The sequence below is a fragment of the Cibotium barometz genome, chromosome 7 (genome assembly GCF_041138505.1).
Source record: "Cibotium barometz isolate CiBa-2024 chromosome 7, ASM4113850v1, whole genome shotgun sequence".
NCBI lineage: Eukaryota > Viridiplantae > Streptophyta > Polypodiopsida > Cyatheales > Cibotiaceae > Cibotium > Cibotium barometz.
The window spans coordinates 14,841,101-14,913,189 of record NC_141052.1 but is presented as its reverse complement, the minus strand read 5'-3'; the positions used below and the strand labels follow the sequence as shown (position 1 = coordinate 14,913,189).

General features: G+C 41.6%; 2 protein-coding genes across 3 annotated transcripts; one reads left to right on the top strand and one right to left on the bottom strand.

Moving 5' to 3' along the window:
- The first annotated feature begins 17,354 nt into the window (after nucleotides 1–17,354).
- Nucleotides 17,355–20,300, top strand: LOC147636724 (reticulon-like protein B2). Of its 2 annotated transcripts, none has more exons than XM_086800206.1 (6): nucleotides 17,355–17,494; nucleotides 18,148–18,366; nucleotides 19,178–19,358; nucleotides 19,436–19,577; nucleotides 19,659–19,728; nucleotides 19,989–20,300. In XM_086800206.1, exons 2-6 carry the CDS (start codon nucleotides 18,183–18,185, stop codon nucleotides 20,156–20,158), a joined length of 747 nt encoding a protein of 248 aa, XP_086656332.1. In that variant the 5' UTR covers nucleotides 17,355–17,494; nucleotides 18,148–18,182; the 3' UTR covers nucleotides 20,159–20,300. The 2 variants fall into 2 exon arrangements, with proteins under 2 accessions (XP_086656332.1, XP_086656333.1); XM_086800207.1 differs by lacking the exon at nucleotides 17,355–17,494 and adding an exon at nucleotides 17,926–18,057.
- A 23,516-nt stretch (nucleotides 20,301–43,816) lies between these two features.
- LOC147636723 (uncharacterized) lies at nucleotides 43,817–65,485 on the bottom strand. Its single transcript, XM_086800205.1, has 8 exons — nucleotides 62,798–65,485; nucleotides 45,876–45,950; nucleotides 45,702–45,773; nucleotides 45,531–45,611; nucleotides 44,929–45,026; nucleotides 44,679–44,804; nucleotides 44,476–44,524; nucleotides 43,817–44,389 (listed from the first exon to the last, which is right to left on the bottom strand). The coding sequence occupies exons 1-8, from the start codon at nucleotides 65,363–65,365 to the stop codon at nucleotides 44,216–44,218; spliced, it is 3,243 nt and encodes a 1,080-aa protein (XP_086656331.1). The 5' UTR covers nucleotides 65,366–65,485; the 3' UTR covers nucleotides 43,817–44,215.
- Between the last annotated feature and the right edge of the window lie 6,604 nt (nucleotides 65,486–72,089).

Below are 72,089 nucleotides of genomic sequence, written 5' to 3'. Positions count from 1 at the left end.
GTGGTGCACCACGTGGACTGTGTAGTCCACGTGGCGTGGCCATGTGTAATGCCCGAGGTCGGGCATTACACATGGCCACGCCACGTGGACTTAAAAGTCCATATGGCCTTGTGGACTAAACAGTACACGTGGCCACATCGCGTGTAATGCCTGCGCAGGCATTACATGTGGCGATCGCGTAGCCTTTGCCACGTGTGTGGCAGGTAGCAAAGGCCACAGGCCATGCGACTGGCCTGCTTGGCCAGCCACACGACCACAACGACTAGCTTGCGTGGCCATGCATGCAGTGTGGCTTTGGCTATGTAATGGCTTTTAAGGCTGTTGCACAACCAACGTTGAGGGCTCACAAAGAGCCCTTAATAGTCGCCCTCTCTCTCTCTCTGAACCCCTCAACAATGACCCTCTCTCTCTCTGAACCCCTCAACAAATGACCCTCTCTCTCTCCCATAAAGAGTCGCACTCTCTGTCTTTCCAACAAAGAGCGCCACCCTCTCTCTCTCTCTCTCTCTCCAGCTCTCTCAACACTCGCGACCTTAATGGTTGGAAGTGGCCTCAACGGTTTCAACGCCCTCAAGCGGCGGTAGCACTCCTCACTTACCCTCAATGTCGAAGAGTTCTCAATCATCCAAAATCTCTAGGTAAACTTGTTTTGATTAATATAAATGACATAATAATTTTTAAAATTTTAGAGATAGTGCATCACATGTAATTGGAATAAAAAATAAATAAAGGCTAATGTAAAATAATTGCATCACATCTTAATGACAATACTAATTTAAGAACTATTCTTAAATATGGATGCATATTCAAGACAAAATGCCTCCATGCACTCTTTTGCAATCAAAGGGGTTCATCGGATCGCAAGAGGAGATCGCTCTCTCGCAAGATGTGGGTATATCACAAGTGGCCACATCAAGCAAGGTAACAAACAACTCATAATTACATTTGACTATGGAAGCTGGTTCTTTAATGCCCGCCGACAATTGTGTTGCCAACAGTAGTGCCATAATTGTAAAAGAAGAGGAGTCTATGAAAGAGAGTTTCAACCAAGTGGTTGATCGACACATCTCTACGAATTGGGTGGAGGACCACTTGGTCGACAACCAAAACTGCCTTCCTAGAGTGCCACTTTGTTGCCTCCTTATAAACCCAATAATCCACACGAACGAGGATTTTATCGAGGGGTTGGTCAGAAGCATTGAGGAGAGCAAATATCAATCAACAATGGCTGCATTCATTGTCTTAGAGGGATTCCCAAGCAAAGCACCCATTCCATTCGACCGCGTCGAAGTGCAGCACGACCTATCATTGTCAAGTGAATCTGACACGATATTAGAGGAAACCAAAGGATGGCAACACATGGTTGGGAAGATGCTTATTGTTTGGGATGGAAACCATTGACTCAAAGCTTGGCAAGAATGGGTGAATACCAATCGAGTCGAAAAAGAGAGGATTCCCAAGGTGAATTACAGAGTGGTATGGTACCTTGAGGAAGAGAAGGCAGAGTTCTTGTTGGTGTTGTGCATGATCAACAAGTAAGTGCATTGTACAATGTTTTTTTTTTTGTTTATGAAATGAACAAACATTGTGTATGTCATCATTTGCCTTGTTTAAAATACATGCAAATTTTTTGGGGTCACTACCACTCATGTGCCAAACACAATGGCACATGATATATTTATGATGCAACGTGTGGGTCTTGCTAATCCGCAATCGTTGTTGTCAAAGTTTAGTGATGCTAATCGTGTATGGGCCTAGAAAGTGCTTACTCATCGGGGACCCAACAGATCCAAATGGTTGAAGCTTCCCATGGCACTCTTGTCACAATTAGTTTTCAAGGTGTGTGCGCATTGCAGTATGTTTTGATTTCAAATTATGTTTCTTAATGTTATGATTTCGAAGTATGTTTCTTAAATAAATAAAAACGCATTGCAGTCGGACTCAATGCCACGTTCCAGGCCAAGATCAGTGTGGCTTGCATGAGCGAGGGAATAGAGAATACATGATGAATATAGAAATGTTCAACAAGAACTATAGGGACTTTTCACTGAAAGGGGACATGAGTTGGCACAAATTGCCAACCCTAATTGTGGGAAAGAGTTCTTTAAAAAAATTGATCTCGTACCAAGGCTAGGGTGAAAAGGCTAGCAAATTCACTACTTCGAAGCTAGCACAGATTGCTCGGGCACATGTTTCAAATGAAGAGTAAGATCTCCAGCTCTCTTGATGCATTTCATTTTTTTTAAAGTAATTAGAAACCTAATGCTTGTTTACAATGCAGGAAATGTAGGAAATGTAGGCTACTTGACATATTGGCTACTAGTAGCGAGTTTGCTACGAGGGATGCGTAGATTCCGCCATTCGACAAAGCCTTCTTCATATGAATCCATCGTCATCATGTGTACTGGTTCCAATTGACCGAGTACACACTAAAACTGTATGCGAAGCTGGAGGCGGGCTCACTTGTAGTAGCCGGCATGCACGAAAGAGCCATTGTAGACTCTAGAGTAGGTGTCACGGGGCTTTTGTGCTTGTCGCGCAGAGTTCCTACAAGCCGCCGATGGCACTATGGTGTGCACTTTACGTGTGGAGCACTTGGGGATTGCTATTGGGGATTGCTATGTGGGAGGCCAGAACTTGGAACTTCACATTGCGAAGGACTTTGTTCTTGTGATTCCTACGATATCTGTATGTCATGTCACAAGATTGCCAAGAAGAGGTGAGTGCAAGATTCTTTGGTTTTTATCAAAGTGAAGCTCAATGATTTCCCTCCCTAACGTACTTATTAGTGTGTGCACGTAGGTATCTACTTTGGTCATCTGTATCTTCATGCACCCCTGTGAGAGTATGTCAAGTCATCCAAAGTATGATAGGCGAGGAGGCAAGGTAGCTGCAGATTGTGGAGGTTTGAAGTGGGTGACGATATCTTCTTGGAGTCGAAAGCGTAGGAGGAAACCTCCCCATACCAATTGGATGCAGACGAGAATCTCATCCAATATACTGTTGAGCATAGTGAGCCTTTTGCAAGATAATTAAAGCACGATTTGAGTTGTGAAATTATTATATAATCATTATCTTAAACATTGTCATCCATTTGTACATACATATGGTAATTGTGAGAGCTTCTACTATGACAGGTGGTTACTCGGGACGTTCACTAATCGTGGGGGATGCAGTCCTAGATTGCTTTGGTGGTACTGGGACCATGGCTAGAGCATGTAGGACACTGCAATGACATTGCATCAACGTGGAGAGTGATGAGGTGTGCCTTAATTCATGTCTATGACCACTTGTTGCTGTGCACGATGATTTGGGTAACCAATTTTTCAAGGGTGAGATCAATGAGGTTGTTCAACGAGAGCAGCATATGGACGTGGGGGCACCATATCCTCCATAAAGTGCGGGCCTATGCATCAAATGCATTGCATGATGGCCTATGTACCATATTGTTGAGGTCCCTTGCACTTTGTTGCACCATGGCTTCGAATAGAGAGGCATAGGCTATGGGTGAAGTCTATTTAGGATACCCATAGTGATTATACTAATATTTCTCATATGGGTCTTATTGGTCATAAGACCCACAGCCCTCTTGTTTCTTGTTTTTTATCTCTACAGGTAGGGTTATTGACCATTACTATTACATTGGTGCGTGCTTAGAGGAACAAGTTGAGGTGGTAGTACCAGAAATGGATATGGCAATTGGGGCAGTTAGTAAACACCTAGTAGTAAGAGAGACATAGGCTATGGGTGAAGTCTGTTTAGGATACCCATAGTGATTATACTAATATTGCTCATATGGGTCTTGTTGGTCATAAGACCCATAGCCTTCTTGTTTCTTGTTTCTTGTTCTTGTTTTTTGTCTCTACATGTAGGGTTATTGAGCCAGTACTATTATATTGGTGTGTGCTTGGAGGAACAGGTTGAGGTGGTAGTACCGAAAATGGATATGATGACAATTGGGGCAGTTTGTAAACACCTAGCGATAAGGGGTTTTTATATGTAGGCATTGGAGCTTGTGCCTACTTTGAGGAGTGACTGGTGGGGCTAGTAAGGCCAATGGTTGCCTTGGCATGGCGAGATCCTGTTGTGGTACACACCTACAAGGTTTCCTTGGTATTAACAATGAGTTGTGTCATGGTTCCCGTGTCATTAGCAATGGGCACAAAATTAGCATTGGACACTTCATACTTGTATGATTTTGACGACAAATTGCACACCAAACCATATTTCTTTTGTGGGAATCGGTGTGGATGTCCTACTTGGTTGGAGATTAGCCCATTGCTGGCCTAAATGGTTGAGCACATTCTCTACCAACTTGTCCATGCTCTTATGGATCCCTTTGGTTTAAGGTAGTCCAACACCATGGCTCTTTACCCTTCCTCGTGCTTCATGTTCCTCATCATCCAAATGGAGAAGAATTATAACTTGGTTCCATGGTGAAGGCGCCTCTATAATGAGATCTTGTAGACAGTGGGACTCTTGCTTGCGCTATGTGCACACTTACTGTTAGGTGTATTAGGGAACACTCATCCCTATTGGTACAAAAGAGGCATGTGTCAATTGTGCTATGTGCACTTACTGTTAGGTGTATTGGGGAGCACTCATCCCTATTAGTACAACAAAAGAGGCATGTGTTAGGCTGCTTGTTGCTCATAGTGGTCATCTTGGGATAAACTCAGCTCAGGATTGACCCCAAATGTACTGTGATGCTAGATTGCTTCTTGAGGGACCAACGTTGAAGTTCTTAGTCTCCCTTATGCTCCTTCATTAGAGCTTCACCCAAATATAGGGCAATTTAATGCCCTCTTCATGAAATCTATGGCACTGTTTACATAGCTAGTTGGTGAATCTAGAGCTCGAGAAGGACTATGGTGGCTCTTGTTTCTAGGTGCTCCGATGTTCCTCTACTCACGTCTACATTTCATTGGCTTATTTCTTCCCAAAGCTCCTCATTTGAGGTGGATCCAAAGGAGTCTAGCCTTCTTAACAGGGGAGCACTTTGCTAAATGGCTAGGATCAAAGGCTTGAAGGGTTTGAGGAAGTGTGGTTTAGTGCATGTGCTTTGATGTGCTATAGTCGACTGTATTGTCGTTTCCAATCATTAGTCCAAATCGAGTTTGCATCAAAGGTCTTTAGTGCTTTTTGGAGTGGGTCTAGAAATGGTTTTAGACACGATTTTTATATATTTTTGCTATGCTCACGTCTCTCGACTCATGTCTATAGTCTCATGTGTCCAGGTTCATTCATCTAGTCTCACATCTGCAAGCTCACATATGTAGGATCACGTGTCCAGGCTCATGTGTCCTAGTTCACATCTCTAGACTCATGTATCTAGGCTCGTGTGTTCAGGCTCATGTCTACAAGTTCTCACCAATCCATCTCTAACATCTTCTTTCATAGTTTTTCTTTCTCCCTTGGTAATGCTACAAACATTTGCATCCTCCCCCTCTACCCAATCATCCATAGCCTTTTTGGGTGATGCATAGTTCTCATAGACTCCAAATAATGGCATTTACATTCTCCTCTACACCCAATCATCCATAATCTTTTTAGGTGATATATAGTTCTTATAGACTCCAAATACTAAAATCTACATTCTCCCCCTATAACCAATAGTCCCTGACCTTTTTGGGTGGTGCATAGTTCACAAAGACTCTAAATATTTATACATAGAGGAAGGCTTCATTGACCTCGTAGTGCTTAAAAGCTTGATTTTGTTACAACCTCCAAATATTGATACATAGAGGAAGAATTCATCATTTACCTTAAAGCTTGATTTTGTTACAAACCTCTAATATTTATGGAGGAAAGATTGGATTGAAGGCCTTGGTTGGTAGCCCACAATGCCTATAAGCATATAATATGAGTGGAAATATTGTAACTGTAGCCACCAATTCACATCACACCTCAAGAAAGGATTCTTAAATGGCATGAGCTCATTTGTAAGATGCAACGTAAACATACACCAAAATTAATTTTGAAGAAAGAGCTTAATGGAGCAAACATGTGACTTATAAATGCTACCCTTACCCATATAACTCATCCACAACTCCCCCTCAATCTCAAACACACACTACACTTACCCATATAACTCATCCACAACTCCCCTCGATCTCAAACACTACCTCCCCCTTCCCCTCAATCTCAAACATTACCCCCCCCCTTCCCCTTAATGTTGGGTGTTGTAGATGCCACATTAATACCAAATTATGCTCAGTCGATTTGTATGGCATATCACCTTGGTCATGATGCATGTTTGATGCCTTTGATCAAGACCTTGAAGAAAAAATATGATCATCTTGGGATTTCTTGTAGAACCAAGGAATATTGTATCCGAACCATCATTTTATAAGCTTTGTCGTGTGAACTTGCTTTCCAAGATCCAAGAGACGGTGTTGTGGAAATATTAATGCAAGAAAATGGATGCATCAAATTATATTTCATCAAGTAATGCATAATATTTATGGCCAATTGAACCACATGCTTCCACATCAACAATATATATATATATATATATATATATATATATATTGGATCAATGCTATATCACCAACCTTATATCAAATAATCAAATTAAAGTCAACATGTACATCATTGTCAAGGAAAATTTGGGCATCTCAAAAGAGAGAGAGAAACAAATATAATTGGATTAGTTTAAAGATGAAGATTATAGTTTGTCTATATGATCAAAGAGAGAGAGAAACAAATATAATTGGATTAGTTTAAAGATGAGGATTATAGTTTGGCTATATGATCAACGAGGAAATGATAATTATGTATTAGTTTTGGCTATAGGATCAATGAGGAAATGATAATTATATCTTGGTCTTGACCATTAGATTAATGAGGAAACCATAATTATGTTTAGCCTTGATTATTGTGCTTTTCTTAAGAGTATCTTGATCTCATTTTAGATATCTTAATCTTCCAACATGAAGTGGTGGTGCATTTGCTTTGAACATGGTTTTGATTGGTCATCCAATTTTAAAATACCTTTATTCGTGTGGATGAGACTATCATCTCCTCTTTGTGCATGTACAATTTAAATGGGGGATTTTGAAGAATAATAATAATTCAAAACGTATGATTGAACACCCTAAGGAAAGGCATCTCCTTTTCAACAATATCTCAAATAGGCGAGAATAATTTTCACGAGCCACTCAAGGTAAGTTAAATCTCTTAAGCCATCTCAAGGTGCCTTGTGATACAATATTAATAAATCATAAATCCTTAGATCTCCCAATTTGTAGGTCTAAAACATTGTTTAAAATATCTTCCCAATCTAATGAATTTAAATCACCTTTGACGCTAACGTTTATCTCTCCTTTTTTAATCTTCATAAAAAGAGGTAAGTTCATCAATGCCCACCACGTTCAAGATTCTTCATCCTCTTGAGTGATTACCAAATGAGACTATGTAGCTCTTCCCTACTTAAGTTGATGTGAATGTGGGCTGTAATCGAGATAAGTTCCTAATTGCATCTCCACGTGCTCTTAAATGGTAAGAATGGATTCATAAGCTCTTGGAACTTTGAGAAAACTACAAAATCCATAAATGAAACTATAGACATTGTTCCTCTAGCCTTGATTGACACTTTTGGAATTTTTGATGTGCCATTTTAGTTACTGGATGTGTTTGTTGAATATGATGGAAACCTTATTTACAATATAGTGGCACAATTTTGACATTTGCATGTGCTCCATGTCAAATACCACTCAAACTCTTTCAAACCTATTCAAATCCAAGAGCATAATGGCATTAACATCTCAATGCAAAGAGTTTCTTAAGATCCACTTGTCAATCTTCAAATCTCTTTAAATCCAAGAGGACAATGAGTTTCTTGAGATCTGCTCACTAATATTTCCCCTCACACATGGTTTCTATCTCATAAGGTCTATTTGCTTAGTATCTACCTAATCCATTAAGAGGTGTTAAAGAGATTGATACATATAGGAGATATCTCCTAAGGTCTATTTGCTTAGTATCTACCTAATCCATTAAGAGGTGTTAAAGAGATTGATACATATAGGAGATATCTCCTAAGGTCTTCTTAATTGTAGCTCTAATGATTACAACCAAGATATGCACATTCTTATCAACATCCTTTGGACCCTTCACATTTGTCAATTTTTGTGGTAAGGGTATGAGGCAACCTCCCCTTATTAGTTGTTGCCTAACCTCTTGGTACTTTCCCTACTTATACCATTGACCTAATGAGATAGGTTCTCATTTGGTGGCTCATTTTCTATAACCTTTGCTTGTTGGCCACCCATTTGCTGGTTGATTTTTTCTGTAATCTTTGGCCACCCATTCTTGAACTAGTCAAGGCCAATTCCTTTCATTGGCCTTGTTAACTTTAGAATGACTAATCTCTTTAAAGGAATTTCCTTATTAGCTTGATCTTCCCCTCATTATACTTGATCCTTATGAGGTTGCTTTAAAAAAAAAAACCCTTGATAGCATTTAGTATAGCTTCTTCATGGCTCGTGTGTAAAAGTTTCACCTAAAAGTGGTTAAAAGTAGATGATACAAGATACACATGGAAATTCTTGATTATTTTCTTCAACACCAAGGACTTTGATGGCGATGGACAAACATGAGGTTATTGTGTACTTGTAAGTGTATCCTTGTTAGGTCAATCTTGATAGAGATGCCCACCTCCAAAGTCATTTCACAAAGTGGGTAGTATTCTCTATATAGAGTAGTTTTTAATTTAGGAATTGTAGACTTAATTACATGAAAAGCAATACACATCTCCTATAAAAACCCTTTTGAGTGGTGCACTAGCTTATTAAGTGATTTCCCTACTGCCCTACTAGTATTCCACAAATAATAAAGTACTTACTCTTGATGGTTTTGGTCCTCAAGGTATAGCACCTTGTATTCTTCCTCTAGGATCTAAGCCATTGGTGCACTAGGTCTTATTGAAGATTCAACATTATTTCTTGGGAGGAGATGAGGTACATGCATAGAAATTAAAACCCTATACATGTCTTAAAGATCCAACATTATATCTTGGGAGGAGATGAGGTACATGCATAGAAATTAAAACCCTATACATGTCTTAATGATCCAACATTATATCTTGGGAGTAGATGAGGTACGTGCATAGAAATTAAAACCCTATACATGTCTTGATGATTCATAGGCACTTCAACATATGCATTGGGTAGTAGGATATTAAGTCTTGTGATTCCTTAGATTTTATTGGAAATTCCCTAGTGTCACTAGTGTCATTATTCCCCCCCCCCCCCCCGCGATGTGAATGGAGCACCACTCAAGAGGTGGTTGGAATAGTGGGCATTAATTACCTATATTTGATGCACCATAAAAGGGTACTACACATGTTCTCTCCTTTGATGTGAATGGAGCACCATTTAAGAGGTGGTTGGAGTAGTGGGAATTAATTACCTATATTTGATGCACCATAAAAGGGTACTATACATGTTCTCTTCTTTGATAAACATGTTCTAGAACCATCACCAGCTTAATAGTAGGTCCTCCTTTACTCTCCATTTTGATCTTATTCCATGGAGTTCTGTTATGATTCAATATCCATGTTAAAACATGTGGTACACTTACTTTTTAGTTGTTATCAAAACCTTTTCTTTGTTAGATATGATAACTAAGCTATGAAGATTGATTAAAAACATACTCAAGGTGGATCAAAGATTGTACAAGACATCATGAATATGAGGGACAAAAATTGGTATATGCAGAAAATTGATATGAGATTAACACAAGAAGACACTAATTGTGATTAGACATGAACCAAACTTACATAATCACTTGATCACGACTTGTACCTTATTTAGAGACTCCTCTACCCTATTTTTAGTTGCATGAACAACATGCACCAGCCATTTGTAGGCTTTACACACCAACCACTGACCACTAGCCTATCAACCACATTTTAATTGGACTAAGGAGTTGGGATTACATTTATCCAACAATCCCCCCTTAAGACCAACTTCTTACAAAACATGAATCAAGTCTAACAAACCTCCTTGACACAATGAGTAAGAGTCTCCCCTTAACAACAAGATAGGGTAGTGTACTCTCCTCTACAACTCGTCAAGTTGGAACAACATAAGTCTTGATTCAACCACATACATGACATAATCTAAAAAGCATACTCCTCATCTACATCTTTTATACTGAGACTAGAACAAAGATTTGTTTCTTCTTGTTGGTTGACTTCTTCAACCACACGTGCCTTTGCTTGCTTTTGATCTTTTTGGTAGCACTTTGAGGATGGATGATTCGTCTTTCCACAATACTCACAAGGATGTTTGGAGAAACTATCCTTCGTAAGATGATTTGTACGACCACAAATAGTACACTTCTTCTTTGCCGATGTCGTAGTAACAGTATATGCATAAGGATCTATCACATCCTTTGTAATCTTGTTGTCTTCTTCTTGCAAAGAATTTATGATACTTTCCAAAGAAGGGACTGGCTCCTTTTCTTTAAGTACTGTCACAATTTGTCTAAAGCTTGAAGGTAAGCTTTTGAGCAGGATAGCAATAGCATCTTCTTCAGGAACAGGAGATTTAACATAAACCAACTGTGTCATTAAGCTCTTCAACCTGTTAATCAAAGCTGCTAAATTTTCATTACTCTCCATGGTTAGATCAAAGAGTTGCATCTTCAAACTGATCTCGGAATGCTTTGCCTTTGCACCAAAAGTACGTTCTAATAATTCCCAAGCTTCCATAGCTGACTCAACATCATCAATATAATGAATAAAATCATCTTCTAAAGCAGTAATGATAATACCAAGTGCTTGTTCATCTTTTGCTTGAAGTGCAGCCGTTGTAGCTCTTGTAATAACTGCAGCAGAAATACCAACTTCATCTTCAATAAGGGGCTTGACCATACTCCATAGATTTTTCTTCGTGAGGTAGCCCTTCACTTTGATTTACCAGGTATGGAACCCAGTTCCGTTAAATTTGTCAGGAAATTTGGAACTCATGATGATCAAATATGATGATTAATGTTGAGAACTTGCTCACATAGATGATTTAAGCCCAAATAACAAAAATATCATCAATATAACTCAAAATTAGTATCACCATATACTTGGAGCAGAAACTGCAAAAAAGGGGCGACTGGAAATTTGCTTCGTACAGCAGCTCTACAGGTGCACCAAATAGACAAGATTTGAGATGCTGAATCTTCACTTGATGCACTTACATCACCTCAAAGGAATTGGCGTAATTCAAAGTGAAGATGGCGAATTTCTGCGCTGTGAACAGAAAACGGCCTGCACTGGTGGCGTTGACGAATTCGCCTAGCTACGTCAAAATTGGGCGATGAGCTTCATTGTAGGGAATGCGTGGGACCAAGGCAAGAAGGCTATGTCAAAATATTAGGGATTCATTCACTCAGGTGCACACACGGAATCAATCTACAGCAATGGGTTCAAACATAAAAAAACTGGCTATGGTGATTAAGAAATTGATTAGGGTTTTTGCTAATAAACTAAATCTAATTAAGTCAAGCTCTGATACCAAATGTTAGATATGATAACTAAGCTATGAAGATTGATTAAAAACATACTCGAGGTGGATAAAAGATTGTACAAGACATCATGAATATGAGGGACAAAAATTGGTATATGCAGAAAATTGATATGAGATTAACACAAGAAGACACTAATTGTGATTAGACATGAACCAAACTTACATAATCACTTGATCACGACTTGTACCTTATTTAGAGACTCCTCTACCCTATTTTTAGTTGCATGAGTTGCATGAACAACATGCACCAACCATTTGTAGGCTTTACACACCAACCACTGACCACTAGCCTATCAACCACATTTTAATTGGACTAAGGAGTTGGGATTACATTTATCCAACATTCTTATGCTGTCTTTTTGTTGGCGGCGTTCTAGGTGGTTAAAATTGTTAGAATTCATGGTGCTCATGCTAGATTCAAACATGTGGAGGAGAGAGACCCAAAAAATACAAGAACAAATCTTGTTTATTAAGTTGCTTATGCATACAACTTGGCCTTTGCACTCTACTAATGCCTACTAGCTTCACCTTTAAATAGGTGAGCTAGTGGACCATAAGTCCATTCACACACACACCCTTCCCCTACCCTTTTACATGACTTTAATCTTTTAATACCCTCCCTCAAAAAGAATTGGAATAGGTGGTATTGGACATAGGTTGGCTTTATAACATTAGGCGTACAAGGTTAGGAATATAGATGTTGTTACATTGAGATTTAAAACAAGTGCTCATAGGAGTTAGAGGTTGATACAACGTTAGCCTCTGACTCTTTGTTAGGACATTTAGAAGTGATATGTCCCATTTGTTTACACTTGTTACATTTCATCTTGTTGGGATATTTGATTCAACAATAATTTGCAAAATGACCTACCTTTTTGCAATGGGTATACCTTACTTTGCTCACTTGATGTGACAAAGCTTGTTCGATATTCAATGGAGTCGATGTATTTGAAGATTCAGCTCCTCCCTTTGGCCTCTTTTCTTCATCAGACAAGATTGAATGACTCCTTCAAGGGTGGGATTAGGTATGTTCTTCAGGGTGGTGACTAAGGTGGGGTACACCTTCTTGACTGCTTTTAGCAAAACAGCCACTGCATCATCTTCATCCATTCTCGCATTCACTAATGCAAGTTGAGCCATAAGGCCCTTCAAGTGAGAGACAAAGGCTCCAATGCCGTCTCCCTCTTTGAGCTCTAAGCAAAAAAAATCAATTTTAAGTGAGATCTTGGAATTCTTACCATGAGCTCCATAGAGCTTGTCAAGCTCATCCCATTTCTCCTTTGCACTCAGAAGCTAGTCCACATGGTGAATAAGAGCCTCATCAAGATGGAGCATAATGATGGCTTGTGCCCTCTCATCATCTTCGATATCTTCAGCCTTAGCTCGATCAATAACCTTAGTGCTGGAGATGAATGGCCAAAAACCTTTAGACATCATCTTGTACTTGACAAGAACTTGCCAAGTGTGGAAGCCCTCTCCTGAGAACTTCTTAATTTGGGTGTTTTCCTTTGACATTGGGTATTGAAGGAAGATTACAAGAGTGTAATGGGCTGATTTATGAAGAAGAAAACCAGAAAATTTGTGATGTTTTGGCTTAAGTAGAAAGAGAATGGCTTATGAGAGTGCAACAACCCTTAATCAAGCCAAGGATGTTGCATAAAAAAGGAGATCAAGTTGATGAAGCTTATGGTTTAGCACTTAGGGTTTGTGCCCAACCACTAATTCTGATGGAGAGAGCTTCATTAGTGTCAAAGAACACTTTCTTTGGTGATTATGATCACCATTAGTGTTTAGCAACACTATTAGTGCTTAAGAGCACATTTTTAGCATCTAATGACACTTGCATTGGTGATTAGATTCACCATTAGTGTTTAAGAACACTATTAGTGTTTAGAAACACTTCTTAATGTCAAGAGGCTCCCCTTTGTTGATGGCTACACCCACCAATAGTGTTTAGCAACACTTTTAGTGCTAATAAGCACACTTGGGAATGTTGAGAAGCTTGATGAAGTGTTTGATGAATGAGACTTATGAACACCTCATGGTGTATGCCAACAACATCAGAAGATCTGGAGCAAAAGCACTTTCAAGAAGCACTTAAGTGATTAAGGTTAATTAAGCCAAGATTAGTGTAAAAACACTATTTTGAAGCTTTTATTGAAGCTTCCATGGCTTCCTCACAGCTTGGTTTTCTACATCTTGCGCCCACATCGAGCAGCCATTGAGGCTAATATCTTGACTGTAGAGCCTTGAGGCTTAGGGCTTCAAAAGCCCTAAGCTTGTGTGGCTTGAGCTTGCCCACGAGCTGCGCATTGCTGTACGAAAGCCAACGCTACAGAAAACGTGTGTCGGCCTGCTCAGAGTGCAATGGCATGGCTGAGAGAGGAGTAATCGACTAATTAGCTATACGAATCTGAGTGCCCGACGGTGTTCTTGAACTTCCTAGTTGAGAGCTCGACGAGATTCGGCCTCCTCAAGCTGTTGGAAGGCCTCCACTGGCTGGGGGTAGATGAGATGCACTCAAGAAACAACTTTTTGACCTAGTATGAGCGCCCGACGGTGTTCTTAAACTTCCTAGTTGAGAGCTCGACGAGATTCGGCCTCCTCAAGCTGCTGGAAGGCCTCCACTGGCTAGGGGTAGATGAGATGCACTCAAGAAACAACTTTTTGACCTAGTCTACACCTTGCAAGTTGCCTAGCTCTAGATACTATGTTAGAATTCGTGGTGCTCATGCTAGATTCAAACATGTGGAGGAGAGAGACCCAAAAAATACAAGAACAAATCTTGTTTATAAGTTGCTTATGCATACAACTTGGCCTTTGCACTCTACTAATGCCTTCTAGCTTCACCTTTAGATAGGTGAGCTAGTGGACCATAAGTCCATTCACACACACACCCTTCTCCTACCCTTTTACATGACCTTAATCATTTAATAAATATTTGAGTTCATCATTTTTACTATTAAAGAGATTTTCATCAAGTTGAAGGTTTTATTTAGACATGTCATAAATTCATTAAGTGTTTGCTTTTATTGCTCTCCAGGCACTCTTCTTAATAATTTGGTGAAGCTAAGATTAGGTTGAATGGCCTTTTACAAGCTTCATAAGGGGTAATTATGTACAAGGCCTTGGTGGGCCATCTGTTTAGCATATTTCTCATGCTAGGTGTGAAGCATAGGAAATCTTCTTTGCATTCTCCCATGGTTCCTTCTCTTGTGAGGTAAGGTCAAAAAGCCATTCTAACACCATATCTGATGGAGGATTATTATCAAGAATTAAACAAGAAAATCTATTTTTATCACTCTTTTCCATTACATTGCAAAAAATTTCAAGAGCTTTCATGTGCTTAAGAATTTGGAGTTCACTTGCACACATTTGTTAGAGTTGGCCCATAATCAAAGGGCTCTTATTGATAGTGATCCTTTCATAATGATGTGCCATGAAGAGTTAGTGATGGCATGGTTGGAAGTGAAGTAAGTTATTACACAAGCTTCCCTAATGTATCCTTGACCAATGGCCATCCAATTAAGAGGAAGAATATCCCTTCAATAAAAACCATACTCCTTTCAATTACCACACAGATAAGGCTACTTTACCTTCCATTGTTGTTCATGAGAATGACTTGGGAGCTACACACCAAGCATAATATTTACCTATTAACTTTCCAATTAGAGGGTTAGTAGGGAAAGATAGTGAGTGGTAGAGGTGCGGCAAGGATTTTCAATTTTAACAATGCATGAAACATGGGCATGCATGTACTTTACACAATATACATATCCACAGTTTCAATATACATATCCACAGTTTCAATATACATATCCACAATTTTAATATACTTTACACAATATACATATCCACAATTTCAAGGATGAACCCCCTTAGTAGTTTGATTTAATGGTGTTAGAAGATTTGATTTTTCATAGTAGTGATTGTTCTCTTCACCATATCTCTTCCTTGATTCCCATTTTCTTTCCTTAATGATGCATTTTGTATAATCATGTGTTGACGTTCACAAGGCACAACTGGAAACTATTGTCCTTTCTCATGATGTTGGAATGTCTTCCCAAGTCTATGAGTTTGAAAGTCTTATCCCTTTACTTGATGTGAGGGGGTGTCATGCATTTGAGTCTTCTACAAACCACATTGATAATTACGTGTTAGAAAAGTTATATATACTTTATCATCTTCTTTAATGTCACTTTATCTTCCCATAGGGCTTTTAAGCGATTCCTTTAAAGTAGAGCCTAGGAATACCTTACAATATTAAAGGTATGACTCTTTAGTGATGGCTCTCACAAAAATCTAGGCTAAATGCACAAGATTATGCCACGATGCTTTGGCTACAAAGCTTGATGGTGAAATAAACTTCCCACTTCTTTGTTAAGATTGAGGTCCTATGTCACCCATACAACTTTATGTGTGACATAATAGTGAAAGTGAGTAGCATTGGATTGCTATAACAATCTCTTTGTTAAGATTGAGATCCTAAGTCACCTAAATGACTTTATGTGTCACATAATATTAGTGAGTAACATTGGTTTGTTAAGACAATCACATCATAGCAACCCTTGCATATTACTAGTAAAATTTGGACTTGCCATGTGAAAGGGAATTGAATTAGACAAAACGAGGTATATCTTCCAATGAAGTGGTGTCAAGTGTAATGGTATGAGCCTTTTTATAACTTGATTTTGATTAAACAATGACATTTTGTTAAAGTTGAGAGGTAGTTATGTGCTCACACCTAAAAAAAATCATGAGCTTGTTGCTTTGAACACCTACCTCAAATTAAATGAGTATTTCCACACCTGCACATGTTTTTTTTAACCCTCTCTTGGTGCTATTAATACTTTTGTCATGTAAGTGGTTAGCTTGCTAAATTTACTAAAGCAAAATAGTAGATCAATTATAGACTTTTCCTTTAATGGGGAGCTATAAAAATTACATATTTTTTGTTGATATATTCTACTTCCATGCATTTTTCAACAGGATTATTTCAATCGATGGATAAACTTACCAAATTTCACCATTGTAGATGAGGCTTTACTACAATTATCAACTAAAAGCACATGTATAGGAATGCATATTCTTAAATGTATAGGAATGCATATTCTTAAATGTAGCAAGTTGATTTCTAAGGACTTTCATGAAACAAGAAAACCCAACCGACCCATCCCTTACTCAAGTGTGCAAAGACTTTACCCACTCATTATTGTGTTTAAGTGTGTAAAGGATTGAATTGCATCGTCCAAATATGATTTGGCTAGACCTCTCTCCAACGAGCACTAAGTGGAATGGCATGGAGGCTTTGCTACTTCTCTCATATAGTACTTAGAGTCCTTTTCGGGGCACACACATGCATGTACTTTTTAAAAATCACAATCTTATTGCTTTAAACATGTACAGCAAATTACACACCTATTTACAATGGCATGACCTGGAACTTCCTAGCTTTGTCATCCAAACAAACCAAAGTGTAATAACTTTCTCTAAAAACAGCTTATTTTGCTTGAATATATATTGCTGCTAACATTCCCTAAACCCTCGTACACTAATTAAAAAAAAGGCGGCACTTATATTAACTTGGAACTAGATAAATGCATCCCATAAAACAGAGAGATTTGGGCTTTTTACACCATGAAGCCTGACTTGGCTAATACACTAAATTTTGCTATTGTAGTGTACTGGGATGCAATTGCTCTTGAATTTAGTCACCTCACACCACCTATAGTTGGTGCTAAAAATGAAGCCAGAGGAGATGGCTCCATGTGTCACGAGGAGAGAGATGTGGTGGCACGAAGAGGGGGAGTGCCATTTATAGTGGGAGCCAATGTATGAGGCCATGCCACATGCTTGTGCTGCTCTTGCTCCCACCACATTCACCGACACAAGCTCACGCTTTGCTAGGCTTTCTCGTTGATCATTATCGTCGGCACTGCGGGAGCTCCAAAGCGTTTCCACGCCTTCAGGTACCCTCCTGCCTGCGCTCTGCTCCGCTCAAGCTTTCAGGGCATCTCTCTCTCTCTCTCTCTCTCTGGTTGCGTTTGCAGTAAGTGTACAGAGGAAGATATATTTTAGTCTGTGTGCTTTGAAATCTTTTCAATGGGATTTTGGGTTTAGGGTTTCTTTTTCCATGCAAGTTTTGCCTTGCAAGGCTTAAGGCTGGCCGAACAGTTACGGTCCCTTGCGGTTTGAAGTTTTTGTGTCGCAGATATTGTTTAAAACCCTATTCACATAACATATTACCCTTCGATGCTGCATATGCATAAGTAACCCTTAGTCTTGCATACTGTTCATGCAAGAAAAACCGTAGCCTCGGATTCTCATTCAAAGTCTACCTTTTTTTTGCCGTACATACATGTATACCCTTAGTCTTATCAAAGCCCTTGCCTTGGAAGATGGATGCTGCACACACACATGTAGCTCTAGTCTCGGGTGCTGCACATACATAGATACAAAGATTCAAAACCCTAGCCTTGGATGGTGCACATACATATATACAAAGATTCAAAACACAGAACGCTAAATAAAGGTCCAAAACCCTAGCCTTGGATGCTGCTCATTCATACAGAACCTGGGTGCTGTACTTTCATACATAACCATTGTTCCTTGGATTCTGCAGACACATACAGCCTGTTATTGTAAAGTGTTGCCATCATGTCCTCCGAGGGGTCGGAGGCCTCAGGTGTGGAGTATGTGGAGAATGCTGTAGCGGAGAAATTCCAGGACCTGCCTGCTTCTAGTCAGTCCGAGGCAGCTGAGGAGCCCCCTCACACTCCTGCTGTTACTCGCCTCTTCTACAGGCAGAGATCTTTGCATCAGGTTCTTGGTGGTGGAAAAGGTGAGGCCTAATGTTTTGCATTAGCTGTTTCAGGTGTTTGTTGGTCTCTGTTTTACTCAGAATTTTGGTAGGACGCAGAAAATGTTCATTGTACTCAAGTTTAAATGTTATTTAACATGCCCAAGTTTGAGGTCAAGTTTTGTGAATGGGTCAGGTGCCAAAGGTGAGATCACCTTCTATGTAGAGTTGAGGGCAATTTGTGCATGAAAAAATGTAGACTCTCTGAGATGGGTATCGAGCAGTGTCATGGATCATATGGATGGGTCCCTTTGTGCATGAACAAGTGTTATGGATCATGGGGATGGGTCCCTTTGTTCACGAGCCATTATTATGGATCACGTGAATGGGTCCCTTGGCATGATTAAGTAGGTTCAGCCTACATGGAAGGGTCAACTTGTGAAAAGGCTTATATGAACTTCTCTAATTTTGAGGTTACATAACGCAATGTCACTGTACATGTTCAAGAGTGAGTTCATGTTTTCTGGGCATTCATGCAAAGGGTTAGCTCCAAATAAGCCCCTTCCATATTTTTGGGTAAGATCAATATATATGACCCCAGAGTTTTGAATAGATCGCAAGGACTACTTTTTTAAGTCAAATGGGCCCGTCCCTGCTCGGTCAAGTGTGATGATGGATGGGCTGCATAGCTTAACCTTTAGGTCAACGGGTCTCAAGGCTTTTGCGGACGCTCAAGACATTAGTTGGTGTCTTTGTGCATAGTCATGTAGGGTCAATGTGCATGGAGTATCAAGTTTTTACATGGATTTGGCACCTCCATGCTTTTACAGACTTTCTTGTGTTTTTTTCCCAGTTGCGGATACTTTTCTTTGGAGGGACAAATTCATGTCAGCAGGCATTCTAGTGGGGGCCACTGTCTCTTACTTTGTGTTGGAGCATTCTGGCTACACTTTCCTAACAATCCTGGCTAATCTGCTGCTTGTCACCTTTGCTGCCCTGTTCATCTGGTCAAATGCTGCCGGTTTCCTGAACAGGTATAGTTCTGAGGTGGTTACTGTTATTCAGACATTATGTCTAGATAAGTTGCTGTAACATAGAGTTTGAATGGCAGGTCTCCTCCGCCTCTACCTGACCTTAGGCTATCAGAGGATGAAGTCACAAGCCTTGCTTTAGCTTTACGGGAGGAAATCAACAAAGTTCTGGCAGTTGCACATGACATAGCCCTTGGAAAGGATTTCAAGCTTTTTTTGAAGGTTGTCATCATGTAAGGTTGTGCAACCATGCATTGTGTTGTGGTATGTTCCATGGAGCTAATTTATCAGTTTGCTAAGCAGGTAGTGGCAGTGCTATGGGGATTGTCAGTTGTTGGTGGCTGGTTCCATTTCCTAACACTGGTGTACCTTGGTAGGATATAACTACTTTACTCTATGATTAGATTAAACGTTCTAACTCAGGTTGGATATACATCCTCACCCATCCCGGCAGCGGGGCCAGTCCAGGCCGCCTGTTGAGGAAAGAATCTTGTCTCTTCTCCCCACCGCTTGTGGCATGGGTGTGGGTTTGCTGTATGTCTAGCCTAAGAAGTTAGTTTTGCTTTCAAACTCTAGCAAAGTTCAGTGGATGCCGCGGATGATAATCAGTGAGCTGGTTGGCTTCTTCTGCAGCTGTTGTTCTCTCACACACTATCCCAGCTGTCTATGAGAGATATGAAGATCAGATTGAATTCTATGCAAAGCAAGCCTTTGAAAAAGGTCACAATCAGTACAGGAAGGTTAATGCAACCCTTCGTAGCAAGCTTCCCAAGGGTGTCCCCAAAATAAAAAAAACAGAGTGAGATGTGGACTGGTGTCTGCCTTTAAATGGCAGGGGTGTAAATATCACACGACACCTACTTTTGTATGAAACATTTTGTTTTTTCCAGGGGAGAAATTTGTTTTATTTTGGCTTCAAGGTATTAATAGTGGATTGCTTGTTTTGTTGTTTGTGTAGTTTGCCTTGTCTTTATTAGTTATCTATCAAGTGTTGTGCTGTAACAGCTTTTCATGCAACTCCCTGTAATTTTGTACGCTTTTGAAATTGTGTCTTTGTATTTGGCCCCTCATTAGGTTGTACTTCCACTGAAGCTTTGGGCAACTCGACAAAATCTTTTTTTTTTGAAGATATCTTGGTTTTTGTTGCTGTTTGGAGTAGGCATTGCTTCCTCGAAAGAGTAATAAATACTTAAGAAGTGGTTGGTTCACTTATTGGGCAAGGCGTATGGCGTGCAAGGGGATGCTTGCTCGTAATCCCAGACGGGGAGTTGCTTTGCTTCCTCTTGAAAGTGGTATCTTCTCGAAGTGGTTGGTTCACTTATTGGCAAGGCATATGGTGTGAAAGGGGTCTGGTTTGATGCTTGTTGCTACCAGGCAAGTAGTTCTCTCTGTGTGCATGCTGAGCGTTGTGCTGAAGTTAGCTTAGCAAAGATTTGCCCAGTGGACTTCTGCATTTTCACACCCTTTGATGTGTGCATGACACAAGTGTCCCAGCTTGTTATACTGTGTCAGCTTGTTATACTGTGCTCTTGCCCTAGTTTCTTGGACTACCAAAACCGGGTGTGCACTTGAAACCTAATGTTTTCTGATGTTTCACGTGCCCATGGAAAACCTAATGTTTTTTGATGTCTCGGAAGTATGATGGTTTGCTAATGATTATGGTTGGAAGCCCTCTCTTAAGGCAGTCCCCCCTGGTACGAGGGAGGGCAATTGTCTCCCATTTTACATGGAGTCCCTGTAAAGATGGGGTCTATTTGTGGAGCTGAGGCTATTAGATTGGGGGTAAGAGTGCGGGTTGAGTTAAAAGAGTACGGTTTGGTTGATTCAAGTGCTTGGTGTTGGGATGTCTGATGTGATTTTTAAGGGGCTCTTGGAAAAGGGAGATTGTGTCAGGGTGTCATGTTGAAGTGGTTAAGGTATTGACAAATTTGACAATGAATGCAAACCTAACCAGGGGGACCATTTCAGCCTGGGAGCACATTCTTAATTTTTTGAGGGTTTCCTCAAGATACCGAGCCTCCAAGCTCAAGTTAAGCTTTAAGCTTTAAACTAAAGGGTTCCTATATAACCAAATCAACTCGTGTACTTGTAAACCTTAGTTACACCTAAAAAGGATGCATTTCTTTGCATAGTTTGAGTGGTTAATTAAAGAATTAAACCCACACGAAACAAAGCTTCATTTCCTTTTCCTGCCACGCTTTTCGCTGATGCACTGTGCCTTCCTTCTGAACGGGAGGCTACTAATATGTTTTTGTTTTAGCTTGCTATAGAGATTGGCAGCTGCTGAAGAGCTTCAAAGTTACCATCTTCTCTATATGTGCTGAGTCTACTGGAGCTTGCTTGTGGCCCGCCTTGACCAAAAAAGAGCCTGCTGCTCCAATTACAGAGGCCTTTGCTGTTGTATGATTGCAGAGAGAGCCACCGAGTTGTAGCTGTGTGTTTAATCCATGGCCAGTTGAGCAGCAGGAGCCGGCTTAGCCTCTCTGAGCTAGGACAGTTTGTGTGCAGGTTAGGTAGAGCATGAATGCAGAGGTAGGGATGATTTCTGTTGTGAAGAGTCCTGCCTGTGGTTGCCTTTAGTGTTTATTCTTCTTTGGACTTGGTTGCTGCTCTAGATCCCTCTCTTTGACTGTCGATTGCCGTGTTAATGCTCGTGTTACCTCGAGTATGTCGCTGAGAAGGGAGGTGCTGCTATATTACCGTGGTCAGGGATGGAAGCGAGAGCTGCTGATACGATGGATGTGTCATCAGCAGGTGGTATTGTTCCTGTCTTTGTCTCTCTCTGGTGCTTCCTTGCTCTTGCAAACTGCTTGCAAGAAGGTAAGCAAGTGGGGTTGTTTCTAAGAATGGCCGCCTTCCTCACTTCATTATATCACCAAGCAATGCCACTAACACTCGGTCCGTCGCTACTACTCTCGCGCTTCTTTTTATCCTCCGCCCAAGATGACTTTCCCACTAGACATAACCAACTAAACCCTGAAGGGTTACCGGCTCGAATATGTATGTTCAAGGCCTTTCAATGTGGCAAGTTCATCATAGGTTTCTTTGCTCAATAAGATGCGTGATCCATGGCAAGAAGTAATACATGCAATCCCATTGGAGGATTATGAGGCCATGACTTGCACAGGTAACCCACTTCTCAACCCAAATCTCATGTTATAAAGCTTTGATGGAAATAATCCCTTTCAATCCAGACATACAAAACTAGGCATCAGATTCCATGATGCCATCATGGATACCTTATCTAATTAGAGAAACACTGCTAGATATTATAGAAGTGATGCCCATGGCACAAATGAAGGAACTCTATGGGAGAATGTGGCCAAGCATAAATGGTTAGCCAACCCCGCAAACTATAGGATCTTTTGGAAATCCACTTGGTTACATTTAATATTGTGTGCAATTTTAAGAGATGGAGAAAATGCCTCTAGTTCACACACAAGCTCTTGGATTTGAATAGGTTTGAAAGAGTTTGAGTGGTATTTGACATGGAGCACATGCAAATGTCAAAATTGTGCCACTATATTGTAAATAAGGTTTCCATCATATTCAACAAACACATCTAGTAACTGAAATGGCACATCAGAAATTTATAAGTGTCAATCAAGGCTAGAGGAACAATGTCTATAGTTTCATTTATGGATTTTGTAGTTTTCTCAAAGTTCCAAGAGCTTATGAATCCATTCTTACCATTTAAGAGCACGTGGAGGGCCTTGGGTGGCCAATATCTCATAATGTACAACTTTTATAGTGCCTTTACATGACACTTATCTTTTATAGTGCCTTTACATGACACTTACTAATGTCCTCATTTGGAGCAGCATACTTGTTAATCAAAAATTGGATTAACACCTTGTGTCAGCATAATGATTTTGCCAATCTTGAGTAGCTTTAATATCTTTTTGGATCGCTTGGTCTGTTCCTCCATCTCTTTGAGCATTTTTCTAGATGCCTCAACTCTTATGGTTGGATTAAAGAAATTTAGAGAAGATAAACATTATTTCCCATACAGTGCTCTGAATGGTGACATTCCTATGCTTTGATGATGATAAGATGTGTTATAAGTGAATTCTACCCGAGGAAGATATTGAATCCATCTTCTTGGTTCTTGTCCACAATATGCTGTGAGAATGTCTTCAATTACTTGGTTGACTCTCTCAGTCGGCCACCATCGATCTCTGGATGATAAGCTATACTAAAGTAAAGTTGAGTTCCCAAGGCCTAAAATAAGGACTGCTAGAACCTTGAAGTGAAATCAGAATCCCGATACTGACTATCCTCTTCAAGAGATCATGAATCTTGAAGACCTCCTTGTTGACAAATAACCGAGAAAATCAAAAGCTTTAAAGTTTTTCTTTCTTGGTATAAGATGAGCTACTTTTGTGGTAAGCAGGTCCACCATCACTAAAATGGAATCATATCCTCCTTATACAGTGGGGAGACTTGTGACAAAATCCATACTAATGCATTCCCACTTCATTTGGGAGATATCCAAGGGTTGAAGATTCCCAGGCATCGTGACTCTTTCAGCTTTGATCCTTTGACATGAGAGACATTGCTTCAAGTACCGAAAGACATCATTTTTCAAGCCTGCCCCAATGATAGATCCTCCTCATAGCCCAGATGCCCTGCAGTGGGGCTATCTTGAGCTTCATGGAGGATTAGCTTAAACTCACTAAAATAGAATGAACAAATGTGTGCCATATGCAAAAGATAAGTACACACCCCAAAATAAGTAGATAAGAGGGTGTACATACGCATGGGGGAAAAAAACCTCCTAGGGAGGGAAAAAGTACCCCAGCGATCCTAAGTGTGTTCACACACATCACTACCATATAATGATACAAACCCCTTGGAGTGATGATGTGAACATGTACAGGGTATGGTTGATCAATCCTGAAAAGGCAGTAAGCCTAATGCTTTACGAAAAGCTTTGAACTTTTCACGAGGAAGAGCCTTCGTGTGAATAAATCTGCCATGTTATCATGTGTAGGCACATAGATCAAACTGATCTCTGCTGCTACTTCTGCAGAGTGGTAATGCACCTCAATGTGCTTAGTGCGAGCATGAAACACTGGGTTCCTCGCAATTGCTAATATGCTCTGGCTGTCAGTGAAAATGGTAGTGCTAGACAAACTAACAACTAAATTAGCCATAAGACGTCTGAGCTACACACATTTAACTGTAGCTGTAAAAGCTGTCCTGTACTCAGCTTCATAGCTAGAAGTGGCCGCTGTAGGCTGCTTCTTACTAAGCCATGATATACATGAATCACCAAGGTGAAAGCAAAACCGAGTTATACTCATCCTGCATAGCATGCATCCAATGATCATCATCCTGTGCTTCCTCAAAGGAAACAGGCTCCTCCTCATTACATAAAGTAGAAATGAGAACATGAACCACATAAGAATAATCTGCATGATGAGAACGTGCACGATTTCTTCTAGGTAAAGGAGCTGCGAACTTGCTGTCCCTCAATGTTTGCACAAGCCATTTTGGCATACGCCTAGATTCTTCTATGGCTTCTCTCTCCTCATCTACTACATCGTCAATAATTGCCTCATTAAAAGGCTGATTTGCAGGCTGATTTTGCACCTGCAAAAGGCTGAATTTCAGCATTTGGTTGAGCATTCAATTGCTCTACATATGGCTGCTCTCCATTAAACAAAGGTAGGAGCGAATCAAACATGTCTTGTGAGCATACATTCTGTTGTTTTTTGCATGAAAGCATGGGCTGAACTGAGTTTTCGACAAAAACATCTCTACTTACCAAAATCCGCTTTGAGGCCAGATGGTAGAGTCTATATCCCTTGCTTTCTGAACCGTATCCCACAAATATGCATTTAATTGCCTTATCATCAAGCTTACTGCGTTGTTGCTCAAGCACAAGAGCATAAGCAAGACAACCAAAAACACACAAATGAGCCACAGAAGGCTTCCTGCCATGCCAAGCTTCATAAGGAGTTTTAGACTACAAGGCCTTTGTAGGGAATTTGTTCAACACATAGTTTGCGCACATAGTTGCCTCTAACCAAAAACCACGAGATAAATCTTGGGCTCTCAAAAGCTTACCTTCAAGCTTTAGACAAATTGTGACAGTACTTAAAGAGAAGGAGCCAATCCCTTCTTTGGAAAGTATCATAAATTCTTTGCAAGAAGAAGACAAGAAGATTACAAAGGATGTGATAGATCCTTATGCATATACTGTTACTACGACATCGGCAAAGAAGAAGTGTACTATTTGTGGTCGTACAAATCATCTTACGAAGGATAGTTTCTCCAAACATCCTTGTGAGTATTGTGGAAAGACGAATCATCCATCCTCAAAGTGCTACCAAAAAGATCAAAAGCAAGCAAAGGCACGTGTGGTTGAAGAAGTCAACCAACAAGAAGAAACAAATCTTTGTTCTAGTCTCAGTATAAAAGATGTAGATGAGGAGTATGCTTTTTAGATTATGTCATGTATGTGGTTGAATCAAGACTTATGTTGTTCCAACTTGACGAGTTGTAGAGGAGAGTACACTACCCTATGTTGTTGTTAAGGGGAGACTCTTACTCATTGTGTCAAGGAGGTTTGTTAGACTTGATTCATGTTTTGTAAGAAGTTGGTCTTAAGGGGGGATTGTTGGATAAATGTAATCCCAACTCCTTAGTCCAATTAAAATGTGGTTGATAGGCTAGTGGTCAGTGGTTGGTGTGTAAAGCCTACAAATGGCTGGTGCATGTTGTTCATGCAACTAAAAATAGGGTAGAGGAGTTTCTAAATAAGGTACAAGTCATGATCAAGTGATTATGTAAGTTTGGTTCATGTCTAATCACAATTAGTGTCTTCTTGTGTTAATCTCATATCAATTTTTTGCATATACCAATTTTTGTCCCTCATATTCATGATGTCTTGTACAATCTTTGATCCACCTTGAGTATGTTTTTAATCAATCTTCATAGCTTGGTTATCATATCTAACAAAGAAAAGGTTTTGATAACAACTAAAAAGTAAGTGTACCACATGTTTTAACATGGATATTGAATCATAACAGAACTCCATGGAATAAGATCAAAATGGAGGGTAAAGGAGGACCTACTATTAAGCTGGTGATGGTTCTAGAACATGTTTATCAAAGAAGAGAACATGTATAGTACCCTTTTATGGTGCATCAAATATAGGTAATTAATTCCCACTACTCCAACCACCTCTTAAATGGTGCTCCATTCACATCAAAGGAGAGAACATGTGTAGTACCCTTTTATGGTGCATCAAATATAGGTAATTAATGCCCACTATTCCAACCACCTCTTGAGTGGTGCTCCATTCACATCGGGGGGGAATAATGACACTAGTGACACTAGGGAATTTCCAATAAAATCTAAGGAATCACAAGACTTAATATCCTACTACCCAATGCATATGTTGAAGTGCCTATGAATCATCAAGACATGTATAGGGTTTTAATTTCTATGCACGTACCTCATCTACTCCCAAGATATAATGTTGGATCATTAAGACATGTATAGGGTTTTAATTTCTATGCATGTACCTCATCTCCTCCCAAGATATAATGTTGGATCTTTAAGACATGTATAGGGTTTTAATTTCTATGCATGTACCTCATCTCCTCCCAAGAAATAATGTTGAATCTTCAATAAGACCTAGTGCACCAATGGCTTAGATCCTAGAGGAAGAATACAAGGTGCTATACCTTGAGGACCAAAACCATCAAGAGTAAGTACTTTATTATTTGTGGAATACTAGTAGGGCAGTAGGGAAATCACTTAATAAGCTAGTGCACCACTCAAAAGGGTTTTTATAGGAGATGTGTATTGCTTTTCATGTAATTAAGTCTACAATTCCTAAATTAAAAACTACTCTATATAGAGAATACTACCCACTTTGTGAAATGACTTTGGAGGTGGGCATCTCTATCAAGATTGACCTAACAAGGATACACTTACAAGTACACAATAACCTCATGCTACCACGATCATATAGTTTGTCCATCGCCATCAAAGTCCTTGGTGTTGAAGAAAATAATCAAGAATTTCCATGTGTATCTTGTATCATCTACTTTTAACCACTTTTAGGTGAAACTTTTACACACGAGCCATGAAGAAGCTATACTAAATGCTATCAAGGGTTTTTTTTTTAAAGCAACCTCATAAGGATCAAGTATAATGAGGGGAAGATCAAGCTAATAAGGAAATTCCTTTAAAGAGATTAGTCATTCTAAAGTTAACAAGGCCAATGAAAGGAATTGGCCTTGACTAGTTCAAGAATGGGTGGCCAAAGATTACAGAAAAAATCAACCAGCAAATGGTTGGCCAACAAGCAAAGGTTATAGAAAATGAGCCACCAAATGAGAACCTATCTCATTAGGTCAATGGTATAAGTAGGGAAAGTACCAAGAGGTTAGGCAACAACTAATAAGGAGAGGTTGCCTCATACCCTTACCACAAAAATCGACAAATGTGAAGGGTCCAAAGGATGTTGATAAGAATGTGCATATCTTGGTTGTAATCATTAGAGCTACAATTAAGAAGACCTTAGGAGATATCTCCTATATGTATCAATCTCTTTAACACCTCTTAATGGATTAGGTAGATACTAAGCAAATAGACCTTAGGAGATATCTCCTATATGTATCAATCTCTTTAACACCTCTTAATGGATTAGGTAGATACTAAGCAAATAGACCTTATGAGATAGAAACCATGTGTGAGGGGAAATAATTGGTAAGTTCTACATGCATGAAATTCAAGTACTCTGAGTCGATCCCACATATATGCCAATAAGAAGAAGGTATGGTAAGTTCTATACAAGGGAAATTCTAGTACTATACCAATGAGAAGCTATACTCCATTGGAATATGCTGGGAAAAGGCCAAGCATAACCATTTTTGCCTATAATTTCCCTTAGTATCAGCCTGCTACATAGCATTATCCAAAGAGCAAAGGAAATGGTTTCTCCTCTAGATTAGAGCATGAAGAACCATACCGAATCCATCAATAGTCATGAAGAACCATACCGAATCCATCAATAGTCATCGCAAGAAAATTCATGAAGTTGCTCATAAATTCATCAACCAACCGAGGGAAAATTGTGAGACCTCTAACCCCAACATTCTTCTCTTTGAGGTTCCACAGAGGTGGTCACATATGTGTGTTTTCAAAAGGGCTTGCCAATGGTATGTCACATGTGGGGTTTTCCTTAAGTCCTATAGGTGCTCCTCCATGGTACGAAGTAATGTAGTGATCATGATGCTCCATGGCAAGAAGTAATGCAGTGATCATGATGCTTCATCTTTGCTTATGTATGCCACCTTTAAAGACATGGTAGATAAATGCTTCTAGACACCATACATGTACTTTAGAATAACACTCAAGAGGCTCCAAGAAAATCATAATCACTATAGGTACAGACTTGGAGATTGAGCTTTCATGCCATGAAAATATTCAAGGACGCAATCCATATCAAGTGGGGGGAAGTGTGGAGATGTTAGTGGATGCTTTCTGCCACATATAATAGTAGTAATAAGTGTCATGGAAAGGCACTATAAAAGTTGTAATCTTTATGAGAAATCTCATCATGATCACTGAGCTCATTTAGTCAGTGTGAATAAGGGCCAGTTTTATGCTAGTTATATATAAGGCATTATAATCCCCCTTTGTGCTAATAATTGAGTTTTCTAACCTATTTGCTTGATCTTTGTTCTCATCTCTCTCTGTGTGAGAGAAAAAGAGTTGAGAGTAGAGGTTAGTTTGATTCTTGGTACGTGTTCCTCTATGCTTTGTGTGAGAGATCAGATTGTGAAAGGAGAGTGAGTCATTTGTAAGAGGTGAGAAGCAACTTCCTTGGTGATAGTAGGAAAGAGAGATCTTAAAGAAGAGGAGCTACCACTAGTTAACCTTGGTGGATGGCTTTAAAAGGCTCGACCTTGGAAGAAAGGTAAGCTCCCCACCACCACGATGGTTGTTGCTGCTTGTTTTTTCTATTTGTTGTGAATGAGATAGAGTTGTGGAGAGAGCCAGAACGGGCCATAACAATGGCAATCAAATTCTAAGGGTATACCTTAGTGAAATTCTCTTCTTAGAAAAGAACCCACCCCCTTACCAAAGGAGCAAGGTGTGACTTGATCCTTCTCCATCAAGTTCCCTTCTTACAAAAGGACCCACCTCTTACAAAAAGGGCAAGGTAGGACTTGACCTCTTAACATCATGTTTATAAAAACATAAGCACAACCACAAAGATACGTAGTCATAAAGTTTACTCTTACATACTATAAACATGTAGGTTGCCTTTTGCTTACATCCTTTAGCACATGCCCTATTTATTACTACAACACCTTTGTGTGTTGATTTTTCAAATATGTGTTGCTTATGTTATGCTATACTCCATATGCCAACTAAGAATGGTGTGTATCTAGTTTCAACTTTTTTTATAGGTGTTTCTTATGTTGTGCTATACTCCATATGCCAATCGGGAACGGTGTGTATCTAGTCTTAACTTTGTGCAGTAGGCCCAAAGTGTAGCCATAGAAGTTTATGTTTCTAATCATTATGGATGGCATCAATGGTCTTTGCGAGGCCTACACAAAAATTTCGTAGTGTTTTTGGCCTGGCTATTGTCTTGTGGGGATTTTTGATGGCAAGCCACCAAGAAACCCTTCAAGAGGCACTCAATAACCTCACTAACAAATTGTGATCCTTAATCACTTACTAGCGATGATGGACATCCAAATTTAGAAATGACTTACTCATACAAGAATTTAATAGTGGTACAAGTGTCAACTTTCTTAGAGGCCATGGCCTCTACCCATTTAGTGAAATATTTAGTTGCCTAAATGATGTAACATGCTTGGGTCTCTATCGTGTGGCAGGAGGACTAACAGGTCCTATGAAGTCGATTTCCCATTTTTCAAAAGGTTGTGTCTCTATGATTGGTGCCAGTGGCATTCTATCTTTTTGTTACGACATAGTGAATCGTTCTTCCTTTGACAAACTCTATGGCCACTATAAACCTTCCTAAGAAGCTTGCGAGTAGTTACCTCACCATCAAAATGTTCTCCTACAATTCTAGAGTGTGCTTCTTCTAAAACATTCACAAATTCATCCTCTCTCTTATGCATCTCCTTAGCATATAAACTTTTCGAGCTTATATAGTTGTCCCACTATCAATTGGGTAAGGTGCCACTAGCTTAATAAAATGATACATATTATCCTTATTTTATGGGCTTGAAAACCGTGTGCCCTTAAGGTACTTTTTGAGCTGCTGTCCCCTGCTGTGATTAGGCACTTTGCCCAGTCCCTATATGTTCCAAACTAGCTATCCTCATTGAGATAATCACTTATGGAAAGGTTTCCCTGACTCTATGGTTCTGATGCTGTTCTAGATGCATGGCATGTGCAGACCTCTATATCACATGCAGCAGCGACCATAAGCTTTGGGTGTTCCTCAAGAGAGGATAACCTCATCGAGTATCTCTCTCTTTTCAGATCCAATTCTGTACAGAGCTTGGAGCTTTTTGTTTTTTATAAACCTAAAATTGGCATTTCAATGGGTTTAAGGATATACAATATAATAGACACCTTCCTTAGGCAAGCCAAGGGATCTTTCCATCTTGAGTGAACACTCGTCATCTTTGAAGAATTCTAACCACTTTTGCAAGTAGTAGGCTATATTATATATTAACAATTGAAAAGTGGCAGGGGAATTTGTTAGTCTAAAGGGTAGGCAATGTTCCCCACATTGTGGTAAATGCAGTCTTGCATTGATCTTATGGAGTGAGGGGCACTTGATTATATCTCACAAAACCATCCAAGATGCTATAATCTTCTTCTCCACTCTTTTTACGATATGTTATGTATAGGGTAAAGGATAATGGTCTTTGTGTGTATTAATAGCATTCACCTTCTTTAACTCCACACACACCTATAGTTTTCCATTCTTCTTGGACCTTCTTTGTGTGTATTAATAGAATTGACCTTCTTTAAGTCCACAGACACCCATAGTTTTCCATTCTTCTTGCGCATAATAACGATGGGAGAATCCTAGTCAATATACTTGATCTTATAAATGAATTCAACCCTTTAGGGAGTTTGTCAATTTCCTTCTTAACAATTTCAAAAATAATTGTAGAGTACTTTGATAAGGATTTTGGGACAGACCCTTCAATGATATGTTACACCGTTTTTGGCAAAACTCCCTTCATTTTCATGTCTCTCTAAGCAAAGAAATCCTTGAATTCCTTCAGTAATTTAACCAACTCTTTTCTTCATCAAGGATAAAGGCTGGTTTGGGATCCTCACCAAGTTGTTCTGCTATATTAACTTCCTTAAACTTAGCATACCCATCATAAGATATTGGGTGCCACCACTGTGGAGCCTAGGCTTCAAGGCTTGAGCTTCATAAACTCTATGTGGCTTGCATATATAGAGGGCCTATATAGCCTTATGGATTCATACCAATGCCATTTTAAAACACATGATCTTTATGCATGTACATGGATTTTATTCATAATGACTCCTACCTATTTTCACTCGTAAACTTAAGAATGTCATGGCCTTGGTATCTTGGATTATTATGTAAGTGTAGGTACCTAACCATGAGATAGCAGGCCTAAACCATGAGAGAGCAAGTTGCTTAGCCCGTGAGACTTGTTAGCGCGTGAGAGGGTTAAGATGGCTAGGCTGTGAGATAGCTAGCAGGCCTAAATGGTGATGATTTTTTTATTTTTTGAAATGATATTAGGTGTACGCTTAGGTGTACGCTAGGGCGTGATTTAAACACATGGGCAAAGATTTAAGAGTGTGTAGGTCCATCATGAAGATTCGAGTGGATGCTATGAAATAACAGACTGCTATTTCACGGGAAAAAATCCATCAAGAGTGAAACATTCTATGCACAGACATATGATGGGTGACAAACAACATAGCGCAATGAGAGCACACGCAACAAAGTTTCATTGCTTGCAAGATTTATCATGACATACGATTTGTATGCTAACGATTTACAAAGGAAAGAAAGAAAACAGGTTAAAGCACAAGCTCCCACACACCTCAAATCGAAGTTGCAAGCAATGTGGGGCGGAAGATCACTTTTGGAAATCCGAGAGCGATGAGCAACATTGAAGAAATCGCACAAGCACAATGCACAAGAGAGGAAAGAAATCGATTTTATGAAGCAGCCGTTGGCCTTGGCGGCTACCTTAATGAAGTATACCAGGTGGCATTATATGATCGGTGGAGGGAATGTGACCATTTCACGCCGTGAGGCAATAGTAAGTCGGTTCACAACGTGAACCATTTCGATTTAGCTCACGACGTGAAGTGTTAAGGGTCTCACGATGTGAACTATTTTTGACCATTTCACGGCCTGAAGGACTAAGGCATTTCACGACGTGAATTATTTTTGATCCTGTGCGCAAGGTTGATATTCTATGCTCCTTATATTCTCAAATACTCTACCCCCCACATCATGCATTCAGAAAATGGTTGAATACACATGAAACAAATGATCATGTTTCATGGCATGAAACTCAAACATTTTTACCTTGTACCCATTGTTGAGAAATGGATACCCTTATACTCCATCTCTGTTTATTGCCATGAAAACCAATTTGGTACCTTGGCACTTGTGGGAATTTGTTGTTGTAACCGCTTCAGTTCAGTGTGGGAGTGCTTGATCTTTCCCTCCATCCAATTGAAGAGTGCCTCCACTGAGTCCTGTTGATTGGGTTCTGTTTGGTATTGCTATCTTCTATTCACTGTGTTGAATGGGCTTTTTTTCCCAAACCATTTTTTGTACCTTCTTAGCATTTGCTTCAGCTGGAAGTTGGTCATGTTTGCTTTTATCGTCCTTTCCTGTATTTTTGAAAGTATTTGCAGTATTAAACCTTGGGTAGGACTTCGGCACACCCATATTATTGTATTGCCCTGGTAATAACCCTGTGCAGCTAGCAAATCCTTTCTAACCCATTGCTTTTAAGTGCTTTGTGGATGGTCGCTTAGTTTGGAATACTAATGGTTGACTTTGGATGGCCTTCTCTTTCCCTTGTCTGAAGCTTGAACTTTTCGCTTTGATCCCCCAGTTACTCCTTTTGCATCATAGTATTCCTGGGCTTGAAGTTGGTTCTTAGGAATCCAATGCTGAATTACTGGAGACTTTTTTCTGTGTGGGGGCTAATAACATCTCTGGTACGATAGCTGTTTTGTTTGGCATTGGCTTTTTCATGTCATCTATCATAGCTTGCTTTCCCTTGTTTAAAGGGCTCCTCCATATAATGGCACGGCAATGATATCCTTGCCCTCATTGAGTTGTGCAGCCCTCTTTTCCCACTAGATATTACAATTACTGGCGTAAATCCAGGATCGTCATAGGATCATTTCTTCCTCCATAGATCATGCAGGCATAACAAACACCTTCCCAACCAAGGGATTATTTCTAATGGAAATATTAACACTTAAGAATCCCACGTCGGTAGTTGAAAAATGCACACTTTGTACTTGTGCAATGGTGGAATCAAGGTGAGGTTTGTCTAGAGCTTCCCATGTTTCATAAAAGATTAGGTTATGAGTTGATCTCGTATTATCGATTAATGCAATGCTTGTTACATGACTTTTAGTCATAGAGACTTTCACACTGAGACACGTGCTAGCTCAATGTCCTAGTCATCCTCATCAAGGAGGGTTAGTGAAGCCATGTTCACATGCAATATTCTCTCCTAGAGTCTTTGTTTTGCCTTGGATTCCCTTGCCTTGGCTTCTTCCTGAGCTTGCTTGATTTTTTCCTTGGCTAGCTCTTTCTTTTGTTTTAGTAGATGCTCTTGCATGAGCATCTCTTAGGTCAGTGTGGTCCGTAATACTTTTTAAGCTTGCTTCCATTGATGTAATCCTCCATTTGCACACCCTCAATAGTTTTAATTCGGACCGACCCTTGAGGTGTGATTTCAGACACTCGAAATGCTCCTAATCCTTTGTACTTCAATTTCTTTTTTCTAGTTCTTCTCTGACACCATACATGAGGACAAGGTTCCCCATTTCTAGTTCTTTTTGTTTCAAGTTATGGTCAAACCAACGCTTTCTCTGCAATTTCTCGACCATAAGCCCATGTGATGCCATTAGTCGGGTTTCATCAAGTTTCTCTAAATCAACCAACCTTTCGACTAATGCATTTTCAGTTAATCTCTCTTGCACCGCAATTCGCAGGCTTGGAACTAAGTACTCCATAGGCATGACCACCTCAACTCCATAAGCTAGACGAAAGGGAGTATGTCCCATTGCTACCTTACACGATGTTCGATATTACCATAAAGCTGCAATCAGCTTATGTTCCCAATCCGTGTGACTTGCTTCTAATGTTTTTGTCAAGATAGTACACAAAATCTTATTTATAATCTTCTCTTGACCATTTTCATGTGGATAATAAGGTGTTGACTTTCGGTGGACCACAAGGAATCCAGTAAGTAAGTGATCAATCACCTCATTAATGAAAGGTGAACCCCAATCACTGACTAATTCTAATGGGCAGTTGATATCAAAACGATTTGTTCATATAGGAACTTAGCCGTTGTTTGTGCATCAGCTTGCTTAGAGACTCTTGCCTCTATCCATTTCGTGAAATAGTATGTGGCCACGACGATCACATATCGAGCTTGTGTGACGGATGCGCAACTGGACTAATGGATCCAACAAAATCAATACCCCACTTCTCAAAAGGTTGTCTTACAATCATAGGGGTAAGCAGCAACCTGTCTCTTTGTTGTGGAATAGCGGATCTTTGACACTCTTCGCACCTTTTTAAAAACTCCATGGCATCCCCGAATAACGTGGGCCACCATAGTCCTACTTGAAGCACCTTGCGTGCTGTGATCTCCCCAGCGAAGTGTCCTCTGGCTATTCTCGAGTGTGCTTCATCTAATATAGTGACAAATTTGTCTTCCCGCACACATCTTCTTAAGACGTTGTCCTTACCTAGCTGTACAATTCTCCAGAAATGAATTAATAAGGTGCAGCCAGCTTAATAAGCTGATGCATTTTATCCTTGTGTTCAAAGGTCGTTCTTGCAGAAAACCATAAGCTAGATAGTCTGATATTTCTTCAGTCCATTCCGGCACCATGTCCAATTTGGACAAACAAGCATCTAGGAGATCATCATCAACACCAGTTGCATGTTCCCCATTTGGAATTCTAGACATATGATCAGCCAACACATGTGTTCCTTTTCTTATTGTAACCGTGAAGTCGAATTCCAAGAGTAAGAGCGACCAATGGGTGCAAGGATTATTCACCAAATATAATAGGGCCTTATGGTCCACAAAGAATATAAATTTGTTAGCCAATAGGTTATGTCAATATTTCTTGACAGCATAAACCATGGCTAATCCTTCCTGCTCCGTGGTGGTGTAATTTATCTCAGCATCATTCAACTGAAGACTGGCAAAACAGATTAGAAAATCCAATTTGAACTCTCCAGGTTGTGCCAACACACATCCTATTGCGAAGTTTGGTGCATCAATGTGCACATGGAATATAAGATCCCAGCTGGGTGGTCTTAGAATTGGTGCATTGGCCAATGCTTGCTTCAATTTATCATATGCTTCTTGGCATTCTTCAGTCCATTCAAAGACAATGAGTAGTCTATATAATGGTCTGACAATTTCAGCATAGAATGCTATAAAGCGACGGTAATACCCAATGTGGCCCATAAACCTCTGTACACCTTTGTAATTAGTGGATGGGGGCAATTCCAAGATCAATTTGACCTTGCTTTCATCCATGGAGATGTCGTTCTTAGAGACAATGTGTCCCAAGATCACACTATATTTGACCCAAAATTGGCATTTCAAAGGGTTTAAGGATATACAATCGACATCGCTCCCAAACAAGCCAAATGTTCCGACCATCGTGAGTGTGGACACAAATCATCAATGAATACCTCCAACCACTTTCGCAAGTATCTTTGAAGGCTGTACACATCAACGGTTGAAAAGTTGCACGAGCATTAGTGAGGCCAAAAGGCATAACCTTGTAAGCGTATGTTCCCCACATTGTATTGAAGGTTGTTTCATGTTGGTCTTTGGATACTATAGACACCTAATTGTAACCTAAAAATCCGTCTAAGAAGCTGTAATCTTCTTCACCAGCTACCCATTCCAATACGTGTTTAGTATAAGGCAGTGGTGGGTAATGGTCCTTCCTCATAGCTGCATTGAACTTTTTGAGATCGACACATACCCTAAGTTTCCCATTCTTCTTTGGGCACTATCACGATTGGTGATAGCCAATCGGTGTGCTCAATTTTGTAGATGAAATCCGCAACAATGAGTTTGTTAATTTTCTCTTTTACATTTGCTGCATATTTTAGATTCGTCTAGTAAGGTTTCTCCCTGGTAGGTCTTGATCCTTCCATGATTGGGATTGTGTGTGATACCACTTTAGGTGGTACGCCCTTCATCTCTTTGTAGTTCTAGGCAAAACAATCTTTAAATTCTTTAAGGAGAGCAATAAGTTCCCTTTCCTCAGCTGGATTCAAGTCCTTTAGCAATATAGACAGGGTTGGTTTCCTCCCCTGGCTCTGCAATATCAATTTCCTTGACCTCAGCTGGACCATTGTATGATGTGGACAAACCATCTTCCTTAACTCTTTTGGCCGTCAATTGGACCACTTTTTGTTCCTCAATCGTGTATGTCTTGAAATGGTATGACACTGAGAGTGGGTCTGTTTTATCTTCATCCTCTCTTTTTGTTTGAGCCTGAGCCATCACCTTCTTGGCATCGTGCGGCTCGGCTTCCGCCAGAGCCTTGTTTCATTTTCGGCGCCCCCCCTTTGTAAGCTTAGGCATTTCTAGATCTTGAGGGATGACCTCCACCTTATGTTTCCCTTCAAAGGATATCTTGCTCAACTCCTCACTCCAATTCTTAGAAAACTCATTATGCACCTTAGTAGCGTCGAGATATCTTTATGCACCTTAGTAGCGTCGAGATATCTTAGCCAGTAGGTGTCCGTGGGTTTACTTCATAGTAGCAGGGCATTTCGTCGAGTGATATACCTTTTCTACTTCCGCCATCTTCTAAGGCGTTGGGCACTAGTGTAGCCTTGTGATCCAGTCCCTCCTATGTTGGAGGCTTCCTCCTCCGACTCTTCACTTGGTTGTACATTGACCATACAGACAAAGGTGGTAGGAACATTCCTAGATTCAACGTATTGGGTTCCTCGGGCCATCATAACATCTATGGTGGCCAGCACATGCATCTAGTTTTCACTGAAATTTGGAGGGGGAAGCGATGCATACAATTCAACTTCTTCTTCGTCCTTTGAAAATTCTAACGTTGGCTCTGGCATACTTGTATGAATGTGGTTCGCTCAGTGGTGGCTGAGTCATTACCAACAATTTCCCTTCCATTGGGTGTGCTTTCCACATTCGGAGATCTATCTTTAGGATTTGTGAGTCCCTTCGAACATACACGTGCTCTATGCCCAATCATGCACCAATTTGGATTCCCTCATGAAGGGTCTCCCCATGATTATGTCGTATGAGTTTGGTTGGCGCAAAAAGTGCATTACCACAAATGTATGACGGATAGCGGAACGTAAAGAGTTTAAGTCATACATTCGTCAAAAGCCCCATGGGCCTTGAAGATGTTCCGTCTGCCATTTTGACAATAAGATCCACTCTTTCCAGATTTGCTTTTCCCCAATTCTGTTGACTCCCGCTCCTCCATCTAGGATAGCCAATGCTTGGTACCCGTTATGATGAATTGGGATTGTAGCATTAGTGTAGTCACTTTTATAATATCATCCCAATTGATTGATCGGTATCTTGACGAATCTAGGTGTTCTTTCCCCTCCGTATTTTAAGTTTCTTTTTGCTAGAGGTGACTGGGTCTCCTCTGCAGTGGTCATTGGGTTTAATCCTCCCTCTACCCATTCTTTTATGTTTGCCCACAATGTTGCTGAACTACGTAGCAATTGTCCCAATGGCATTTAGACAGGAGTGGACAGTACAACTGCAAGACTACCTATGTCTCTTGGCTCACTGGCAAGTGAGGGCTCCTTCCACGTGTGTGTCTCATATTCACTCCTATAGGGAATGAATGAATGGACACATCTTGCTCAACCTCCTCAAACATTCTTGCCATAAGGTCTTTGTGAGATTCTCCTTTAGAATCTTCTGGAATTGGAGTAGGCACATCCAATTCTCTTTCCCTTATCGGCTCATTTCTTGGATACATTGTATCCCTGGCTCGGTTAGCCCTTAATTTTGCTTCATGAAGTCGTTGGCACTCTTCCACTAGGGAATTAGCTTCTTCAAGCTTTCTTATCTATTCTTCAGCATTTGGATATTCACCAATCCCCTTAGGGGTTGTTGGTTTCTGTCTTTGTGCCTCGAGCAAGCTTGTCTGATTTTAGCATTTGATCGCTCCCTTCCTTTGATTGGGTCGATTCGGTGTCAATAGTATCTTCTTTAGATCCATCCTAGATTGTGACCTTGGTGTCACACGTACCCACTTTTTTCACTCTCCTTGTCTTGCCAATTCTAAAAGCGATAGCACCTACAGGGTTCCTCCCTTTGTCCCCTTGTTGGGCTTGGGCTCGTGGGCTTGGGCTCGTGGTAGGACATTTAGTGGCGTGATGTTTCCAGGCTGCACACTTATGGTCCTGATAGTGGCCTGGTTAGAAGTGGAAGCAGAACCACTTGCACGATATGGGCAGTCTTTGATCAAATGATCAATCCCACACTTAGTATAAGTACTAGCATGTCATTAGGTGGTGCTGCCATTGGCTAAGTTTGATGCGCATGAACCACATTCTTGTTAGGACAATCTACTATTTGATGAGATCCACCGCAACCAAAACTTTGTAGTGGCCCCCTTCTCATATTTGAGTTTGTCTTTACCTTTCCACACTGTACCGTGGTTCTGAACACTGGTACTGGCGTGTTACTTTGTGAGATAAAATTTTGGCGCAATCTTAATGGCTTCCTCATAGTAGTACTCACTATTGATTTCTACCTCACGCACCATTTCACCCTCATCCGACGGCTCCTCAATCAACACTTGGTTAATTTTATCCTATGGTGGTTGTTGTGGCAGTAGAACAGGTGGCAGAAGAGGCGACGCGTCCTGTACCGAAACATCCCTCTTGGTAAATAGGAAGGGTTCGTCTGACCTGCAGTCGCCACAGTGATATGCACACTAGTGGTGCTGGCAAGGCCAGTGGTGCTCTGGGTACTGGAAATTGTGCTATGGTTTGGAATCTCGGATACCTGCACATGGAAGTGTCATGGTTCCCTAATTTCATGCAATGAGCATAATAGAGTAATGGCCTTACTCTTAATTGAGGGCATTCAGTAGTGGTGTGATTCATTTTGCACATAGAACACCATACCAAATCTCTTCGAGGAGGCTAGAGATGAGCATGTCCATGACCTGATGCTTCTCTTCCATCCTTAACCTTCAATTTATCCAGTATGGCATACTGAGTTCGTCCATAGTCATGTTCCCAACTTGCTTGCTCCGAGTTCTTGTGTCTTGGTGACTCAAGGCTCCGCGAAGTTGTTGCTCTCTCAAGCTGCCTTGACATCTTCAAGTTGTTGCAAATTCAAGCATATTATCTTCATATTCGATTGCCAACTTATAGCATGCATCCAGGGTAGCTGTTCGGGCTAATACTAGATAATCATACATTTTGTGATCTCGGACTCCGCAGGCAGCAGGGCAATAACTGATCATCATTTGGCCTCTCCTGTAGTTACATCTTGAATTCAAGTGCTTGAGCCGGGATACATAGTCTCGCATAGACTCATTCTCTTTCTGCTTAATATTATGCATTTGTGCCACAGGGCTCCATCTGTCACCACTTCGGGCAAAGCTTGGGGCACGAACACATTCTTGAGCCGAGTGAAATTGATTTTATCTTCTAGCTTTAGGGTTTAAAACCATTGATGAGCCTTTCCTTTTAGGGTTAGTGAGAAGGCATGAATCATGGTTACATCACTTCCTGGCCCACAGGTTTCACATGTGGACTTAAAGATCTCAACATGTTGGATCAGGTCCCCATCCCCTGAGAACTTTTGTATGAGCTTTGAAATGATGTGTGGCTTAATTTGGGATGGTCTGGATTCTAGAGTAGTGCCTAGTTCCCTAAACATTCCTCGGTCCATTTCCACCACAACCATATTCAGCAAATCTGTCCTTGTGGGACCACATTAAGATCTACATTTGGATCCACCATTGGTCTTTGAGGAGCTACTCCCCCCCCTAAACTAGACCTTGTCCTCTTCCTACATTGGCTCTTCTAGGCATTTCAGGTCTATGGGTAGGTCCGACCACCTCATTATGACTTGGCTCATCATTAACAGCTTCGCCTGTCTTTGTAGAAGTATCATCCAATGGTATTATTCTAAAGCTCTATCAAAAAATATTTGAACAATTTGAGCAAATCCTTGTATCTACAAAATATATAATTTCACTATTAAAAACATATTGAATATCCATCACTAATATATGATTTTGCTATTGAAAATATCAAATATCTATCACTAATAACCCTTGAAGATATTATATATATTGATATGCTTATCAGTATAACTACTTACGACTAAAATTATCCCTTCTCATACACCCCCCTTAAAGAGAATAAGGTACCATTTGCATTTTCTTTCCACTTTGACTTTCCCACTGACAATAAGACCAGCAAATGAGCACAGCCCCACAGAGGTACCGCCACCATCACATGTAATGCAAATTATAAAGATATGATCAAAATAGGTAATCCCAATCTCGATGTAGATAACACCTTTCAATCCCACGACAAGGATCTTTCCAGAGGCCTACAATGCAATGCCACATAAGATACCATTGATCGTGGTACTCCTTGACCAAAAGAAAGAAGACAAATAAATACTTTGCTTTGACATGAACATGGGTCTTAAGGAAGAGCAGATAATCTAGTAATATAATCATCTTTGATGTTTGTGAGGATATATGCATGTAACCTTCGAAGACATGATAAATATAGCATTGTGGTCCCCACACCCATGCTTCAATGTACCCTCTACAAGCTTTAATCTCATTGCAATCGTTATAAAATTTAAGCTTGATAACAAGGCCTTTGGGCCATAATAGAGTTCCAAAGGATAGGGTGGAGGAAATATTAACCCATTTTAGGGTTAACAAAAGCGCTCTCTACCACATACAATAGTTAGAAATAAGTGTCATAAAAAGGCACTATAAAAGTTATATTTATTATGAGAAAAGCTAGTCATAACTAAGCTTAAATAGTTGGTTCTTTAAGTTTTGGGTGCCCAAATGTAATTAAGGGCCAGATGTATATAAGAGATTTTGAAAATAAAAAATCTTTCTCTTGAAGGACCTTTTTGAGGCCAAGACGTAGGATATCCACTTCATCATCCTTGTCAAGGTCGTTGAGGAGAAAGATGAAAGTGGAGTTCCATAAGAAGAACTTTACCCCAACTTTGCTTTTTCCATGAATGGTGGACTCCTCTTCAATAATCTACTTGAAGTGTCTAGCCTTGTGCATTTCTTGAAATCTCTCAAGCTTTTTCTTAGAGGCTTAATCATTTGAGTTAATGTGCACAAGGAGCACCCACTAGTCAATCTCACTAGGAGGGTGTGTAGGGCTTGTAGTATTCATGCATGTATTACAATGTTTTGTGACTTGTAGGTCAAGATACATTTCATGACCATCTTGAGCTATTGCCACCACACCCCATTCCTTTGTTTGCTTAAAATCTACGAAATTTAAAACAACTCTTTGCCTTATTCTGTAGGCTTCTAGAGATTGGTTGCATAAAAGCCCAAGCATTCTTCTTAAAACCAAGGAACCTACCCTTTCAATGGAAATCTAAAACACCTCTTTGCCTTACTCTATCAAGGCCTCTAGAGGTTGTTTGCAAAACCCAATCACTCTTCTTGAACCTCTCTCCAATTTACTCTATGAGGGCCTCTAGACGTTATTTGCAAAACCCAAGCAGTCTTCTTTGCCTTACTCTATGAAGGCCTCTAGATGTTGATTGCAAACCCAAGCACTCTTCTTGAAACTCTCCCCAATTCACTCCCCATTTCCATCCTCAGTATTGTGTAAGAAAAACTTTGTAATATAGCATTTAATCCTCCTAGTTGAGCTACTTGAGGCCTTGGCAATGTAACTAGCTTTTCTAACAATAGAGTAACCAGCTTTTCTAACAGCTTGAGGCTCAAAGGATTGAAATGTAAACTATTTGGAACCATGCCAAGAAAAACACAACACTTTCTCACCTCATTGCTCCAATTGGCTAGACCATAAGTCCTTTGCCCATCACAAGGCCATCAAACCCGCCCACTTAGAAGAAAATGCAGCCTGCCTTCTTTGTAGCAACCCATGCACAGTTGCAAGTGATTCTCTTTTGCATGAGAAAACTCAACCTCCCGACACATGAAGAAGCTCGCCACCATACTGAGCCCTTTCTTCTACTACGCAACAAAAAAAAAAAAAACTTGTGCCTCAAATGACTCTCGTGAGTGATATGTATATGCAAGGACCTCTCTCTCCCACACACACACTCTCTCTCTCTCTCTCTCTCTCTCTCTCTCTCACACACACACACACACACAAAAACACATTCACTTACTGCCACACACAGTTCAGGTTGAAATCCTGATGACAATAATACCCACTATAATTTCAAACGGTTACTCTTCCTCTCATGCACGTGTGCACACACACTCTCACACCCACTCCCACATACTCAAATCGACAAAATTGAGATGTTACCACTATAATTCGAAACCTTTACTTTTTTCGCAACAAATACCTAGCAGATTTTCCACTCTACGTTGCACACAAAATCTCTCACAATATTTGCACATTAAAACACACTTATCATATAGATGATAGACCTCATGGGGTTACACTTAACTTTACTAACCTTGTAATCTCTATAAAGCAAAAGTCCTCTGATTAAACCATGACATACTATTGACTCCGTTGTATTAATTTTGCTCAAACTTTCTATAAAGAGCTTTGCTAGCATTGGTATTTAGCAAACTTGCCTTATGGTAAAAAGGCCACTGCAACCTTCATGGATGTGCCACCACTGACTTGCAGTCAGCCATGCCAAATACCTTCAGAAACCTACATACTTTCATGTGTAAACCTCTATTGACACCTGATTTCACTTTCCCCATACAATTCTTTTATTTTGCATGAGCTTTTTCCCCATGCACAACACATAATTGTATAAGGAAAGTTAAGAAGCTTGTACAAAAAGCATTTTGAGAATGTATTTCACCCAGCTGGAGGAATTACTACATCTCCAAAGATTGTACATTCCAATTTGGATTTTTTATAAATACCCAATTTTCTTTTGTAACAATTTATGCTTGTGGTTATCACACACGCAGGTGCACGCACGCGCGCGCACACACACACACAAGTTCATTATCACACCAAAAAGGACTCTCTTGGCTGACCATAACTGCATGTTTAAACCTCAGTAGTTCAGCATGCCTGAGGAAATTCCCAAAAGCTGAACCTTGAACAATGCAACTTACCGTCCCAAAATGAAATTCCTGCTTCATTCAAGACCGAATGCATTTCCTAAAAAAACAATGCAGAAAATTGTCGAACTGCAACCGAGTGAATTCCTATGAGTTCCTGCAACAGCTCTATCAAAGCAATACTCCTCTCAGCAGATTGCATTTCCTTAAATACCAAATGCAGAAAATTGTCGCAACTGCAACCCAGTAAATCTCTACAAAAGCTCACAGCAATAATCCTCTCAAGAGTGGAGAGGTACAGAGTTGATATAATTTGGCAAAGAGCTTGGTTTTGCCTCTTTTCCTTGAGAGCAGAATACGGTATCCACCTATATCGAAGGGTTTATCACATCCCCTAAGTGCAGCCAATTGAGATTGGCAATACCTAGATCTTGGAAATCAAGGCTGGCGTCACTAGCTGCCATGCCAAAAATCTGCCGCTCTTGTTCTGATAGACCTTCTCGAAAGCTCCTTGCCATTTCTTCAGCATTTTGGAATACTTGCTGCCACAATCAAACAAAAGCATATGTGAGCTGAGCAAAAACGCTATGACAAGCCAGGTTAACAAATACGATTTGAGACACATCACCTCTTTATCCCGGAAAATCAGACCCCTGTCACTTTCCAAGTCCGCAATGCTGCAATTTTTTAAAGATAAAAATATGAATTGAAAGTTAATGCCTCTCCAAAAAAAAACCCAAAAAAGAATCCCGCAAAGCTAATATAGCTGCTGTTGCTGGTTTGTGAATTTGGGGTGGGTGTGTGTGTGTGTCCTCAGAATGACCTGCTTACCTAAATGAGACTTGGCCTGGATTTCGGCCTTTTATCAACATAGCTCTAGCCTTGTCGCCTTCTGTGAAAATACTTGTCACTGAACTCACATACTCTTTTGAAATATTTGAAATATGCACAAAACCTCTGCATCAGTAAAACAAAATTGCCTGTATTAGATTCGAGCCCTAGATTACAACTCAACATATTTGCTGTAAAAACATGAGACCAGTATGACCACTGGCAGCACTTAACACGGCTCTCAGAATACCTGATCCTTGTATCGTCAACTTCTACTTGCATGCCATAAGGATAGATCCTTGTGACAGTAACATCATGCACCGTCCCAAGCTGGAGGTTCTTGCTCATCTGTTAGAACAAACAAGTAGTGATCACGCCTTGTGAAGGTCTCCCAGCATATAATTTCTCATCTATTGAACAAACAAGAAATAGTGTTCGTCTTGCAGCAAAACAGCTGCAAGAGGAGCACTGTATGCCACAAAGCCTTATAACCAACCAGGCAGCGCCCCAAAAAAAAAAACCTTGCCCCCTGATCCCTTTTCCACTTTCCCCATCTGAGAACCCTTTTGAATAAAGGTGAAACTCCCTTCAGGGCACAAAGAGTGAGTGCCGAGTGGCTCCACAAAATCCATTAAAGTCCAATTTGAACAAAGAAAGCATAGGAGGGTAAGCTCTTAAAAAGACCCCGCTGGCTGCTGATAGGACCGAATTGTGTTTGAGCAGCAACATGACATGGAACGCTTAGACCCAGTCCTCCCCCAACCCCCACAGCCCCCCCCCCCCCCGAGGGCCCCTTCCTCTGGCTGCCACAGACAGCAAGAACAACAGAGCATTTGAACAAATGAAGCATACCCAGGGTTTAACTTCACTTAAGATACAATTCGACGCCTGTTTATCAGCCTGAATTATTGCTACCGAAAGTGTTCTGCCAACCTGAAAAAAAAACAAAAAGGTAATATTAAAGCTAATCACTCAAACTCAAACTCACTAGCATGGCGCCACAATAGAAGTGATTTGACACACATAATCCTTCAGCACAGAGGTGCTCTCCGGCCTCCGAAGAAGCTCGGACCTTGGTATAAAAGCACGCACGCCCTGCAAAACAGTTGCAGCAATCAGCACACATGCACACCCTGCAAACAAAAATGCTAGAACTGCAGCTATTAGCAAACTCACAACATCAAGAACAAAGATTACCTCCAGATAGCCCAGGAGCCCCCCTTCATTCCATTGCACAATTTCAAGTTGGATTATCTCGCCCAACCGCATCAGCTGTGGTAGGACAGGAAAGCGTCACATTAGCATCACAACAACAATTTTATGATGAGGATGCACGCCTTGACTCTGGGTAGGCAAACACTCAAGACTCATATCTACCCATAATTACCACAACAAGATGTCAGAAAGAAGTTTTGCCGAGAAGCAGAGATGAAGTATACCCCAATCCTGCATAGTTCTGGGAAATGCCCGAAAAAGAAGGTTCCAACGAACTGGGCAGTTTCGTTCGTTCACTGGCCGAGGCACACGTTTCAAGTAATTCAGCTGTCTCCATCTTTTGAAGCAGTTCATTTTGGCCATTTTCAGCAGTTTCGTCCTTACCGTTTTGGCTATTTCTCAGACACCTACCCTTATAAATCTCCCCATTCAGGCCCAAATGAAGCTACTTTCTTATCTCCTTTCTCCTACTCTCCCTTCCTCTCCTATCACGCCTTTTCCTGTTCCTCTTCCTTAGACCTCTCCCTTGCTTGCATCTCCCTTGCTGACATGTGATTTCCCCGTTTTCGCTCCCTCAAAAATATCATTCCTGCTATTTCCCATAATTATGCTTTTAAGAGATCCAACTCAATTCAGTCATTATACTCCTTACTGCTTGATAAGGAAAAATACCAAAAGATTGTTGGACTCTTGCTGGAAAATTGAGGGTCTTGTTCCAGATTGTACAAAGAAAGAGTTTACAGAAGCACATGAAAAATATAAATACAGTTGGCTAAACCTACATAAAGCCGACGAAATGAAAGGGAGCTACTAATAAAGACCAAAACCATGCTTGTAACCCAAGGGCACGAGTTCAAATCCCAAAACACCAGTAGTTAAATTCACTATACCTAGGGGATAACATGACATGCTTCCTTGTATCAAAATCTCAGAACAATCAAATATTTCTCAATACATAAGTATAATCAAGCATCCTCATCCCGGGTAAGTACTTGGCAAAGAAAGTCCCTATCAGGCCAAATTGTGTCCTATCCAAAACACCTCTGATAGAATGTCTAGCACGAGCTGCAATTCCCGAATCCTCATCCCAGGTAGTACTCCCCGAAGAATGTCCTATCAAGCCAAAATGTGTCCTATCCAGAACACCTCTAATAGAATGTCTAGCATGAGCTGCAATTCCTTGTATTCCAACTAGGAAGACCAAGCTAAGCCTAGATACATGCTTTAAGTTCCAAGGAATAGGCTAATAGCCATACAAAACATAAAACTAATTGTTACCAGTCATATGCTTAGTACATCATACACAAATTTCGACCATAGGGATTTACATCTCCCAATCCAATGGTCCCTTGGAGACATATGCATACAACATCTCTATCAAGGCTTGATTCATCTTCGTCTGCCCACCGACAAACCGAGGATAGGAACTGATACTACGTCAACCACAGACTGCATGGAATATCCAACTACTCTAAGATCCTATCACTCACTACGCCAAAGGTAAAATCGTGCTACAAAAAGCATTGCGCTCTACTATACTTGGGAAGATCTGGAATAACCCCACAACACTTTACCCCCCAGTCTTGGGCATAAGCTTCATGGAAGGCTAGTACAAATGCCTCAATGAAGGTAAGTAAAACATTGGTTACTCAAGTACATCTGTGGACCCAAAGAATGTCCCTATAGATACCCTTTCCAAAACAACACCCAACACACAAATAGTATCATCTGGGAAGAAGGTGTCACCATTTGACCACTCAATTGGTCCACTTGTGCTTTCTCATCATGTGTATACATTGGATTGACATCCGTGGTTGTTATGCAGGGAATTGATGCCACTCGTGTGATACTCAAGATTGATGCCACTCATCTGATATTGCAGATTTGGCTTTCCGTTGGAACTTGTGCCTGTGTGTACTTACTTGGAAATGCCTAGAGGATTGGTGTTCCATTGGGTCTAGTACCTCATGTACTTGCTTGGAACACATCTATTTTGGTATAGTCTCATGAACGGAGATTGTCCATACCAATGTTACATTGCATAGCATCTTTATGTGCTTGCCTACAAATTGAATTTAAATACTAATTTCATGCTTCCTTGACCAATGTGTAGTTCCGGGTAAGGGGACGCCCGCCCGTGAACCGTGCATGTGAAATTGTTTATTGACATGGTTATGTGGCATGTGAAAAGTGGTAAGTATTGGTCAAAACCGAGACTTAGAAACTAGCATTAATTTATAAGTGAGTGTGTACACACTTAAGTTTTGGGCAACCAATGTTGGGGTAAAGGCGTTATGCCCACCCTTATAGTGTGTACAAGCCCATAAGTTATAGTACATAGTACACTTAGTACTTTTAATGTACTAAGTGCACTATGTGTACTAGTGCAATATACATGTGTGATAGGGGAGTCACACACTCATGCTTTTCATGAGTTGACTTATCCCCACAACTCTCTCTCTCTCTCTCTCCCTTGCTTCTCTGTGTATGTCTCCCATGAATGATCTCTAAACCCTAATTGCTGTTTTCTCCCCGTCAACTGGTATCAGAGCCTTGGTCACCGATTCCCCTCCCTCTCATCAAGAATTGTTTGCCCTTTTGCTGGTTCTCATTCTGTTCTGGTCGTATTGATGCTGGTCGCCTGCTGAATTTATGCTAGTTCGCCTGCTGTATCTTTTCTGGTCTCTGCCCAGCCAGTAGGCGTGGGCTGGCTCCACTGCTGCCCAGCTATCAGCGTGGGCTGCCCCAGCTGCCCAGCAGCCAAGCGAAGACTGACGAAGAGGATAGACTGCCCAGCAGCGGAAGCGTGTGAGCAAAGCGCATTAGCGCTGGGCGTATAGGCGCTAGGCGAGTGTAGCGAAGGCAGCACCACAGGCGGGCGTCAGCAGTAGGCGGAGACAGCGAATACGTCAGCGAGCACTAAGCGAAGGCGGCGTTGGCTACTATAGCGCTACACGGTAGGCAGCAGGCGCTAGGCGAAACAAGAGAAGGCTGCGACTCCTACGAAACAACAACGTGCTCTTGGAGGTGACTGCACCGTGATTCAACGTTCTTCCCCATCCACGTGAGCCACCTGTGTTGGAGCTTAAGGACACAAAAGGCTTGGAAGAAGAAAAGGTAGCTCATTTGCTGGCAGAATTGCAAGCTCTCGCAGAGGAGCTCACTTTCAATCCAATGTTGGTGGCCATTTGTGAGCACTGTCTTGGCAGGCAGTGAAGCAGCATCAATATCTTTCTGCAGCAGCACCAAATTCAACAACCCGCCTGCAAATCAGAGTAAATCAAAAAAAATACAAGGTATTCTGCTTCAATTTTTTTTTGGGATTTGCAATTGAGCAAGTACAGTAATCAATTGAGCAGATACAGGTGCCCAATTGCTCAATTTTTTGAGCAAAATTGGCAAAATTGGGTGACATTGGTCACAATCAGGATCAATTTGCAGGAAATTGGATGTCGAAATTTGGGGCTTTTGATGTAATTGTGCAATTAAGCACTCATACATGCTGTATGATGTAAAAAAATTGCACATTTGGGCAAAATTGCAGCAAATTGCAGCAAATTGCAGTGCAAATCAAGGGGCTTTTGTGCCGATTTGGTTGATTTGCATGCAGGCAATCGCATTTGATGCTGTGGATAATGTGCTGATGCCTTACAAGCACTCAATGTGCCTGTAAATCAAGGGGCTTTCATGTATTTGATGTATATGTGGCCAGGGGGAAGCATCGTGAACACTCTGGATGCCTTCATGTGCGCCAATGTACCATGCATGATCAGAAATTGATCTCAAATCAAGGGGCTTTTCAAGTTTGTATGCTTGTTGAGCTTGGCAAAGCAGCAGGCGAGACTTTTATGCCTTGAATCCTCAAAAATCAGCTTGCAGTCAAGGGGCTTTTGCCCAATTTCTGTTCGGGACTGTTTTATGCAGTGTTCGTGACTGTAAAAAATCTGATTTTCACTCATTTGGACAGCCAGGAGAGCATTTATTGCTATTGTACCTGCTGGTACAGATTTGGCACAGCTTTGTGCATGTTTGGGCATGGCTGTACATTGTTTTGAGTGATCAAAAGGTTCAAATTCAGCTGCTGAAATTGCCGGTACAGGTTTGGTACATCATTTGTAAGCACTTAGTACTGCTGTACAGTACTTTGGAGAGGCAAAAGAGCACATTTAAGGTGCTGTCCAAAATCTGCAGCAACCAGATTTTGGTGTTTTCATCACAAAAAGTGGGAGAAAAGTTGCATTCTTGCTTCCGCAGTGGAAGATAACACTTGGGAGAACATTTGTAAGCACTTTGTGTGCTTTGGGTGCAGTGTTTGCACATCTTGGGTGCAGTGTTTGCACATTTGCAGGGAGTCAGGCATTACAGGTTGTATTTTGCTATGGCAACCACAGGTGAGAGCTCTTCATTGCTTCACATCAAGAAGCTTGAAGGCTCGCAGAATTATGATATTTGGCAAACCCAGTGCTACAATGTGTTGCTCCAGAAAAAGCAGCACAAGCCTATCAAAGAAAGGGGTGTTATGCCCGCTTCTCTTACTGCTGAAGAGTGGGAAGATATGGATGAGCTGGCAAGATCTACTATCATGTTGTCTGTGTCAGACTCATTACTTTTCAGCATTCGTGAAGAGAAGACAGCTTGGGGAATGTGGCAGAGATTGCAGGACTTGTATGCCCAACAAAGTGCCTCAAGCAAAGTGTATTGGTTGAAGAAACTCATAGGTCTTCAGATGAAGGAAGGGGCTTCTATGACAGCCCATCTCAATGAGTTTAATGGTATTGTCAGCCAGGTTATCAATCAAAAGTTGGCAATGGACGATGAGTTCAAAGCCACTTTTTTGTTATGCACTTTGCCAGAGAGTTGGGACACATTCAGGACAGCCACTAGCAATTCGCATGCTATGCTGTCATATGCAGATGTTGAGGGTGCTCTTCTTCAAGAAGAGATGAACAGGAAAAACAACTCTGTTGGCAAGTCTAATGCAATGAATGCACGTGGGAGATCCCAGCAAAGGGGGAAAAGCCAAGAAAGGGGAAGGAGCAAGTCTCGCTCCAAAAAGGATTTGGAATGCCATTATTGTGGCAAGAAGGGACACATTAAAAAGCAATGCTACAAATGGAAAAATGATCAAAAAGAAAAGGGAAAAGGCAAAGACAAAGACAAGGATGAAGCCAAAGATGTAAAGCCGAAGGGCAAAAGTGGAGTCAAGATTGAAGAAATCAATGTGTCACATGCAGGTGGCAGTGAGGATGAGGTCCTCTTTACGTCTTCACTTGATGCCCATTCACTTCTTACAGGTGGTCATGGTATGCACTCATGGATCATTGATTCAGGTGCCTCCTTTCATGTCACAGGTTGCAGAGACTTGTTTGTCAGGTACACTGCTGGCAATGAAGGAGTGGTTTATTTGGGTGATAACCATGCATGCAAGATACTTGGCAGAGGTGATGTGAGACTTGTGTTTTCAGATGGCTCACAGCTTATGCTCCATGATGTCAGGCATGTGCCTGAGATCAAGAAGAATCTGCTTTCTACTGGACAGCTTGATGATGCTGATTATGTTACCACATTTGGTAGTGGAAAGTGGAAGATTAGTAAGGGCTCACTGGTTGTTGCCAGAGGCTCTAAGGTGGACACTCTTTACTTTATGCATGCAGGTGTTTGTCACCATGCTAATGTAAATGCAACCGAGCTGCCGGAAATCTCTATGTGGCATAGCCGGTTGGGACACATGAGTGTCAAGGGAATGGAGCAATTGTCTCGTTTGGGTTACTTGCCTTCTCTAAAGTTTTCAAGTTTTCAGTTTTGTGAGCATTGTATATATGGTAGGCAACTACAGTGCCCCCACAAGAAAGCTCTTGGACAGAAAGATGCTCAGTTAGAGCTTGTGCATACAGATGTATGTGAGATGCCTCAGCTTTCTTTGGGAGGGGCAAAATACTTTGTGTCTTTTATAGATGATGCCACACGCAAGGTGTGGGTTTATCCTCTTCGTTTGAAGAGTGATACATTCTCAGTGTTTGAGAAGTTTGTTGCTCTTGTTGAGAATCAAACTGGCAAAACACTGAAGGCTTTGCGTTCCGACAATGGTGGAGAGTATACGTCCAAACAGTTTCAGGACTTTTGTGATGCTAAAGGCATCAAGAGGGAGCTCTCTACTCCTTATGATCCTCCACAAAACGGGACAGCAGAGAGGATGAACAGGACCATACAGGAGAAGGTCCGTTCTATGTTGTCACATGCTGCATTACCTCATGGTTTTTGGGCTGAAGCTGTTATGACAGCCGTTCACCTTATAAACAGGTCACCTAACACGAGGCTTGGTGGGAAAGTGCCAGAAGAAGTATGGACAGGGAAGCCTCCGTCATACAAGCACTTGAGAGTGTTTGGTTGCGTTGCGTACGTGCACATACGCAGGGAAATGCGCACCAAACTTGATCCTAAGTCTCATAAATGCATATTCCTAGGATATGGTGACAGAGGTGAAATGGGGTATAGACTTTGGGATCCCATGAATAGAAAGATCATACGCAGCAATGATGTCATTTTTGATGAAACATGCATGTATAAGGAGCCTGCAAGGCAACAGGAGCCTGGCAGAGTCATCTTTGATGACGATGGACATCATGGACAACAACAAAGGGCTGTAAATCAGCCATTACAGCAGGAAAACCAGCCCTTAAATGGTGCTGAAAATGGTCCAAATGGACAGCCAGATATGGCAGAAGATATCCCTATGGATATACCACAGTTAGAGGAGATACCGGGCATGATTTTTCAGCCTTATGGCATGGAACAGGAGCCACCAATGGGTGATATGCAGGCTGGACAGCAACCTGCAAATGATGGTCATTGGGTACGGAGGTCCACTAGACCCTCCAGAGTCCCTGACAGGTTTGTTCCAGGGGTTGACTATTTGATGCTAACTGACTGTGGGGAGCCCTCATGTTATAAAGAGGCTTTACAGAGGGCAGACAAAGCTCTATGGGAGCGTGCCATGAAGTCAGAGATGGATTCTCTGCACAAAAATGGAACTTGGAAGTTGGTGCCTTTGCCTGCAGGCAAGAAGGTTTTGCCATGCAAGTGGGTATACAGGCTCAAAGTTGCATCAGATGCTAAGCCAAGATACAAAGCCAGGTTAGTGGCTAAGGGCTTCAAGCAGGAATATGGTGTGGACTTTGAGGAGATCTTCTCTCCAGTGGTCAAAATGACCACACTTAGAGCTGTGTTGGCTTTGGTTGCGCATGATGATCTGGACTTGATTCAGATGGATGTGAAGACTGCTTTTCTTCACGGTGATCTCCATGAGGAGATATATATGCAGCAGCCAGAGGGTTATGCAGAGAGTGGAAAGGAGAAGCTTGTATGCAAGCTGAAAAAGAGTCTTTATGGGCTCAAACAGGCACCAAGAGAATGGTATCATAAATTTGATACATTCATGAAATCACAGAAATTCAGGAGAAGTGACATAGATCACTGCTTGTACACCAAGAAAGCTTTGGATGGCAGTCTATTGATTCTCATTTTGTATGTTGATGATATGTTGATTGCCGGGAAATCTCGTAAAGAGATTGATGCTTTGAAGAAGAGGCTGCATGAAACCTTTGATATGAAGGATTTGGGTGATGCAAATCACATCTTGGGTATGCGGATACTTCGGGACAGAAATCAGCATGTGTTGTATTTGTCTCAGAAGGAATACATTGGCAAAGTCTTGCAGAGGTTCAATATGGACGGGGGGAAGAAAGCTAGTACTCCTTTGCCTCCATATGTGAAACTCAGTGCTATGGACAGCCCACAGTCAGATAGAGACAGGGCTGATATGGCCAAGATTCCGTATGCTTCAGCTTGTGGCAGTCTCATGTATGCCATGGTTGCTACTAGGCCGGACATTGCATTTGCAGTGGGAGTGGTTTCTAGATACATGGCCAACCCTGGCAAGAAGCATTGGGAAGCAGTGAAAGGTGTCATGAGATACCTGAAGGGCACACAGGATTTGTGCATTTGCTTTGGCAAACAGGATGCATTAGTGCATGGTTACACGGATTCGGATTATGCCGGTCATCCAGATAACCGGAAGTCTACTACCGGTTATGTATTTACATTCACAGGAGGTGCTGTGTCATGGATATCCAGGATGCAGAAGTGCACTGCCTTGTCTACTACAGAGGCCGAGTATATTGCAGCCACAGAGGCTTGCAAGGAGGCATTATGGCTATCTCGGTTAGTGGTTGATTTGGGCTATACAGGGGATATTCCATTGTTGCATTGTGACAGTCAGAGTGCCATTCAGTTGGCAAAGAACCCTGTTTTTCATGCAAAGACGAAGCATGTGGATGTGAAGTATCACTTCATCAGAGAGGTGATAGAGAACAAGCAAATTCAGCTTGTTAAGATTCATACGGATGACAACCCGGCTGATCTGTTGACGAAGAGTTTGCCTCCGGAGCGGTTTGCTCATTGCAGACACTTGATGGGCATTGGATGAGGCCATTTTCAGCCTTGATATGGCCTTGTATATTATCATGTACATGCTGATTTTTTCTTTTCCTTTACTTAAGGGCACTTTGCCTTTAAGTGGGAGGTTGTTGGGGTAAAGGCGTTATGCCCACCCTTATAGTGTGTACAAGCCCATAAGTTATAGTACATAGTACACTTAGTACTTTTAATGTACTAAGTGCACTATGTGTACTAGTGCAATATACATGTGTGATAGGGGAGTCACACACTCATGCTTTTCATGAGTTGACTTATCCCCACAACTCTCTCTCTCTCTCTCTCCCTTGCTTCTCTGTGTATGTCTCCCATGAATGATCTCTAAACCCTAATTGCTGTTTTCTCCCCGTCAACCAAAACTCACTTATGAATTATGACCAACCTTGTGTTTGCACACCGTAATGTTTCGAGGCAGACAAAGCTCAATATCCATACCTTATCCCCTTTGTTCAAAGAGAGCACCCGGCCATGTGTTAGTCCTAGCCTAGACCCCATCTAGCTTTCTGTCTCTGTCTAACACCGAGGGTGGACATCTCTCTTCTTCCTCTCTCTAGAAGTTGGCGTCTCCCTTCATGAGGCTCTATGGCTGTGTTTTCTGCACTCTCTCTTTCCCCACACCATATCCAAGCTTGCTAGAGTTTTTGTCATGTGCACATGACATACTCCCCTTTCTCTAAGAGCTCACTCCTAAGCTCACTAAAAAGCCAGGATAATCTCTCTGAAGAGTAGTCAATGTCTCCCATGTAGCGTCCTCCTTAACACATCCTTCCACTTGATCTTGTATTCCGTGATAAGCGTATTACGCAATCTTCTTTCACGAAATCCAAGAATCTTTTCACGTTCGTGTGGAACAAATGTCATGTCCTCGACATCTATGATTTCTTGAGGAGTAACCAACTGGTCTGTTCCACCTAGTACTTCCTTAAGTCTACTGACATGAAATACAAGATGGACTTTCACATGAGAAGGCAAATCCAATTCATATGCGACTGAACCATTCTGTCGTGTAATACGAAATGGTCCACAGTATCTAGGGGATAATTTCGGAGATCGACCTATCCGTAAAGTCTCGGAATCTTGCAGAACTCACAAATACACCATCGTTCCTTCAGAGAACTCTCTAGGTGAATGATGTCTATTAGAATAAAATCTGTCTCGGTCTTGAGCACTTCTAATAGATTCCTCCGCAACTTGTAACATTTCTTGCATATCTTGCAAAAAATTACTGCTGCATCATGCTGAAGTCCTGAGAATCCTACTGTAACACGTGATCTAGGTTGAAAACCATACATAAGCATGAAAGAACTAAAACCTGTACTCGTATGCTTAGTACTGTTATAAGCAAATTCTATCATAGGAAGATAATCCTCCCATGAACTCTCTCTTTTGGATACATGTGCCCGAAGCATATCCTCCAAAATCTGGTTCACTCTTTCAATCTGGCCATCAAATTGAGGATGATCTAAGGAACTCAAATTCAAAGTTGTTTCCAACTTCACAAAAACAAGTTTCCAAAAATACTCGTAAACTTAGAGTCCCAATCACTGACTATGTCCTGCGGTAACCCGTACAGTCTAAACAATTGCTCGATAAACTACCGTGCTAATTGCGTAGCTATTATAGTCTTTCGGGTCGGTAAAAATCTAGCCATTTTTGTCAAGCGATCTACCACAACCCAAATAGAATCGTGGCCTTGATGTGTTCTTGGCAATCCGGTAATAAAATCCATGGAAATACTTTCCCATTTATTACCTGGGATTTGCAAAGGATGCAACAGCCTAGCCTGTCTAAAGCGTTCAGCTTTATTTACCTGACAAATTTGACACTTGAGATCATAATCTTCTACATACCCTTTCTTCTTTGGCCAATAAAAAGTGTGTTTCACTAATGATAGCGTCCTGTGTATCCCAAGGTGTCCAGCAAAAGAGGCGTCGTGACACTTCTTAAGAATCTTGGACCTAATGTCCGGGATCTGTGGTACACAAATTTTGTCATTACGGAATAGTAAACCATTCCGAATCATCCACTAGCCTCCTGCAGCCTGAATAGTAAACTGTTCAATCATTGAGTCTTGGTCAATCAATGAGCTCCCCGTCCTGGATCTTCTACCAAAATGGACCAAAATAACTATCAAACCTGCAAAGCCCTCTCAATGACTGAAATAAGTCAGTAGAAATCTCGGTGAATGACAAAGTATTCACCTTTCTAATTCGACTAAGTGCATCTGCAACACTATTCATGGACCCTTTTCGATAACGGATCTCAAAATCAAAATCTTGCATTAACTCAGTCCAACGAGCTTTCCTTCCTCTCAAATTATCCGCATCACATACATACTTGATTGACTCATGATCAGTCAATACCACAAACTTGGAGCCATATAAATAATGTCTCCAAACCTTGAGAGCATAAATCACAACATAAAGCTCCTTCTCAAGGATTGGCCAACAAGATTGAGTGTCGTCTAGCTTTTTACTTTCAAAAGCAACTGGTCTACCATCTTGAAATAGAGCAGCCCCGATGGCATAGTCACTGGCATCAGTTTCAAGAACATAAGGCCGACTAGGATCAGGTAATGCTAAGATAGGTGCTTCCTTGACTTTATCTTTCAAAAGTCTGAAGCCATATCCAAATCGTTATTCCAAGTGATAGATTGATTTGACTTACGTCCACGACCTTTCAATAAGTCCGTCATCGGTAGTGTGAGTTGAGAGTACTCTCGCACAGATCTCCGAAGAAAAACAACAAAACTGAGAAAAGAACGAAGTTGTTTCACTGTTCGCGGTATAGGCCAATCCAGAACCTTCTAAACTCGGTCATAGTCAATGCTCAATCCATCTCTAGTGATCTTGTGTCCCAAGTAAATGATTTCTGTCATAAAGAACTCACATTTACTTAATTTAGTATATAGTCGATTCTGTCTTAAAATAGATAAGACAATCGTGAGGTGTCTAACATGATCCTCAAGAGTACGACTATATATCAAAATATCATCCAGGAATACCACCATAAATTTTCCCAAATGTTCACGAAAAAGATCGTTCATCATTTGCTGGAAAGTGACTGGAGCATTGGTTAACCCAAAAGGTAATACGAGAAACTCGTAATGGCCATACCTAGTCCGAAAGGCGGTTCTTTCGACATGCCTTTCATAAATACGTATCTGGTGATAGCCAGTACGTAAATCTATCTTCGTGAAATATTTTGCTAATGATAACCGATCAATCAGGTCATCTGATCTAGGGAGAGAATAACGGTTCTTAATTATCAGCTTGTTCAATCGCTTGTAATCTATACACATTCTCTAGGTGTTGTCCTTCTTCTTCCTAAGCAACACAGGTGTACTCCAAGGTGATTTACTTGGACGGATCTGGCCCATCCTCAAATAATCTTCGAGTTGTTTAGCCAACTCATCTTCCTCAGCTTAGCTCATCCTGTAAGGTGGAATACTGACAGGATGGGCACCACGGATTAAGTCAATACGATGATCTACTGCCCTTTCAGGTGGTAAACCCGATGGCAGTTCCTTAGAAAATACATCTTGAAACGAATTAAGTATCTTTTGTAATTCTTTGCTTTCAAACGCACTTAATTCATTTACATCCATGAAAGGGATGAGAAAGGAAGAAAGTGGAATCAATACACAATGGAAAGCGGTATACAAAGAAGAATCTATTATATTTCCAAAATCAACTGTATTTACAAGAGGTCCCTGAGAGAGATGAATACAATCACCTAAAATACTATACGAGATGTCCCTATGCTGAAAAGAAAAATTATGACTACACCAATCTATCTGGACTTGAAGAGTCTTAAACCACTCAATCCCTAATAACAAGTCTACATTTTCTAGGTACATAACATAGCATTCCAGAGTATCTTTCTAGTCCTGAATCTGGATTGGAAGAATCTCCACCTTTCGATTCCATACTTGCCTTCTCGCAGGTAGGCATACCTCATAGGTATGATCGCTGGGTGTCGTATCAAGACTCAATTTCTGCACAAGTTTGTAGTTAACAAAGTTGTGTGAGCTGCCAGGATCTAGAAGAATGTGAATTTTATGGCCATTCACTTCTCCATAAACTCGGGGAAGATCATGCAAGCCAAATACTTTAGAGTTAAACAGACAAACAGAACATGCACTAGGGCGAGAAAGTACAGTAACTGACGTACCTGTCAAAGACAACTGGTTAGCTGCCTTTGGCTTGGGTCCTGCGTTGGTCTTTGCACCCTTTTGCTTTGGGCGCTTGTTACGCATGTGTTCTTTTTCTTCGCAGATAAAATAACGTCCTTCCTTCTTGAGCTTTAAAGCCCTAAGGAGTCGTTTCTTTTTCGCTGGTGTCGAACTTGAATTCTTCGAAGGTTGGTCCGAAGACTTTCCTTCAGTCGTGTTAACCATAGGTGTGGAGAACTTTCTTTTATGCTTGTTCCCCTGCACGAGAATGGGTTTAGACTTGGAAGAGACCATTGTATCATCATAGATACGAGTTGAATGAATGGCTTCGTCCAATGTTCTGCATTTGTTATTTTTAACCTGTAAACGGTAGTCTGGTAAACCAGTTACGAAGAACCCCAAAAGAGTAGTGGGATCCATCTTTATAGCTTTCATCTGCAAGTCCCTAAACTAATGGAGGTAGACCTCATAATAGATTCTTCTTTGTATACCCCTTTCCATTGTGTATTGATTCCACTTTCTATATTTCTCATACCTTCCATGGATGTCAATGAATTAAGTGTGTCGGGGATTGATGCCACTCATGTGATACTGTGGACTTGGCTTTCCGTTGGACCTTGTGCCTCTGTGTACATGCCTGGTGGATTGGTGTTTCATTGGGTCTAGTACTTTGTGTACTTGCCTAGAGCACGTCTATTTTGGTATAGTCTCATGAACAGGGATTGTCCATACCAATGCTGCATTGCATAGCATCTTTATGTGCTTGCTTGCAATTGAAATTGCATGCTGTTTTCATGCTTGCTTGACCAATGTGTAGTTCCGGGTAAGGGGACGCCCGTCCGCAAACCGTGAGTATGAAACTGTCTGCTAACATGGTTATGTGGCATGTGACAGGTGATAAGTGTTGATCATAAACCTAGCCTTAGGAGCTAGCACTAATTTATAAGCGAGCGTATACACACTTCATTAAGTTTTGGGCGACCAAACCTCACTTATAAATCATGACCAACCCGATGTTCACACACTAATGTCTCGAGGTGGACATAACCCAATGTCCACCGCCCAGACCTTATCCTCCTTGTACAAAGGGAGTAACCAGCCATGTGTCCACTCTAGCTTGCTCCACATAGCACCTGCCTACCACCTACACTGGACAACCCACCACCTCACTCTTCCTCCTCTCTCTAGAGATGGGCGCCTCCTTCATGAGGCCTGTTGAGCTGCATTTTCTGCACTTTCTCCTTCCAAGAGTGTTTCCGGATGCTAATCACTCTCCTACACACTCCCAATGACTGAAATTCAGCAAAACATCTCTCTTTATTACTGTAATTTCTGGTCTTTTTGCTGAAAACCCTAATTTCAGCCCTCCTTTCTCAAGTTAAACCATAGGGGAAGCTTGCCCAAGGTTCCCTTCATCCTCTTGAAGACTTTTGTCGCGAAGAAATACGACAAATCGAAGACCTCAACACTCCAAGGTCTTCTTTTGCGAAGACTTCCATTGTCATCGACTCTACTTGCATTTGGTAAGCTTCTATGCTAATATATGGAAGCAAGTAGCAAGAGGAAGGAACCGGATTACAAGATCACATACCCTGTGTAGTGTTCTCTTGTCCTACGTGCTCTCTTGCAGATTGTTGCTACCATGTGTTGGTGGAACAATAGAAAGCAGATGGTAGGAAACATGGGAACTTGAGAGGGTAGTGTGGATTGCAAGTCTACATCGATAACCACTTGGTTGCAATAATGTATTCATATGCATTGGTATGGAAATTTGGTCAGAAAAGCCCACGACACTATGTACTTGATTCTCCCAAGATCAATATACTTTATTTGAGGAAGGGGTCGGCCATTCCGGCTCATTGTGTGTCTCTTGTCAATTCAGCAAATTACTTCTTTTATTTGAGCAAGTGTCCATCAAATCTTAGTGTATTTAAGTGTATTGATTAGCATTGTGTTCAAACAAGTTACACCAACTGGGTATGCGCGTGACATTCCCCTCTGCTGAACTGTTGCTAGGTGGTACACCTGACAACCCGTGGACTAAGGTCAACTGTAGGAGTTGAATCCTTTGAGCCAAAGACTTCTCCATTGCGAGAACTCCATGGCAAATGCTAATAAATCTGCTTAGAAAAAACTGAATCACCACTGACCTATCTATGGAATCCTTTCACTCACCATCTCCGTCGGTCATGGAACTCTGAGCCTCCCGAGGCAATGTTGGAGCCACTTCTCTCTTCTTATTCTGTCTTCTTATGTGGAAGAAAATGTCATGTGCATGTTTGCCCATGGACATATCCTGATGCTAGTCTAGAGGGAGTAGCCAGAAAAAGATGATAAGAACCAGGAATTGGAGCATAAAGTGCAGATGTGGTAGTATGGGAGTAGGAGAAGGACATGAAGAGGATGTTGTCGGCTGCATGAAGGAGTCTGTTGGCTAAACCAGAGGAGAGTCAACTGTACAAGAGGAAGGCGACTGCAAGCACATCAGGACATGGAAATTATGACCAGTTGGCCAGCACTCCAAGGGGTCCAAGGGCCCATAAAAGGCACATGTGCTCATTGATAGTGTCATTCACTCCCCCTTTGGGTGTGGGTCTAGACTAGGATTAGAGCAGGTATTTCACTACCTTTTCAAGGTAGCCTATGGCTGTAGATGTAGGGTACCTTTTTGTATCATATGAATATACTGAATTTTAGGGCTGAAAGAAGACTCCTAGAGCTTCCGCATGTTACAGAAAACCCCCTGCTGATGCCAGTTGAAGCCCCAAACTCCATTTGCTCCTTTGATGATGGATGTCATTCTTCCCCACAAAACTCATGGGTAAATCATGTATGACTTGTAGATGCAAGATACTTAGACTGACTATCTTTACTGGATTGCTAGGATGACTTCTATATGGATGCAAGCCATGTGCTACCCTATATGCTATGCAAGAATGCAAATGAATGGGTTACTGATGCATGCCTAAGGGGAAAACCCTAAGGATGGCCTAGAAATGGAATTAACCGAGCGGAAGCAACTGTCATGATGCTTTATTGAATGACTTATGGAATGAACATGAACTAAGGCTAGCTACCTTGTAACACTCTGATACCAATGTGACATGGGAGCAATTGATCGTAGTAAAACAACCTTAGGCTTAACTAAACTTCACTTAGAAACACTTAAGAGAAAGAGATTGGTTTCAATGCAAATGCAATGCAACTATTGAATTTGATGCTTCACAGACCTCTCTCAAACGGGCTGAGTTATGGTGTTCTATTTGTGCTGATCCTTGGGTTGCAAATGCTTTTCTCACTGGAGACTTCAACAATTCTCCGGATTACGAGGATAACTCCTCACCATTCTCACATGCTGTGTGCTGAGCGTGATGAATGGAATAGGATGCTTGCGGTTTTGCATGCTTCTGATTTGTGGCGTCAACTTATGTAAACCACTCCTGGGTTCACTTTTCGGCATAACGCTCTTACGCATTATTGGGCAAGACTTTACACATGCTTCTTTTGCTGACTTGGTCCATTCGGCTATCCAGCCTCTTCTATTACAAATGCATGATGACATAGACATTGCTTGGTGTAATTTTCTCTCTCGAATGCAATTGCTTACTCGTGATTATGGAAAATTCTATATGGGTGCTTTGTGCGAGCGTGTTGCAGAGGCCAAAAGACTTGTCCAGTCTTATATTGAGCTTAACCAATACCGCCCGTTGACTTTTGATGAGAATGTCTTGCTAATGGATGCTGAAAGCTGCCTCAAACAAAATGATACTCGCAAGCTCGCCAAATGGCAAGTTCGTGCCCGCCAAAAGCCATTGCTTGACAAGGGTTGCTCATCAAAAGCTTTTTTCAAAGGCCTGCATGTTTCTTGGCAGAAAAAGTAATAGCTCAAGATGGGGTTAAATGTCTTCATCTCCATGACGATGATAAGGCACAGCTGGTTAATGTGGTGGCCTTCTGAACGTGTCACAAGCCACTTACCTCCTCCAGGATCAAAAACCACTCCCCTAGTATCCCTATTGTGCACAAATACACCACTAATCAAAGATCAGTCTGCAAAGCAATGCAAGTATGGTTTAGGTGTGTCTCCTGTGTTCCCCTCTACTCTCTTTTCAGGAAGGAGGGTAGAACTCTGTGGGAAGCGTACACGCATTAATGGCAATAAATACTTCAACCTAGACTCCCAGCATCCCTTCTATTGATACACAGTACAAACAAAGCACTTACTAGAAGCACAAACCTGCTCAATGCGATGCCATGCAAGTCTTCGAGCTGGTAATCTGCATGAAAGAATAGCTCTGCCATCTGTGATGGCTCTGCCCTGGACTTCAGCCATGACAACAGTACCTATGTCAACCATTTCATCGCGATAAGAACCATCATTAGCAGCTTTGTCTTCAACAAGTAAACTTTTCCCATGGGGTGCAACAAACCCTTCAAGTGTCTGACTGCTGCCATCAGTTGACGGAAGTTTAAAAAAGATGTTGTCTACAATCTGAGGAAATGGTTGGAAGTCCCTCAACGACATCAGTGCAGGCAGCTTGGCTCCAACTTCTAGATCCAATTCCTGATCATTAGCAAAAGTAACTGCACCTAAGATGATATCCCCCTCCCTTGGCTCATAGAACTGTGACTTCAGAACAGCTTCCACAGAGTCATCCGGAGCATTTGTGACTGTGGCGGGACCGGTAAGAGTTGGGCTTCCCGGCTCGGCAGACGTCACTCCATTCACCTGGCCAACATGCGGCTTAGATGTCTCACTAGTCCATGCATTCTGCGGCATGGTTTCTCCACTTCCAGAAAACAATTGCGTACTGTCTGTTATCCCTTCAGCAGGCCTAGTTTGTGGGTACAAAGGTCGGCCATCGTCCCTCTTTACATCCACAGGTCCGGATTGAGGAAACGAGGGCCTGCTGCTGTCCATGATTTCTTCCAGGGGCATGGATTGAGAAAACAAAGGCCTGCTGCTGTCCGTAGTTTCTTCCGCTGGCCTGGTTTGTGCAAATGAAGTCCTGCTGTCACTGGTTGATTCAATTGGCCTGGTTTGGGGGAGCAATGAATTACTGCTCCTACTGGTCTCTTCTGAAGATCTAGCTTGAGAGGAAATGGACTGACTGCTGTCCTTTGTTTCTTCCACAGACCTTGTCTGGGGAACCAATGGCCTAGTTTCTTCCACACGCCTACTTTGGGGAATCAATGGCCTGACATCCCTTGTTTCTTCCAAAGGTCTACTTTGAGAGACCAACGTCCTGCTGTCTCTAAAATCTTCAAATGGCCTCCTGCTGTCTCTAATTTCCTCAACTGGCCTGCTTTGAGGAAATGCCGGCCCACTGCTGTCCCGAGTTTCGTCCATAGGCTTGGACTGAGGAATCAAAGGCTGGCTACTTTCCCTGACTTCTTCATCATGTCTTGTTTGCGGGGAGAAAGACCTAGAGTTGTCCCTGATCTCCTGTGCAGACCTGGTTTGAGGGAACAAAGACCCTCTAGTGTCCCTGGTGTCTTCGAATGACCTTGTTGAGGGAGACAAAGGCCTGCTGCCCATGGTTTCTTCAGTTGCCCTTGACTGAGGAGATAAAGACCTGTTGCTGTCCCTTGGTTCTTCAGTGACCCTGGGTTGAGTGGAAAAGGGCCTGCTGCTGTCTTTGTTTTCTTCTGGGCTCCTAGTTTGAGGTGAAGATAGCACACTGCTGCCCTTTGGCAGTTCTCCCATCCTAGTTTGGGGAGACAAAGGCCTGAAACTATCCCTCACCTCATCTGTGGTCCTGGTTGTGGGGCGCAAGGGACCCTGAGAGCCTTCCACTGTCCTGGTTTGAGGAAACAAAGGCCTTCCACTGCTGGACATCTGTTCTGCGGTGCTGGTCTGAGAGAAGGGAGGGTTTCGCTCCTTTGATTCTTCCTCGCTTCTAGTCTGTTGGGAGAAAACATTCTGCTCCTTGCTCACTTCAGAGGGCCCGCTTTGAGGAAAAGATGGGGTTACATCGACAGGCCTATTTTGAGGAATGAGAGGCCTGCTGCTGGCATCAGTGGTTTGCTGCACATTGCTGCTCTGAGCTAACAAAGGCCTGGTCTCGGGGAGCAAAGGCTTTTCTTCAGCAGTTGGCTGTGTGGTGGTGGCTGACTGTTCCGATTGGGGGAACAAGGGTCTGTTATCGGAAAAAAGAGGCCTATTTTGTCTAGCAGATGGCACAGGTCTGCTCTGAGAAAAAAGAGGCTTTTTAGGGTTTTTCTCAGCGTTAGCCTCCTCTTCGGCCCTCTTGGCATTGAGAGAGTCCAGAAACATGAGGAAGCTACTGGTCGGCTTCTCCTGTTTAGGGATGTAGTCTTCACCAACGACCTCACCATAGTAATCTTCAAAGGGGCCACCAAAGGGGATGCGAGGGGGGGGAGGGGGTTCAAAGCCTTCCATGGAGTTGGAGGCGTAGATTTCGAAGTCAAGGTCGGAAGGACCGGGGCCATTGGAGACGCTGCCATTGGAGTGCAGGGCGGTGCTCTCCTTTGGGACGAGCTGTGTCTCTAAAATGAGCGGAGGGTCGCTTACCTCTGTGCCGGCGTCCGCAACAGCGTCGACGCGCCCGGGATAGTTCCCATGCGGCACCACCATCACAGTAGAGCTAGTAGAAGAAGCTGCGAGCTTTCGAGGGGAAGAGAAAACGGCCCTGAGTCTCCAGTCCCTCATGCACCGCAAAGATGATAGATGTATTGCGTTCTGTCTGCGCAGCCTGAAACAAACAATCCTGTCTTGGGGGGAAGGCGATGGATAGAGCAGATGTGAGGTGCAAAGTGGACGCAGCATGTAGTAGGACGCCATGTCCACACACCTAGGAGAAGAACCCTCCACGCAGGGAAGGGGGGGTTGAGAGGAGAGGAGGTCTTCACTCTCGTGATGGATTAGCCTACGAGTGGCGTTACACCCAGGTGTGAGAAGAGTATTAATTAAAATCAGGTTATTTTGTGAGGGTCTCCTAATATATTTGTTTTCAATTAATTAAGGGTAAATAAAGTCCAAGGTTTCAAATAACACCTAAGATTTTATTGCTAAGGTTTATATGTAATTACTTTAAAATGTCTAGCACTTGGAATTATTAAAATTAAAACAAGTTTTAGAATTAAAGTTTAAAATAGTTTTAACAAAGTAGAAAATAAATAAATCTATAATTGAAGATTAAAAGAAACAGTTTCTGAGATCAAGATGGGCTTACACCAAAGCCCAAAAAGCGAGGTTCAATGACAGAATATGCATTTCGAGACATTTTACATGAAGACCACCTCCTTGCCTCTTTGGCTAGACAGAAAAGGCACAAAATCATGAGACTCGACAATTGGCTTTGCGAGGTGGATTTTCCACACAAAAGAATATTTATCAGTGTATTCAAGGCAGAAAGTTTCTTCATTATTTTCATCATCTTTTGTTTCTTCTTCGAGACCATCACCATAGCGTTTTGGTTCTTCACTACCAAGACCACAACCATCCTTGAGTGCTTGAAAGAAACATTTTCGAAAAATAAGATTTTATCAACGTCTATGCATTGAGTAACATGCGGCATTTTCATGACTTGCCACACAACTGTAGCCCTTCTATCATCTATGCCATTAACTATCTTCGAGATTTGCAACAGCTGGTTAGTACTTCCCACTATAAAGCATGTGCAACAACATCAACTCAAGGGTCGCACCAGCCTATTTGGTATATAATTGTCCATGTACACATATGCTCGATTAAACAAGTTGATATAATTAACTATCTTCGAGATTTGCAACAGCTGGCTAGTACTTCCCACTATAAAGCATGTGCAACAACATCAACTCAAGGGTCGCACCAGCCTATTTGGTATATAATTGTCCATGTACACATATGCTCGATTAAACAAGTTAATAGGCGACGAATAAACTTTGTTTTTTTAATTACATTGCTCACACCCCCTTGTGATTTCTTTGGCAATCACATTGTGGCAAAAAAATCTAAAGTGGGGTTTATGAAAATCCTTACAATAGCCTAGCATGCCTTCATAAGTGTATAACCGAACTTGCCTAAGACCCTTTACACATGATAATCCCGCCCGATGATTTGGACACATCCCAACCCATGTATTTCTTGATGAGCTTGCCAATACGTAGCATGAAGGAGTTCATGACCTGAACAACCATTTGAAAATGTACATGACTCAATTCACTATCCTTTTCCAATGCAAAAAGCCCACTAATACACTTAGCACGGATGAATTGCTCCAAGGTTCCCAATAAACAAGATCCATGCCATTGATGGTGACAAAGACTTCGAGGATTTTTTTCTTTGAAGAAATGTTCTTAACATTTGGGGTGGATGCTCATGACTTGGCCTTATTCTTCACTAAATGCAAATTACCAAGCTGCTCTCCATCGAGTAGAGTAACAATATGTGGAAAAGCATGCAGCACAACAAATCATATATGTAGAAGTTCCATTGACATTCTCACGGCCACTGTAGCATTTGTAATTACTGGGGCTAGAGGACACCTAGCACACTTAGGGGAGCATACATACCAGCACACAGAAAGCGACACATAAACACAAACAGATGCAAAACAACACACGTGGACACAAATAGATAGAAAGCAACATGGCACACCCAGGACCCCAGCAAAACATCAAAAAGCACACCGACACCCTAGCAATAAACATAAAGCAACACGGCACTTGGCACCCCAGCCACAAACAAAAAGCAAGACAACACTCAATACCCCAGAAAGCAACACCCAGAAGGCAACACGACCGACATAGACATACACACCCAAACCAACGTACTAAAACAGACAAACAAAGACGAAGCACAAACAGACAATGAAGCGAGACCCAAAGTTATAAAGGCGCCCGCCCACACAATGAGCACAATACCAGAGACAAACCCATCAATGTTAACCACTCCCCTCATAACCAAAACATAGAGAAGATACAACAACGAGAGAGGGAAAAAAACGCAGGTGAGGTGTAAAGTGGACATAGCATGTAATAGGATGCCATGTCCACACACCTAAGAGAAGAACCCTCCATGTAGGGAAGGGGCAAGTAATAGGATATGTTTCCCTAGGGAGGGAGTGTGAGAGGAGAGGAGGGTCTTCACACTCGTGATGGATTAGCCTACGAGTGGTGAAAAGAGATTACACAAAGGTCTAACCTTAGTGTGAGAAGAGTATTAATTAACAAGGATGAATTAGTTTATTCCCACTCTTGATTTGCAAGGGTCTCCTACTGTTTCACTCTTTTTAATTAATTAATTTTTGTGAGGTTCTACTATTCAAATAAAGTCTAAGGTTTCAAATAAAATCTAAGGTTTATATGTGATTACTTTAAAAACTCTCACACTTGGAATTATGTAAATTAAAACAAGTTTTGAAATTAAAGTTAATAAAATAGTTTTAGCAAAGATGAAAAAAATCTAAATTTAGAATTATTGAAAAACTGTCTAAAATCGAAGATTTAAAGAAACAATTTCTGGAGATCAAGATGGGAAACCTTATTATTATGTAAAGATGTGCTTACACCAAAGCCTAAAAAGCAAGGTCCGATGAACAGATTACATTACATTTCGAGATATTTTATATAAAAACCACCTCCTTGCCTTTTCAACTAGACAGAAAAGACACAAAATCATGTGAGCCTCGACAATACACTTTGTTAGGTGGATTTTCTTCCACACGGAAGAATATTTTGTGGTGTAGTCAGAGCAAGGAGTTTCTTCACTTTCAGTGTCCAAGGAGATTGTGTTGCTTTTGCTACCGAGCACATCATTTTCGTCATCTTCTCTCTGTTCTTTGAGACCATCACCACAGTGTTTTGGTTCTTCACTACCAAGACCACGACTATCCTTGAAGTACCTGAAAGGAACATTGATTTCATCAATGTCTATGCATTGAGTAACATGTGGAATTTCCATGACTTTCCAGACTTGCAGCCCTTCTCTCATCTATGCCATTGACTATTTTTGGGATAATCCATTTAGGTAGTACTTCCCACTATGAAGCATGCGGAAAAATGTGAACTCAAGGGTCGCACTAAGCCTATTTGGTATGTAATTGTTCATGTACTGATATGCTTGATCAAACAATGTCAACTCAAGGGTCTCACTAAGCCTATTTGGTATGTAATTGTTCATGTACTCATATGTCTGATCAAACAAGTTGATAGGCGACAAAGAATGTTAAGTAGCTTGTAGTGGCTACGAGGAGCTCGACCGAACTCCGAGATCGCCCCCACCACTGGAGCATGGGTGGCAAGCGAGCCGGGGTTCAAGGGAGATCGCACGTGGGCATAGTTTCACAGGGCGAGGCAGGCGGTCGGGTATGTGTGCGCAGACAGGCCACCGTATACATCCAGCAGTGGTGGGGAACCTTATCCTCATTCCATGTATGGCTGGGTGGTGATCTAGAGCTCTCCTCCTCCATTGGCTCAACCCGTTGCCACTACCATAACGTGCCATTGGTATCAAAGCGTTGGTTCTCGTCTTCACCGCATAAACGCGGCCGAGCCCAGAGAGGTTAATAAACCTTACCAAGATATTAAAAAAATTATGTGGAGGAGGAGGATCATCTTGTCGATTCTGCACTGCAACATGGTGTGACGAGGAGAACGGTTGCACCATAGCTCTATGTGAAGGGCAACTTGAAGTTCTTGCTCTCGCCATTGTAAAGCTCTACTACATTGCTTTCTCTCTCCCATCGTGTGGGCAGCAACCTCCAAGGGAAACAAGTCACCCTCTCTTCTTTGTGTTGCATGCATGGGCAGTAGCCACCAAGTCACCCTCTCCGAGGAAGTAGATGTTGATTGTAGAGAAGCAGCTGCTGCCAAGTCACCCTTCTTCGTTGTAGGTGCGCCCAAGGAAGCAGACATTGACTGTAGAGAAGCAGCCAAGTCACCCTTCTTCATTGTAGGCGCCAAGGAAGCAGGCGTCAATTGTTGTAGAGAACAAAAAAAACAAAGCCACGAGAGCAACCACCACCAAGCGCGCAAGAAGCGAAGCCAGTGTGCGCGCAATTGTTGTAGAGAACAAAAAAAACAAAGCCACGAGAGCAACCACCACCAAGCCGCAAGAAGCGAAGCCAGTGTGGGACTGTAAAGAAGCAAGAAAACAAAGCCATGAGAACAGCCACTAAGCACAAGAAGTGAAGCACACTCTCTCATTCATCTTGTATATGCAACAGTCGGGCAACAGTTTGTTTTTGCTTGCATGGGCAGACGCAATTCGTCTCTTGGATGAGCAACAGCCGAGTAATAGGTTGGAGGGAAACTGGTGAAGATCTCTCTCTCTCTCTCTCTCTCTCTCTCTCTCTCTCATATTTGGCAGCGCAAGGTGTAATAGATACACACACTACCATCTGATAGTGCAAGGCCTACAGGACAAGCCCCAAGGTAGGTCAGACACGCACGCTTGCCAGTAGGAAAGGTAGCGCAAGGCTCACACATTACAAGCAGGAGGGAAGGTGGCGCAAGGCACACACAGCAGAAGCACGAGGGGAGGTGGCACAACCAATTTTTCGTCTCTCTCTAGCATTGTCGTAGAGCAGTAGAGCACAGGAGATTGCCATTGACCTTGTAGAGCCTTGACTATCAACACATCGACATCGACGAGACCACGTCTCCCAACAGCCAGCACATTCTAGGACTTGGGTAGCTAATTCCAATTTCTGCTCTGTGATTTATTTATTTATTACATTTTATTATTTATTAGCAAAAAAAAGAAGAACAAGATGTAGAAATCCGATTCTAGCATGTTTAACGGCGGTAGTTCACTACGCAGCAGGTAGTTTAGGGGGTTTTTCTCGTATGTTATCCTCTCTGTTGGACCTGTCTCAGGTTGAGCCTAACCATATACGTCAAGTAGTGATTGCTCGTTGGGCTGAGATGGTATGATCTCCCTTGCACTCTCACGAGAGGCTGGGGACGTTCCCATTGACATAGCTCCTGATATTCTTGTGTCTGTAGATGATCCCGTAGGTCCATTCGCCACAGTGGACAATATGGAGTTAGTGGACAAGCAGCCTCTATATAGACTGACGACACTAGCTATGACTACTCCGCTGATGACCTTCTCGATGGGGAAGAGTACGAAGACGATTCTCTACGCACTTTGTGTGGATGCAGAGGATGACAAGATAGGTATCTCAACACGATCCATTGCCCAGTTGTTTGCTAGGACAAGTGCATTGGAGAAGAATCAAGGTGAGATTTTGTCTTTGCTTAAAAGCATTCATGCTCGTTTGGACGCTAGTCCTGGTACTTCTACATGGAGTTTAGTTGTGTCGAGATCTGCACAGATGAGGGTGAATTTCTCTTCTACAAAGGATGTAGTGCCTCGAGTAGGGTCACGGGCCGTAGTGCCTATGAAGCAGTCCGAGGCAACTGCTAATCTTCTCAAGGCTCTCAAGCTGCCGAGCTTTGGGGGAGAGGAGAAAGAACATAATAAGGACTCAGTAAATATCTTTCTACAAAAAGTGGTGAGATATTTACAACCTCAAGCGGTCGCCCCAGAGGATGTGAGGCCCGTAGAGGCGAGCCTGTCGTTGACAAGTAAGGCATACAAATGGTGGATGAGTTTGGTCGAGAGTGCCATACTTTTGAGCACAGACTTTTTCACGGATTCATGAGAGGCTTACACCCAAATTATGAGGCTTTTGTAGAGCCTAAGCAATCGATAGACTTCGGTGAGGCCATAAAATATGCACAGATTTATGATGACATTTCATGTTGCTCTAAATCCGAGCTTAGCAAAGAGGACTCTAGCTTTAAGAGGAAATTATTTTGGGGCGATAGGGGGCAAGGGGACCAGAATGAGTCATAGAGAGAACAAAGTGGGGATTGGTTGAAGAAAACGCACCGTTTTAAAGAGAAAAACCAATCGAAATCCTCGATGGTTTTGCTCCCCTGTTTTAGCTCTAAGAATTTGTTCATTTTGATTTCCAAAAATCCAGGGGGACAAAATCTCTTTCTTAGATAGGTTTTTAGGTTGTTCCAGGACTGAGTATTTCTATCCAGACTGTTGGTGTCACAGTGGTTCTCCCATGCTACCCTGGCTGTTTCCACTATTTTCTGTCGGGCAAGAGCCATTTTGCTCCGCTCATTATAGCCTGTGACATCAAAATATTCTTCCATGGCTTCCACCCATTTCTCCACAGCCTCGCCCAGGTCCTGGATGAGCCTTGCCAACATTAGGGTCAAGCTCGTCATCTTCAGAGAGAGGGTCTGGCTGACTGCCACGGTTTCCTCGTCTCATGATTTTGCCAAAAATTTTACGATAAAGATAGAAAAGAAAATCTATGCTTCAACTGTTTCAAGGCTAGACATAGCAAAGCAACATGTCCAAAGCTGGGAACTAGAGGTAGTTCAAGTGATGCTAAGAAGGATGGTAAATCCTCTCGATAGTTATATACTCTCCAGCGGTCACCTCTTAGTTCCACAGAGTTGAGAGAGGTTAATATTTGGACATACGGATAGTAATCACGCTTACTGCATTACCCAGGCGATGTGGCAGTCATCAGTGGGACCACGTGATTTGGTATGTT

Excerpts from the sequence above, each read along its gene's own strand:
- LOC147636724 (XM_086800206.1), top strand. The coding sequence starts at position 18,183 with ATGTCCTCCGAGGGGTCGGAGGCCTCAGGTGTGGAGTATGTGGAGAAT. Across the intron at positions 19,578-19,658 it reads ATTTCAAGCTTTTTTTGAAG|GTAGTGGCAGTGCTATGGGG; the intron begins GTTGTCATCATG and ends TTTGCTAAGCAG. Across the intron at positions 19,729-19,988 it reads CCTAACACTGGTGTACCTTG|CTGTTGTTCTCTCACACACT; the intron begins GTAGGATATAAC and ends CTTCTTCTGCAG.
- LOC147636723 (XM_086800205.1), bottom strand. The coding sequence starts at position 65,365 with ATGGCGTCCTACTACATGCTGCGTCCACTTTGCACCTCACATCTGCTC. Across the intron at positions 45,951-62,797 it reads CATGGCATCGCATTGAGCAG|CTGATGCGGTTGGGCGAGAT; the intron begins GTTTGTGCTTCT and ends GTCCTACCACAG. Across the intron at positions 44,525-44,678 it reads CCAGGCCAAGTCTCATTTAG|CATTGCGGACTTGGAAAGTG; the intron begins GTAAGCAGGTCA and ends AAAAAATTGCAG.